The 72,089-nt window shown below is 39.8% G+C and overlaps 1 long non-coding RNA gene across 2 annotated transcripts; it reads right to left on the reverse strand.

Moving 5' to 3' along the window:
- Positions 1 to 28,359: 28,359 nt before the first annotated feature.
- Positions 28,360 to 55,221, reverse strand: LOC137246436 (uncharacterized). Of its 2 annotated transcripts, none has more exons than XR_010951491.1 (5): positions 54,706 to 55,221; positions 38,947 to 39,068; positions 37,517 to 37,665; positions 37,240 to 37,447; positions 28,360 to 28,493 (listed from the first exon to the last, which is right to left on the reverse strand). It is a non-coding gene; the product is annotated as an uncharacterized lncRNA (long non-coding RNA). The 2 variants fall into 2 exon arrangements; XR_010951492.1 differs by having other exon boundaries at positions 37,500 to 37,665.
- Positions 55,222 to 72,089: the final 16,868 nt, after the last annotated feature.

A 72,089-nucleotide genomic window follows, 5' to 3' on the forward strand; every position in this document is an offset into this window, starting at 1 on the left:
TTAAAATGAATTTCGTACTTGCAATGTAAATCTAAACACAATGAAATGTACACATTATTGTTGAAAAAAAGAGAAGAAAAAAAAATCAATCATAATAATAAAAACATCAACGAACACATATACACACATGTCGGCTGAGCCATCGGATTCAGCCGATCGTAAAACATACCTGGGCTCTGCCCGTGGTAGTTCAGGCCTCCGCGCAAAAACCCTAGAATGCCACAACCTTTCGTCCGCCGAAGTAGGAGGGGGACTGTAACGTAGCAAATGCTACGCCACAATATCTATTTCCCATTTAGCGCCAACCCTTAACATTATATTTTCCATTTACTGCCCACCCCTAGTATTGTATGTACCGACTTACATATACATACATACTGGCCCAACAACCATCGCGCAAGCATAAGGCAAGCCAGCGATGGTGAACGCACAATGCTTGGGAATTTTCATTCGTGCGCGCTGTGTGCGACAATGCGAGCATAATTCCCAATGTGTTCATAGTTGCATATGAATAAAATGATTTGTCAGAATACACCAGGCACACTTCGCCGTAGGTAAGTGAAGTGCGTGCCGTCCGCCATTGGCGGTCGACAAGGAGTGCCCTTTTGGGTTAGGAGGGTACTTTACAAGGTCGGTTCCACCGATGGTACGCCCCCCTGCCTATCGGACGCCCTGTCGGTTTACCCACATTTCCGGTGAGTAAGACGGGATTTACACCCCTTATTACTCACTGGAAAGGTAATGCACGAGCAGCCTTCTCGGGTAGAAAGGAAACCCGTCCCAACGCCAGTGGCGGGGCGGATTCCCCCACTACCCTGAGAGACTGCCCCAGCCAATATAAATATATTCTAGGGACTCCCTTTGGGTCGACGGGGGTAAAGTTACAAAGTCGGTTCTGCCGATAAATTCCCCTTATTCCAAATCTTCTGCTAACGTTCGAATCGCTAAACTGTTGAATAAATAACTCCAATATTAAATAATGCAAAAATGGCCTTTATTAAAGTACTTCACAATAACACTGATACTTCACAACCAATAGCTTTTTTAAATGAAACTGATTGTCACGCCTCTACTGTTGCTGCTTTTATACTGTGCGGTTTCCTCGTTCACATATTTCTAGGCGCTTCCGTTTCCAGAACTTACTAGTTAGTTATCAACTATAAAATGACAACTACAGATGCACGTGTATAGCTTCTCATATGCGCGTGTATTTGTGAGCGACACTTCCACAATTATAATTGCATGCTTTTGGGAGCATCTCAGATAAGATACCTGCGTGTGTTTGTTCGTCTCTTCTCCGCTGCGTATACGTAAATATGTGTAGACATAATGATTGATCTATTGATGTGCATACAAGTGTAATGTGCAAGTTTCAAGAGGGTGTTCGCATTTATTTCCATACACCGCATGAACAAAATTTGTTTTTATATGGAAGATATGGGCAACACCCTCGGGAAAAAATTTTAAAAATTAACGGTAATGTCCATCTACTTGAAACTTGCACACTATTTCTCTAAAATTGAATGAGCTTCAAGACTGCACATTCAGAAATTTTCTAAGAACTGTTAATAAAAAGTTTCGAAAATTGATTAAAATTTGATTAGTTTAACTTTACAATTTTTATAATTATACATATGTATGTGGTTTTTGTTATAGTTCGGACTATGTTATAAATGAAAAATGAAAAAGCTCTTTCATATACAAAGTTGTTATGCACGGGGATTTGTTAAATTTGTTTATTTTTTCACAAGCTTTTGACCACAGGCGCAAACAGTAGACGCTATTAGAGCCTCCTGCGACTTACAACGAGATTGACTGAATTTTTGTATGTGTGCGTGTCGGGTATTTGACGCTTGCCCCGCGACTATCAAATAAAAAGCCATCAATCAACATTTGCGTTGAGAAACCGTAGCGTTCAGACGTGAATATGTCGTCATCGGATGATGATTTTGTTTTACTTGCAACTACAGCAGTTTTAATAAATAATAACAAAATTAATAAAAATTGTATTAAAAAATAATAAAAGCTTTACATTCCATAAAGCTGGTAAACATTGATAATTTCCAATAAATTTTAATATGAATTGCTGTTCTTCCGCGCACTTGTTCATTTTGAATGTCGACACAAACTAAATACAACACTGCTGTTTTGTCAGTCACACCCCGCGACTATCAAATAAGCAAGCGTCAAATGAAAAAATCAAAAATTTTTGATTTTCATCAACTTCCCTGCAAAAACGCTCTCGTCAGTCCACGTCATTTGACTAGTCATTTTACGGACATAGGTTATATTCATAGTCACATTTGCATGGGCGTGATTAGGTTTTGTGACCAAATTTTTTGTAGGGGTGTAGCCGACAACAAATACGTGTGCCACGAAGCCACCCGACTGCACTAACACACACAAAATTCAGTCAATCTGGTTGTAAATCGCAGGAGGCCTTTACTATCAAAAGTGACAGCTCATGGCGTTGCAATCGAGAAAAAATGTTTGCAATTTTATCTTAGAGTTGTATTTTCAAGGAAATTTTCAATTTCAATTTCAATTAGTTAAGTGATTTTTGTTGAACTTTATTTTGAAAGAAACCGAACCATTTTTTTTGGGTGGTTTTCGGTTCGGTTTTTGGAGTTAAGAAAAAAACGGTTCGGTTCGTGGTTCGGTTCAAAGCCCCAAAATAGCGGGTGATTCGGTTCAAGAATTGGTTCGATTCAAATCCGTTTGCAGCCCTGGTAAATATCCGTTTCATTTGCGAAGTTTCCATGGTAACGTAGCCTGTTGCTAGTTTGAGTGAGTTGATTTGACATGGAAGTAACGGACTAGTTTTCATAAGTGAGTTTAAAAAAAAAAAAAAAATAAAAAATAAATTTAAGGCGCGATAACCTCCGAAGAAGTCTAAGGCCGAGCTTCTCTTCCAATTTGCGTCGTGCTCCTCTTGATTTTCCCTACAAATTGGCCGGACGGGACCTACATGTTTTATCCCGACTCCGAACAGCATCTGCAAGGCAGATGAGCTTTCACTGAGAGCTTCTCATGGCAGAAATACACCCGGAGCGCTTGTCAAACACTGCCGAGGGGCGACCCCGCTTAGAAAAATTGTCTTCTAATTGAAAAACCTTATTTCTAAAATTTTGATGTTGCTTTGCCCGGGGTGCGAACCCAGGGCATACGGTGTGGTAGGCGGAGCACGCTACCATCACACCGCGGTGAGTTTTTTTACTCAGCTTTTTAATGAGTACGACACGAGTAAGCATCGGCTACTTTTCCCCAATAAATTTTTTGGCTTCGATTTCTTTCGGCGATCCTTTTGAATCAGTAACGGTATCGAGTACAGGATGGTATCGGAACAACACTACCCACTTCTGAGCATAGAAACAATCCCAACAGATAAAAAGTCTTTCTTTTTATACTCAGTTGAGCAGATCTCACAGAGTATATTAACTTTGATTGGATAACGGTTGGTTGTACAGGTATAAAATAATCGAGATAGATATAGACTTTCATATATCAAAATCATCAGTATCGAAAAAAAATTTGATTGAGACATGTCCGTCCGTCCGTCCGTCCGTTTGTCCGTTAACACGATAACTTGAGTAAATTTTGAGGTATCTTGATGAAATTTGGTGTGTAGATTCCTGGGCACTCATCTCAGATCGCTATTTAAAATGAACGATATCGGACTATAACCACGCCCACTTTTTCGATATAGAAAATTTCGAAAAACCGAAAAAAATGCGATAATTCATTGCCAAAGGCGATTAAAGCAATGAAACTTGGTAGATGGGTTGTCGTTATGACGCAGAATAGAAAATTAGTAAGATTTTGGACAATGGGGGTGGCACCGCCCACTTTTACAAGAAGCTAATTTAAAAGTTTTGCAAGCTGTAATTTGGCAGTCGTTGAAGATATCGTGATGAAATTTGGCAGGAACGTTACTACTATTACTATATATGTGCTAAATAAAAATTGGCAAAATTGAATGAAGAACACGCCCACTTTTAAAAAAAAAATTTTTTTTAATTCAAATTTTAACAAAAAATTTAATATCTTTACTGTATATAAGCAAATTAAGTCAAAATTCAACTCCAGTAATGATATGATGTAACAAAATACAAAAATAAAAGAAAATTTCAAAATGGGCGTGGCTCCGCCCATTTTCATTTAGTTGGTCTAGAATACTTTTAATGCCATAAGTCGAACAAAAATTTACCAATCCTTCTCAAATTTGGTAGGGGCATAGATTCTATGACGGTAACTATTCTCTGTGAAAATGGGCGAAATCGGTGGAAGCCACGCCCAGTTTTTAAACACAGCAACCGTCTGTCCTTCCGCTCGGCCGTTAACACAATAACTTGAGCAAAAACCGATATATCTTTACTAAGCTTAGCCCACGTACTTATCTGAACTCACTTTATCTTGGTATAAAAAATGGCCGAAATCCGACCATAACCACACCCACTTTATCGATATCGAAAATTACGAAAAATGAAAAAAATGCCATAATTCTATACCAAATACGAAAAAAGGGATGAAACATGGTAACTGGATTGGTTTATTGACGCAAAATATAACTTTGGAAAAAACTTTGTAAAATGGGTGTGACACCTACTAGAGATATACGCCGCCGATAAACGCCACCGCCGCCGCCGATTTTGGTCGTTTTTCGCACGCCGCCGCCGAATGTCAAAAATATCGGCGTGGCGGCGCGGCGTTCGGCGCGTTACTATATTTTCTACTCGTTTAAGACTGTTTAGGCTATTTATTGTTCATGTCGAAAATTGTTCGGATATGGTATAAGAAACTAATTGCCAAATTTAACCCTTTATAACTATTCAAAAGTTATTTAAAATAACAGGCGCTTTCGATGTCAGCTTAACACGGACTTTCCATCACCCAATTCACCAAGTTATTAAACAAAATACTAAAAGAAAAGTTATATAATAAATTTATATGATCACTTTGCATTTTTGAAAAAATTAGTAATGAACAATTAATTCAAATAAAATTACCCAAGGCGAACATGTTTTTAAACTGTCCTCAAGAATAAGCGAAATCAGTGATGCAAAATCCTTTAGTAGGTTCTAGGGGCATAAACACTCCTTTGAAATTATTTTTACCTCATACTTAAGTTGAGGATATATGTACTTATGAGAAGGGTTTGAAAAATCACTTGGGCTTACATTCAAACATCTGTTGTTTATTTGCGAAACTATACAATAGCGTCTAAAATGTTAATTTTGGTTTTCACACTTCATCCTTCAACACCCAAGTCTCCCGGTTTGACATTTCCTAAAGTTGGCGGCCCTATCCAAAACTAGTCCCTTGGAGTGAATCACATTGATTATAGCCTATCAACCAAGTTTAAATATCACCTGCCCGTTACGGCTCCTTTTACAATTGTGAATACGTAGGCACATATATTTACCAGGTGAAGCTTTGTCCTTCACAAGAACACTCAAAGTGGTGAAGGAAAATCCCAAGACAGTGGAACTAATGACCGTGTGTGATATTACCCTAACGTAGCGGACAGTCGAACTTGTCTGAAAACTGAAGCTACGCGGTCATCCATAATGAGCTCCTATATCGTAAGGCCGGAAAACAGTAGTTAACAACTTTCAAATTAAAATCCGTCGACTTTCATTCTAAATTTGATTTAACGAAGACTATTGAAATCAATGTTATGAACACAAACGTCTGCAATCTTTGGTCTACATTTTAAAAATTTTACCCAGGGTCCTTGTAAAATTTTAATTATGTAGATGCGCCGAGGATTATACGGATTTGCACCCATGACGCAATGACATCCACTTAGACTGCTTATGATTTCGAGGGCGGCATCTTTGGCCGAATAGTCACTCCCTAACGTTTCAAAGTGTAGCTCGGCAGCATAGTGCGACAAAAGCATCCGTTGGAAAGTCTTTGGAGCTACACCTAGAGCTTCTAGGAAAGTGACATCGACGAAGGTATGAGTTCGAAGCCGCAGTCCTATAGCTTCTGTACTGGCATATGGTGTGAGGCTCAGGAGGCGTGGTAACGACTGGTGGTAGGGATTCCTACTGTTCGCACATCGTAAATTTTAGCTCTTAAAAACAGCCGAAAAAACTAGAGGCGCCCTGTGCCATGATAGTCATGAGTATTAATAGACCATTCATAGCAACCCTAAGTCGCCGTTATGCGTGACCGCCAAGGAGCGACAAATGATTTATAGAAATTGTGTTCGCGACGATTATTAGTAGTTAACCCTAGGTGAAACTACGCTTTGCACGAGATATACAGACAAAAGTGTGACTATTTTATGTTTTTCTATTTCTTTTCAGCAGGCGCAGCAGTACCAATTCCAAAGACCGGGGTTAGGTTCGAAGCCTCTCTGGAGCATGCGAACGAGGGACAATCCCTTCGCAAGGAGCTACTCCTGAAAATTTTGCAACGGCCTGCGAGATTTTGATGTAAAAACCCCGGATCTTTCCGAAATGGCCAACACGTTGATTTCCTTAAATACATATAAACAAAACCTTTCCTAAATATTATTTTTTTAAATAGAAAAATCAAGCTTTTAAAGTAAGAACACCGGCGTACGCCGGCGCGCCGCCTACGCCGCCACCGCCGGTATACAATAGAGCCTACGCCGCCGCCGCCGATAAAGTGATCGGCGTAAACCTCTAACACCTACCATATTAAGTAGAAGAAAATGAAAAAGTTCTACAAGGCGAAATCAACAGCCCTTGGAATCTTGGCAGGAATACTGTTAGTGGTATTGCATATATAAATAAATTAGCAGTAACCGACAGATGATTTTCTGGATCACCTGGTCCACATTTTGGTCGATATCGCGAGAACGCCTTCACATATACATCTAAGGGCCACTCGCTTTTAAAACCCTCATTAATACCTTTAATTTGATATCCATATCGTACAAACACATTCTAGAGTCACCTCTGGCCCACCCTAATGGCGATATCTCGAAAAGGCGTCCACCTATAGACCTAATGCCCACTCCCTCTTAAAATGCTCAGTAACACCTTTCGTTTGATACCCATATCGTACAAACATTCTAGAGTCACCCCTGGCCCACCCTCATGGCGATATCCCGAAAAGGCGTCCACCTATAGACCTAATGTCCACTCCCTCTTAAAATGCTCAGTAACACCTTTCGTTTGATACCCATATCGTACAAACATTCTAGAGTCACCCTTGGTCAACCTTTATGGCGATATCTCGAAAAGGCGTCCACCTATAGAACTAAGGATTACTCCCATTTAAAATACTCATTACCACCTTTCATTTGATACCCATATCGTACAAACACATTCTAGAGTCACCCTGGCCCACCCTAATGGCGATATCTCGAAAAGGCGTCCACCTATAGACCTAATGCCCACTCCCTCTTAAAATGCTCAGTAACACCTTTCGTTTGATACCCATATCGTACAAACATTCTAGAGTCACCCTTGGTCCACCTTTATGGCGATATCTCGAAAAGGCGTCCACCTATAGAACTAAGGATTACTCCCATTTAAAATACTCATTACGACCTTTCATTTGATACCCATATCGTACAAACACATTCTAGAGTCACCCTGGCCCACCCTAATGGCGATATCTCGAAAAGGCGTCCACCTATAGACCTAATGCCCACTCCCTCTTAAAATGCTCAGTAACACCTTTCGTTTGATACCCATATCGTACAAACATTCTAGAGTCACCCTTGGTCCACCTTTATGGCGATATCTCAAAAAGGCGTCCACCTATAGAACTAAGGATTACTCCCTTTTAATATACTCATTACCACCTTTCATTTGATACCCATATCGTACAAACACATTCTAGAGTCACCCCTGGCCCACCCTAATGGCGATATCTCGAACAGGCGTCCACCTATAGACCTAATGCCCACTCCCTCTTAAAATGCTCAGTAAAACCTTTTGTTTGATACCCATATCGTACAAACATTCTAGAGTCACCCCTGGCCCACCCTAATGGCGATATCTCGAAAAGGCGTCCACCTATAGACCTAATGCCCACTCCCTCTTAAAATGCTCAGTAACACCTTTCGTTTGATACCCATATCGTACAAACACATTCTAGAGTCACCCCTGGCCCACCCTAATGACGATATCTCGAAAAGGCGTCCACCTATAGACCTCATGCCCACTCCCTCGTAAAATGCTCAGTAACACTTTTCGTTTGATACCCATATCGTACAAACATTCTAGAGTCACCCCTGGCCAACACTAATGGCGATATCTCGAAAAGGCGTCCACCTATAGAACTAAGGATTACTCCCTTTTAAAGTACTCATTACCATCTTTCATTTGATACCCATATCATACAAACACAATCTAGAGTCACCCCTGGCCCACCCTAATGGCGACATTTCGAAAAGGCGTCAACCTATAGACCTAATGCCCACTCCCTCTTAAAATGCTCAGTAACACTTTTCGTTTGATACCCATATCGTACAAACATTCTAGAGTCACCCCTGGCCCACCCTAATGGCGATATCTCGAAAAGGCGTCTACCTATAGAACTAATGCCCACTCCCTCTTAAAATATTCAGTAACACCTTTCATTTGATTCCCATATCGTACAAACACATTCTAGAGGCACCCCTGGTCCACCTTTATGGCGATATCTCGAAACGTCGACCACCTATGGAACTAAGGATCACTCCTTTTCAAAATACTCATTAACACCTTTCATTTGATACCCATATCGTACAAACAAATTCTAGAGTCAGCCCTGGTCCACCTTTATGGCGATATCCCTAAATGGCGTCCATCCATAGAACTATGGCCTACTCTCTCTTAAAATACTCTTTAATACCTTCCATTTGATACACATGTCATACAACCACATTCCAGGGTTACCCTAGGTTCATTTTCCTACATTTCCTTATTTTGTCTCCATAGCTCTCAACTGAGTATGTAATGTTCGGTTACACCCGAACTTAGCCTTCCTTACTTGTTTTTACTCAGCTTTTTAATGAGTGCGACACGAGTAAGCATCGGCTACTTTTCCCCAATAAATTTTTTGGCTTCGATTTCTTTCGGCGATCCTTTTGAATCAGTAACGGTATCGAGTACAGGATGGTATCGGAACAACACTACCCACTTCTGAGCATAGAAACAATCCCAACAGATAAAAAGTCTTTGCGGTATGGGTGTTAAGCTGTATTAAGGTGGCAAAAGTTTACATTGGCATTATATGCAGTTCAAAGGTACCTCCAGTACTTTCAGGCTAATGGAAGAAAAGCGTATTGGACTGTAGTCCTTAAACCTTTACAAAAACTAGCCAACGGCGTTGGTTAGCTTAATAAAAATAAGTACTTTTCATACACTCCCATTGGTCTTTGGCGTCCGCGTCCATTCTCTGTAGATCAAGCCTCATCCATTCTCTGTAGATTAAGCCCACTCACAAAAGTACTTGGGGGTCGACGTACATCTGCGCAGACTATCACTTAGCCAACCTTTAGGTCATTTCCTACCTTGACTGCAGAATCTCAAAAGCATTAATTTGAACTAATATTTAGCAGAATCAGCATATGTACCTGGGTATCGCCTTCTATTAACATCAGATGAATTAATGCGCGTTGCATTTTCTCGGACTGGTGTGAGCCTCTGACCACGTTTGCCCACTCTTGCTACCACCCTTTTATCTAACTATTTACAAATGCATAAGAAAACAAGTAAGTATGTATTTAGCATTTGATATGGTGTCAAATTAATGCGATTAATCATAATTTGCATATTATTAAGGCAAATATTTATGTTAGAATGAATAAATTATTGCTAAGTATGTGCAATAAAAGGGAAAACTTAATGATAAGTTTTTGCAAAGGACGAAGATGTGATGACTACAGACAAACGTCAATTGTGCATGTTTAAAAATAACCACATGCTTCCGCTGTGAACGTTCATACATAGAGTTGTGGACTTAAAAAAGAGGTGTAAAAAATATTTTTTTTTTTTATAATTAGTGTGAAAATAATATAAAATGGTTCAGGTCAAGTTTTTCGAGCGACTTGGTTTTAAGTCATCCTTTCTTTCTTCCATTCTCTGATCCTTCAACTTCTGCCCTATTTTCCTTTTTATTTCTGTCCTACCATTCCCTCCAGCTCTACCTCTCGCATCACAAATCCTTCATGTATAGGATCTCTATACCAAATATTGGATTACTATTTCAAATATTTGTGGAGGAATAGAGAATTCAACATTTATTAAGTAGAGGGCGTGGCACCGCCCACTTTTCTGAGATTAAAATATATATAATGCATAAACGCAAATATTGTTAATTAGAACCAATAGTCTCTGCAACACATTTATTTTTATACTCAGCGTGCTTTGTATACAGAGTATATTAACTTTGATTGGATACGGGTTGGTTGTACAGGTATAAAGGAATCGAGATAGATATAAATTTCCATATATCAAAATCATCAGTATCGAAAAAAAATTTGATTGAGCCATGCCCGTCCGTCCGTCTGTCCGTTAACACGATAACTTAAGTAAATATTGAGATATCTTCACCAAATTTCCTACACGAGCTTATCTGGGCCCAGAGTAGATTGGTATTGAAAAAGAGCGAAATCGGCTGATAACCACGCCCACTTTTTATATATATAACATTTTGGAAAACACAAAAAACCTGATTATTTAGTAAATAATACACCTAGAATGTTGAAATTTGACGCGTGGACTGATATTGAGCCTCTTAATAAAAATTAAAAAAAAAAATTTTTAATGGGCGTGGCACCGCCCACTTGTGATAAAATCAATTTTACAAATATTATTAATAAAAAATCAAAAATCGTTAAACCTATCGTAACAAAATTCGGCAGATAGGTGGCCTTTACTATAAGGAATGCTTTGAAGAAAAATTAACGAAATCTGTTAAGGACCACGCCCACTTTTATTATTAGAAAGGTCGTGGACGAATAAAATAAGCCATATCTCTGCAAAAAAGAGCTTTATATCAATGGTATTTCATTTCCCAAGTGGATTTATAACAATAAATAGGAAAAACTTAAAATTTTTAAAAATGGGCGTGGCACCGCCCCTTTTATGACTAAGCAATTTTCTATGTTTCGGGAGCTATAACTCGAAGAAAATTTTACTTATCGTAGTGAAATTGTGTACACATATTTTCCTTTTAGCAGAAAATATTTCTACTAAAAATGGACGGGATCGGTTAAAGACCACTGCAACTTAGATATAAGACAAGTTCAAAAGGGTCGTAGACTAGAATAATAAGCTATAACTTAGCAAAAAATAGTTTTGAATCAATGATATTTCACTTATCAAGTTTTACTGTAAGAGGGAATGGGAGACATTTTTCTTTTAAACGGGCGCTGCCATTTGTTATGTAGAAAAGTAATTTATCTGAAACGAAATGTGCAATTGAAGCTCACGCTGAGTATATAATGTTACTTGTTATTTATAAGATCGATGAAAGCTTTTAATCCGGTACCCCATGTGTTTGACTACTCCACAACGGTGAACTTAGCCCGGCTTGATATTCATGCATTTACGGAAGAAGGTTAGGTTAGGTTGAACTGGGCGGTCAATAAAGACCTCACATGGACTGAATGTGTCCATAGTGTTACCAGAATTTGTTTGACGACCAAACGTAACAACCCCAATCAGGTGACGGGACTTGTGTTATGGAATAACACCGTCCTCTATGCAAGTACTAGAAGTTTTCTAAGACATAGCTTAATTGCTGCCTCGAGATATGACCAACTATTCTGCCGCTAATAGCTGCAGTTTTGACCTGGCGAGCGCAGGACGCGAACACAAAACGTGCTCAACCGTTTCTTTGTGCAGCTCGCACTTCCTCCATCTGCTGTTACTGACGAGACCTTACAGATGAGCATGTGACACCAGTGTCCAGTTAGCATGGCCATCGTGAACATTAAATCTTCCCTCTCTACAGATATGAGCCACTTTTTGGGTCTAACATCAAAGACTTTGCACATGATTTTGGAAATTATGCAGCCACGCGAGTCTGTCCACGCCTTTACTGCTTGATGGATCGTATACAACTCCTGTCTCTTTTTGATTTCTACCGAACGGACTAGGACGTCTATCGTCGATTTAGCGTGTGCTGCACCCTCCTTTGCCAACTCATCGGCCTTTTCGTTACCACTTATGCCTTTATGACGGGGAGCTCAGTATAGATGAATGGTCCGGGCTGAGCGAAAATTTCCCAATGCTTCTTTGCATTCCAGAACACTTCTTGATGATGTACTGTGTGAGGTTGTTGTCTTAATCGCCGCGTGGCAACGCGACTGCAGCTTAAGCACGCTTCCTCCAGAATTTCTGCAGCTTTCTTCACGGCTATAATTTCCGCCCGAAAGACGCTGCAGTAATCTAGCAGCCTGTAGGATCTACTTATTTCTGAATCGACACAGTTAACAGCTGACCCGACCTCTTCCATTAATTTGGAACCATCCGTACACACATGTTTAGTATTTTCTGCCATTTATGCACCCTGGCAACAACTCTCCGGCTCAATTTTGATCCAAGATATCTTTCGAAGCTCAGGCAAGGGACCATATACTCCGTTTGCCCGATATTACTGCTATGACCATAAGGCCGGCACTCAAGCTGCCCCGAGACCTTAAGCCTTGCAGTTGCAGTTGCTAACGCGATGTTTTAGTCCATTAGGCCTGCAGGCGTGATGTATAGAATGGCATGCAATGCTGCTGTCGGGGTAGCTTTTAGGGCTCTCATTGTGCTAATCCTTGATAACCTGCATACCCCTCAAGTTTTTTGGTATACGTAGTTTTTTTACGGAAGAATCTCTTAATACACATACAGTTTATCTAAATTAGCCTCCCCTTCATCGCCTAAATTAACATCCCCTTCATCGCCTAAGCAGCTCAATTTAACTTTTTTTCCAGAAACCTTAATACCGCCAGTGGGATGGGCCTCGTCGTTATTTATATAATCTGAGCCATGAAGATAAAAAGGAAAAAAGTGGGTCTTGCGGTAAATGAGGACAAGACAACATACTTGCTGGCGTTTAAGAAAGAGTCGCCACATTCGCACCTTGGCAGCCATGTCACTGTTGATGGATATAAATTCGAGATTTTGGACGATTTGGTTTATCTGGGAACCAGCATTAGCAGCGAAAACAATGTCAATTCTATTGAACATAGCATTGCTGCTAAAAAAAAACGGCAAGGTGAGACTGAGTGGGGCTCCCCCCCTCCCCCCACGGGACGAAGCATTGCTGCTACAAAACAAAACAGACTGAGTATGGCTCTCCCTCCCGGTGGGTTAAGGGATTCAGAATGTTCAAGCGGTAAGACATGCATTTTAAAAGAGGTGAATAAAATTCACAGAGCCGAAGCTCCAGGTATCAAACAAGTGCTTCCGCAGCAGACGGCAGTGGTTTTGCTACTATAATAACAGGAAGATAAAAAGTGTTGAAACTCATTTTTCCAGATACCTTTCCTGGCAAGGAGTATGCACTTTATCAACTGCAAAGCGGAGCTCAACTGTTTATAAACCATAGACATTTTGCTCAAAATTTGCAGACAAATTGGTTAAGTTTTCAGACACCCAAAGGTATAACGGGCTCTACCCTAAATCAGCGGTAGCATGAGGAGTCAATCCACCGCAATTGAATATTTCCGGTTGTGTACGACGTCTAAAAACTACGATAGATCCGACGGAGCGTTCGACCAACTGCATGCAGGAAATCGCTCAAATTGAATGCTTGGAAAAATTTGTTCAAGAGGTAGTAATCTTATTTTTTTTCTGCGACTGTTTACGCCCACCTCTGTACCGCTCACTAAACATACAGACACGTACTATGAAACATTTATAGGTTGCTTAAGAACGCCTGCGGTTTCATTTTCGATTGAACTAATAAGGATACAACGAAATTGAATTTTCCCCACGGTAAAGTATTCATTTACTCATACATATGCCAATAATCGGATGTGTATATCCTTTTATGTGTCGGTATTGTTATGCCTGCTCCTGTTCCTAGACCTGCTGAAGCTGACGTAGTAAAATCATGCATACAAGTCTGTAGGATGTATAGACCGGGAGGCGACGTACGAAAGGCGCCTAGCAATTACTGGTAATGTTGTTTGTGTAGCATTGCAAGTTAATTGACAAGTTAATTAGTTTTATGACCAAGTATGTCACGTACTCCTCTGTATGTATAGGTTTACATAAACGTGAGCAATCTTTTTGAAGGACTACTTGCCTATCATACGTCTGATGCCTGCGAGTAGTTGGGTATAGTGTAAGACAATTGAACTGCTGGGCTTCATTCCGGAATGTCCGAATACTTTAGTGGCAGGTTGTCGAGTTGGTATGGCGCGTTCTTAAGAACACCACCCGAAATTAAACTAACGGATGTTTCACAAAGAGTTATAAAATAAGGTGTTAATGTTCATGACCGGTAATTTCATTCACATTCAGCCTAATATTGAGACATTGTAGAGGTCAACTCCATATTTTCCGTGCTGTACGATTGAAAGCCGTTAGTCTACGTTGTTATATATAATTTCTGACATATTTTTGACAAATAGAATTTAACGAAATCGTTAGCTAACTTAACAAAATCGTAACTAAGATACAAAAGACACACCCCAGCATATTAAAAGGCTTAATATATTCCGGCAGTAGGCATACCAAAGACTCTAAGGTTTGGTGGCAGTCGTGCTAGTATCAGACGGTGTTGGGGCAGGAGCGTACCGGATTCATATCCCAAAAAAAGACTGCACACATGCGCAGCAACCCCTAAGCTTTCGGAGAGTATTTGCCGTCAAAATATTCGAGGGAACAGTAAGCCTCATCAATTTCCAAGCAGTTGGAAACCTTAAGAAAATGCAGAGTTGGTTATTTGACAGAATATAAGCCTATCACCCATATTTGAGAGCCACATCATCCTCTTCGAGATAAGAAAGGGTGGACCCGTATTTAAAGGCTGGCATAAACCTAGAAATACCTGCTTATGTTGATGCTCCGGTGAGCTTTGATCATTTACCAAGGTTTGAACTTGTTTTAAATTTTTATAGAACTCAAGTGAGTTTGAAACCAAGGGAGCGCAGACACTTGTCCACATGACCTTCATAGGAAACTTTTAAGCAAACAGAGATCGTCCTATATAGGTGGCATGCTACAACATCATTTGTTGATATTGATTAAAACGCAGTACGTTCTCAGGGATGGAAAGTCAAACAGAATGGATATACCTTAAAGTTGTGAGATTGTCATTCGGTAAGGGCTGGGGGCCCTATTATCTTTATAAAAACCGAAACTGAGGGTTATAACGAGTCCGACTGGTAAGGAGATGAGCAACAAAAGACTAAGTCGCTGGATAAGGTAAGACTAGAAGCAGAAGGGCAATGGTGAGTTCATGACGAAGCCAAAACTGTCGGAAGTGTCAAAGAAAGGTGGACTAGTAGCTGGATCCAAGGCGGCCGGTGAAAAGGGTGAGCACTGGATCGGTTGCCGGATACCCAAAATTACTTGTAGAATCAGGGAACGATTAATCGATGATGTATTGTTGATAAATAGTGAGACGGTGTCATCCAATAAGGGGATCGATGGATGATGAGCCTATGACAACAAGTGCATTAGTAACCGATGAAGGTTAGTCTATATCCAAAAAGCGGATCGCTATTTTGTGAGCCAATGTCAAATAACTGCAGCATTGGTAATCGATAATCCTGATGCCCGGTGCGCCGATGCCCGATAAACGGAGGATCGATGGCAACAATATTGTAACGAATTTAGTGCAATTCCCCTTATTTGCAACCTTCTACTAACGTTCGAATCACTAAACTATTGAATAAATAACTCCACTATTCAATAATGCAAAATGGCTTTTATTAAAGTTCTTCACAATAACAATACTAATGCTCGCCAGATAGCGTCTTAAATCAAACTGATTGTCGTGCCTCTACTGTTGCTGCCTTTTATATTGTCTGATTTCCTCGTTGCATATTTCTAGGCTTTTTTATTTCCAGAATTTACTAGTTAGTTATCAGCTATAAAATTACTCAGCTGTAACTACAGATGCATGATTTTGTAGCTTCTCTCAAACCCCATGCGCTTGTATGTGTGAGCGACACTTGCACAACCATTGCATACTTTCGGGAGTATCTCAGATTTATGCATGTGGTTGTGCGTTGCTTCTCCGCTGTGTGTACATACATATGTGTAGACATAATGATTGAATTATTGATGTGCATACAAGTCACTGCTTAGCATCGGCTTAGAGATGATAGTTTCCCTTACTTACTTACTTAATTAGCGCTTAACCGCCTAAACGGTTATGGCCGTCCAACAAGGCGCGCCAGTTGCTCCTTCGCTCCTCCAACCGTCGCCAATTGGTAACACCAAGGGAGTTTAAATCGTTTTCCAGCGTCTGTACACCTCTAGGTGCGGCTGCAAGCGGGCGTCTGTCTTAGAGTAAGCGGCTCGCTATATAAACGTGCAAGTAATATTTTCACCCCCGCTGAGCGGGTTGTGCGCTGGGCTTTGGACCCGCCACGTAAAACCATACTTCAATGAAATATAACAACAAGCCTCGGATAGTATCCCTTAGTGCTGCTAATATTCGTTTCAATATCAAGCGACAGGTGGATCGTGCCGACGCTACCCGTCGATGAATGGTGAAACGATGACCTACAAGCGATGAATCGGTAAATGATGAAGCCCCATTTGATTCGGGGTTCTGACGGACTCCCCATTAACTTAGAGTTAGTAACTGATGCACGAGAAGACATATTGAAACCGTCCGCTCAATCCTCTTGTGGTAGGTCTAAGCTTTGATACACAATTGAAGAACTATACACCCTCGCGTTAGGTGATTGTGTCCGAATGAAATGTTTGCGAGTGATCGCTGGCATTTTGTCTTTTACAGTAAGGGCATGTAATGTGGTAATTATCGATATGACGATTTGTGCTGCTATTGAAAGAAGTGAAGCGGCGAGGTGTTTAAGTACAGGTATGATGAGAGACTTGTTGAGCCTTATTTTTATTCGTCGAGAGAGGATTTACTAAGTTCAAGGTAGCACTTATTGGCAAAAGTTTTTCTCCGTTTGACCTTTTCTATCACGACTCTAAATCAGTGTCCAACCTTTGCCACTTTAAATCAGGGACGCCTTAGCCATGCTTCCCTTTTTCCGCAAACGCAGCGCTTTCAGAATGCACCGCACTTCTACTTACCTTGTTCCTCTAGAGCTCCACTACCTCCATTGAATCACCATGTATATTTCTCTCACAGCACATAATGATATTCATACATGCCGCCGTTACATTCTATATTTGATCGTCTGTGACCCGCATATTTCCTTAATTTATAATTAATTTTTAAATACCTTTCAGAAAACTTCATTTGCTTATGAAGATTTACACCTTATGCACTTTGCAATTGCCTACAAATTTAGTGTGAACTGCATCACATTGTGTTATATTCTCCGTCCCAACTACATATGTATGTACATACTTTCATCAGTCATCGAGTCGACACTTCTTATAAATGGTCTTCGCATTGTTTTATTATTAATAGCTCAAGTGCTGAACTTTCACCTTGCTTTGTAGTTATGTGTGCATAGGCGTCGACGGGTAGAGGGAGTAGCATAGGGATGATGGTTATGTTCAAGTGAATGAGCACTTCTAGTACGTCGGCCACCTAAGCACATTTTACCTCGCATATAGGAAACGCAAGGTCTAGTCGATCGAAAATTTCTACTTCGACTCGACGAAAAATCATGATAGGATTGCCATTATCCTTGTTGATTATGCTTCGTTCGTCCCTAGCCTAAGCAATTTCAGATCTTGTTCAAACGAAAATTTTTTATATATATTCTTAGGTGAATAAGTCCGGACTTTTCATCAGATATGAGGTTTCAAATTACATATTAGAATTGTCAAACTGACAGTGAATCAGCTGATCAAACCCGAGTGGAATTCCTAAAGATGCTACTAAGTTTTTCGCCAGAAGTGCCGATATTCGGACCCGTGAATCCAGCTGACTTCAGTGAGTTACATCGCAATACCTATTTCCTCTCGTTCAAAGCAAATAAGCATACGTCCAGCCATAACATATCCACACTACCTTCCGAGCTCAAAATCTGAGCGGACAACTATCTTTATGGCCGACATTTATTAGTGTGATTTAGATTGTATGCTTCTCAGCCCAAAAGAACCAAGCAACGGTTGACACAGAAGCGAGGCCATCATTCTTACTTTCTGTACAATTCTAAATTACCGAAGTTTTCGTATATCCACTAAAAACCATAACCGTAACCCGATTCAAAATGGTTAATTTTTTGGAATGAGGCCTTTTTTGCAATTGACTATATTTATCTTAACATAGAACAAGTAAAGGTGTTTAAGTTCATATAAATTACTTTTCTACATAATACGTGGCACCGCCCTTTTAAAAAAAAAATGTCTGGGAAATACCATTGATTAAAAACTATTTTTTGCTACGTTATAGCTTATTATTCTAGTCTACGACCCTTTTAAACTTGTTTTATATCTAACTTGCCGTGGTCTTTAACCGATCCCGTCCATTTTTACTAGAAATATCCGTTAATTTTTCTTCGAGTTATGGCTACCGAAACATAGAAAATTGCTTAGTCATAAAAGGAGTGGTGCCACGCCCATTTTTTAAATTTGATGTTTTTCCTATTTATTGTGATAAGTTCACTTGGTAAATGAAATACCATTGATACAAAGCTCTTTTTTGCAAAGATATAGTTTATTTTATTCGTCCGCGACCCTTTCAAAAATCTTTTATATAAAAGTGGGCGTGGTCTTTAACCGATTTCGTTAATTTTTCTTCAAAGCATTCCTTATAGTAAAAACAACCTCTCTGCCGAATTTTGTTACGATAGGTTTAACGATTTTTGATTTATAATTAATAATATTTGTAAAATTGATTTTATCAAAAGTGCATCACCCATTTTATTTATTTATTTTTTTTTAATTTTTATCGAGAGTCTCAATATCCGTCCACACGTAAAATTTCAACATTCGGTGTATTAGTTCTTTAATAATCAGGCCTTTTGTGTTTTCCAAAATGTTATATATATAAAAAGTGGGCGTGGTTATCATCCGATTTCGCTCATTTTCAATACCAATCTATTCTGATTCCATATAAGCTCGTGTACTAAATTTGGTGAAGATATCTCAATATTTACTCAAGTTATCGTGTTAACGGACAGACGGATGGACGGACGGACGAACATGGCTCAATCAAATTTTTTTCGACACTGATGATTTTGATATAAGGAAGTCTATATCTATCTCGTTTCCTTTATACCTGTACAACCAACCGATATCCAATCAAAGTTAACATACTCTGTGTGCAAAGCACGCTGAGTATAAAAAGCAACCTCGAAAATTATTACGAAGGTTGCCCTTTATTAAGGCCTTTTTCACTTACAAGGTAAAACGAGCATCACATCTAAATAAAGCTGGGATTAATATCTCGTCTGACGCTAAATTGAGCTAGAAAAGGAATGAAGAGGACAAGGAGCGGTCGTCATATATTATCTTTGGTTTGTACAACGCAGTCATTAGGCATACCAGTGTCTTAACTGATCGAAGGCGTTATACAAAAATAGCTACAGAATAAGCCCAAGAATAACTGACGCAAAAACAACGCACCTTAGGATGAATTACGGGGGAGATACAAAAGAAACTCTTCGACAAAGTGAGCTCACCGTGTAAAATGCTATGAAAGGATTTAAATGTTATGTTAGGTTTTTTGATTTTCAGATTCTGGAGTAAGATTACAAAGAAAATATCAAATAGTGCTGAGGTGATCCGCCGCGTTTGCTGGTAGTAAATTAAGAGATGGCCAGATAAGGCATAATAATTCGTATAGATCAGAGAATCTACTCTATACGATCGACTTTTGCTGATCTCCTGAAAAAAATATACGACTACACCACTTTGGGTGATTGGATTTAAAAGGAGCGAGCTTTCTTCTCAAACTCAAAAAGTCGACTGTAGCATAATTTAGTGCCGTCAAAGCCATACTTCGGTGACACTAACGAGTCTTTCTTAAGAACATACCTGTCATAACAAAACAAAAGTGATAAATCGGTCCTTTTATGGAAGATTTCGGACCTCGCTTTTATGGGAACGAATTTAACATAGACCAGTAGGAATGATTGCGCACTCTCAGCTCTTTATCGCTATGTTTAGATAAGAAAAGAACAAGCTTTTTTCGCCAGCAGTAAAGGTACTTTCGCTTGCCTAGTTTGTCGGAGATTAAGACAGTAAATCATTCGCTCCTTCTCAACGGAAATTAAGTGTTTCAAAGATTTAAGTAGGAAGCATTTGGTTGGCCGAATGTGCTGCTAAGAACTTTTACTAAGCACATTAACAATGAACATTAACATATATATGCATATAGAAATTGCGGCCGCCGTGGTGTGCTGGTAGCATGCTCCGCCTACCAAACCGTATGCCCTGGGTTCACACCGCGCGCAAAGCAACAACAAAAAAAAATTTTAGAAATAAGGTTTTTCAATTAGCAGAAAATTTTTCTAAGCGGCGTCGCCCCTCGGCAGTATTTGGCAAGCGCTCCGAGTGTATTTCTGTCATGAAAACTCTCAGTGAAATCTCACCTGCCTTGCAGATGGTGTTCGGAATCGGCAAAAAACATGCAAGTCCCTCCCGTCCGGCCAATTTGTAGGGAAAATTAAGAGGAGCACGATGTATATTGGAAGAGAAGCTCGGCCTTAGATCCCTTCGGAGGTTATCGCGCCTTACATTTATTTTTCTTTTATATAGAAATTACAAAAGACACTGGCTGAACTGTGCTAACCTCGGCTATAGGAAAGCACAATTAGCGTACGAGCAGATAAGCTTCGTAAATTTAAGCCCAAAAGAATTGAATAACAAAGAGATGTTAGCTACCTAGATGAAAAGCCAAAAAGCACAATTGGCGCCCGAGTAGGTACTCTAGGCATATGTAACCCCAAAGTGGATAACAAAGAAGCAGCTCTCAGCAAGATGAAAAGCCAAAAATAACAATTATTTAACTAAATTTCAACCCATGTTAATCAAAAAATTGAAAAGTTAACGAAGAACCACAGAAAATACAAAGACAAACCACAAAGAATACAAGTAGTAATCGCAATGAAAATATAAAAAAAAATAAAAATACTCACTGAGCGCATATGAAATAAACACCCCCTCCCCTTTGATGATCCTATCTACGTCCATGTACACATATACTAGCAATGCATTTATGCAAGTATTTGTGTGTCATTACCTTTGTTTTATATGCAACCGCTTTATTTATGGTATTGTGCCATCAACTTGCATTCATACCTATTTTGTTGTCCTTCTGCCTTTTCGCTTTCATTCATTTTCATACGCCTTCATAACTTTTCTAATAATTTTCCGCTTCAAATAACGAAAAGTTTCAGCCGTCTTTGAGCCGGAGTTTGAATATTATTTATGCAAAATTTTTCGGTTTGCCAGATACCTATGAAACTTTAAAGCAGCTGTAAATGAAAAGTTTGCATTGTTGTGAATACTTAAGTTCGCCTACATTAGTGCCAAAGAAGTCCTTATGGGTCATACTTGGCTTTTCGCATTTGTCTTCAAAAAATTTTAAATAAAGGCGTTGTAATTTGCGTGGTTGTAAATGAATTTAATCTTGTGGTGTTTTATGAATTTTAATGCTGGTCGATGGAAGGCAGCGAACTGGAGTTTAGGAGTTTGACTGCTGTTGTTGTTGTTTTAGCCTTAAAAACGCTCATCTAAGGTTTAGAAAGATAGATGTATGAACTACTGTGAGGCCATGTACTGCGACCTACATTCTCTGGCAGTACCTCGTCCGAGTTCCCTGAGGAAATCTAGAAGAGAGAGAGAGAAAGAGATCATTCGATAAGGATGTGTTTTGCATTCTCTTTCTCGCTGTCGTAGAACCGAGACAGGCTACTACACCATATATCTCGCTTGGAGTATGCCTGTTAAGAGTCTAAGGATGCTTTTTGGGAGGTCAGTAAAGGCTTTACTACTTCTTGTGCTGTATCCTCCTATTAGTACCTTTGCCTACCGCAGTATTTAAATGCCAATGTTGTTCTCTGAGGCATGCCTCCTCCTCCTGCCTGAGATTTTCCCTTTGTGTGTGTAAATGTATCGCCATGATGGACTGTGGTCCCGTTGGCCTTTCTGCCGCTGCCTTCCTGGCCAGCCCACCTCCATAGCCTCGGCCTGGAGAATTCTCGGACATTTTCCGACTGGGATCGAAGATTCACGCTGCGACACCGTCTACAAGCCATCGGGATGCCATATTTCGACCAAGGATCTCATAATATTTCCGGAGTGTACCGAATTCATTTCTCTCAAAAAGCTCCCCAAATTCAAAATCACAAGCCGTCGGATCTTTGTTGGGTAGGCCATGTAGTATGCTTTACCGCTCCTTGTATTTCAAGTTCTCGCAGTAATTAACATAAAAGTTGCCTCATCCTTATGATGTAGGACTAATTTTTTCTTGGTATATTAACTCAAGAGAGTTTTCTGTCCCGCTTTTAGCCCTTACAAAGCCTAATTTGGCTATATGACTTCCAATTCTGCGGGTGTAGTACATACGCGGTTCCATTTTACATTATTGCTCATTCAGTGTAGATCGTAACTTTTCCAGTACGGTTAAAGTTAATCTTCTATTTCTCCCTTGAGGTGTATTGTCTAAAAAAATCTACCTCGGATGATACTTCAGTCCCTTTGCTCAGATCAACGTTCATTTTGGAGTCTTTCAGGTGCTCTAAACAGCACGTTTAGTCCTTCCTCAAGGGTATTTCTTCCTGCTCACAATTTTCATTTGGTTACTTAAGATCTTTACCAAGCTTGAAAAACTCTGTGATTCGTGAGACGTTTATCGCGAATTCCTGGTTATAGTAACTCGTTTTTCGCATACTGCGAGCTTAAACCCAATTAAAACGGAGCTGGTTATTTTCACGAGGACAACCCTCAGTTGGACTAATATCACTGGTATTCTTTGACACAGGTAAATAAGTTTACTTGACTGGAAACGTTTATGAAAGCTTAATTTAAATCATGGGTATATATTCCAAAGCACAATTGTGCTCTCATTTCATATGTAAAAGGGAAATCACTTCCAATTTTTGGAGAACCATGATTTAAATGCAGTGTGAAGACGAAAATGGTTGTTTATTCTAATGGCATAGTACCCCATTGGAGAAACCCCAACTTCGGTAATATTGCACTGATTGATATACCACCTAGTCACAACACCCATTATCCTATGTAAAAGGTCCTTCAGTGTATCAAAAAAAATGTCCGCCTGATAAGCATGGCCAGGTCATCAGCGTAAGCTAAAACTTGCTGCCGTGGGCGCTATTAATTCATAAACATCCTATCTTATCTTTTAGAGCACCCAATTACCAGAGTAGTTTTTCCTCTTGGCCTTATAAAAAGCAGCATTTTGAAAGCTCTGAGCATTTCGTTTCTCCACGGAGGTTTAATCCTGCCCCCATAAGCTTTTAATGGGCCGGAGTAATAAACAGCACTATAAAAGCAAAACTGAACTTATTCACTTGGCATCTGCAGCACTTTTGGCTACACCGCTCACGCCGCAGGTGCTCCTGTTATATGTAGTCCAGCTTATGACAATTACTGTCTCTATTGTATAGAGTATAGACCTATGTACAAAGCGTAATGTAAAAAAAATTTAACTCAAGTAATGAATAGGGTGTTTTTCAGAAACTTAGGCTACCCGATCGCTTCAGCAACTTTCAAGTAGAGGTCGTCGCAATTAAGTATGCGGTGCTTGGGTTTATTTCCAACTCTTTAACGGTTATGGAGACTCCATTGATATGTACTCGGGTAAGCCGAGCTGAAGTTAAAACGCTATACTCGAGCACCGAAAGGAAATAGCCAGGCCTCGTTCGCTTTTGTATGGAGCAACTTCAATGTAGAAATCATCTGGTAATTTCCACGCATTGTCTTTGTAAATACCACTAGAATGAAAGTACTTCCGCTGAAGAAATACTGTCATCTTTTGCATAGGTGGACCGATGCCACATCTTGACCTCATTATAGTGATAGGACAGGGCATAGTTTGATAAGAGGGCACCCATGCGGCGTGGTTGAATACAACACAGGTTTTGTGCGGACAAAACTAAAATACCTCGTTTATAATGTAGCCGGATTTCCGAAATATACAACGCAATGATTCGCTAAATATTACATCCATTTGCGGCTGTCTTTATATGTGGTCAAAAAATCGAAGCTGTGGTCTAACCGGACTTTATGTGAAGTCTTTGTTCTTGTAGTAAGGAAGTTTTAGCAATCAAAACTTTTCTAGTGCAAACTGTACAAAAGGCGGGTATTAGAGCTCACACAATGTCCGCAACGGCCTGAAAGCGGAAAACTTTGCCTATTAACTCCGATTCAGTATAAATCCAGTGTACACACGGAACAATCTAAAGCAAATATGCTACTTTGTCAGAGAGTCCATTTAAATAAATAAATAATAATAATAGACTCAAGTTAGCTCACTCCGGAGCTCATACATCACACTCTTCATTAGAGCGTGTGATAAAGTTTCAGTCCACCAACAAAACCTGCCCGATTAAAAGTTATTTGTTTGTAGTTTTGCACAAAACATTTCGTAAGTTCTTTTTCTGAATGCGATTTATGATTTCATGCTTGAAATAAATTTCGTACAGGCAATTAGATAACGACTTGGCTAAACAGATTTTGATGTAAGTGTTGTATAGATATAAGCAAATGTGTGCAACATTAGACCCTTTCAAAAAAAATAAAGATCGACGAATACCCTGGAGTACCTTAGTGATGCAGCTTATACAAAGCCGTGAGTAGCAAATAATGTTTTTAAGTAACAATATTTAATAAAAGCTACACTCCGTAAAAAAGCTTAGAATGTACAAAGTTTAATCCAATTCGGTGATTTATTTTTCTATGAATGAGTAGGGCATCTGCCGGCAGCTCTGACAGGAGTCATTCGCTAGGATTCCCATGCCGCTGTATGCTTTCATCAGACAGTGCTCCGTGAATATTACAACTAAGCAGAGACAATTAACATTAATAAGGGTTCCACCTCACATATGAGTTGCAGTGTCTATCTCATATTAGCTTTTTCGGTGAATACATACATGAGCACGTGCCAAGATGAGGAGTGATGTAACTCAACTGAATAACTTACCTTCGTCCAACTCGAATTGAACCCACATCACCGCTTTGGTGCACCAAGAGTCCATCTTATTTAGTAGCCATCGAGAAGCCTCATTTTTGTCTGTTGGTTCTGTCTGAAAGGCGTTGCAATAACTCGGCAGTGTTTTACTTAAGAAGAAGAGCGAAACGTCTTCTGTGTAGATACCACCCCCCACACTCTCACTAAGTTTAGAGCCATTCGTGAAGACGAATCTGGTTTCTGTGAGTAAGATATTGTGGCGCATGTTGACATCACTAGGCTGTTAGTAAATAATCACTCAACAACAAGAACATTAAGGCGAGCCACACTGGAGTACATGAACACATAAATCATCATTTATACGCATATATAGAAGGCGACGAAGAGACATCTCACACACACATATGTAGTCATCAGCCGAAGTAGTTACTCACACATACACAAGCATATGCCTATGAGAAACGCATAAACTACAAATATACATGTATATCGCTGGTAACCATCAGGAGATTCTAGAAGTTGAAACGTCTAGACCTTTGGAGAAATATGCTGACGAGGCCACAGAGAGTATAAAAGCAGCGCAAGCTGAGGAATGACTAATCAGTTTGATTTAAACACGCAATTAGTTTGAAGTATAAATGCTATTTTTAAGTACTCTCAAAGTAGTCTAATAAAGCCAATTTTTCATTGCTGAATATTGAACTTATTTATTCGACAATGTGTCGAAGGTGTATAATAACAAGGATTTCCAAAAAGTCGTTACAGTATTATCCAACTCGTGTCGCTCAGGGATTCTAATGAAGCATTTGTTTTCTAATAGTCGGACTGGTATAATATAAGTAACGATGGATTTCGGGGAGTGTACCCAAATTTCTAATACGGCCAATCTAGGTTCTCGTCGCCACTCGTTATTTCTCTGGCTATAAACGTTTTTGTAAAAGTGGGTGAGATCACTCTCCGAAACAGGGATAGCTGACGTTATTTGTTACGAAACGCCAAAAATCTCTTAGACGGTTTAGCGTTAGTTAGTGGTGATTACGGGTATATATTCTCTATATAGGAACCTCTTTAGAATTTTGCAAAAGTAGGACTAAATGTAATTCGCCGTATCTCTGCATTTACACATTTGAAGCGGGTATCCAAAATTCAGTATAGAGATTCCATTAACATACAACAAACAGGAAATTGGAAGTGGGAGTGGGAGTTGGAATGGGAATGGGTCCTGGGAAGGAGAAGAAGAATAAGAAGTTTATGGAAATAATGGGAGGAAGGGAAGGGCAGCAATAAGAAGGAGAATTGAAAGATAGAGTAGTAGAGATGGGATAGAAGTGGCAGCGGGAAAGTAGGACCATTTGTAAACTATAGGCCAACCAATTCTCTGATAGGACAACGTGTACAAGGTACGCTATTAATAAGTATAATTAAGTGTTTTCAATTTTACATAGGTACCAACTTTGTAAAATATTTTCGTTCCTATCCAACTCTTCCTCTTGCTTTTGCTGTTTCAAGGCGAATCTATGCAAGGTGATGGTAAAGCGAATCCAACCATACCGCCGTGCAAATGAATGTCAAGTCAAAATTTTTTGTTGATTGCGATTAACCAAGGCGAATCCATACCAGCCATTCAACCAATTCGCGGTGCAGAAGAATGTCAAGTGAAAAGAAAATGTTAATTGATTTAGAATAACTGACAGATTAAAGTACAAGGCGCTGTATGGAAAATAATCAAGAAGAAGCAATCAGCTGCTGGGTTAACAACACTTGGTACCGAATTCGTCTTGATTTAGTTTTTCGCAAGTAAATTCAGTCCTGCTTCATTTTATGAGAGCACGCACCAACTGGAAAGTAGAATAATTAATATTTTGAGGAAATCGTTGCGACCATGAATCATACCTTAACCAGTGATTGAAAATGCTTCTTTCTCTGTAGTTTTTTGTTTTTTTTTTCCTATTGCTTCGGCCCTTGAAATAAGTAGAGCATAGAGCAGAGCCGTCGCATTAAAAAGTCATAGCATTTCTTAGGAGCTTCTATGAGCTACGTCGTGGTTAAGAGCGGAGCAAATAGCAGAATAAAAACTACGAACGATATACTATTTGTAGTGGAGAAAAAAATGTATGCTATCTGCACTGTTGAGCATTGATTTGATGGACTTAGTCAGTGATTCGGCAATGATTGGGCCATCTTACATAATCGTTAGATTCTACTCGGTAAGCCTGCACTCTTCGAAGCGCATTAAAGATATGGGAACAGATCTGCATCCGATGTTTGCTCTATTATTTTCGGTGCTTTCCTTTTTTGAGGCGGTACATTTACTGTCCGCATTTCGTCTTAATCATGTCTGTTATCTCTTTCAGCATTGAAGAGCACAATTCGTCGCAATTGCTCCAGCTTACCAACCACTCTCATCGAAGCTTACCAGCCAGTTTCATAACTTCTAGACTTCCTTGTATGCAGCATCCATTCATTCTTACATAGCGCGGAAGTCCTCTTAACTGTTGTTCTTCCCAGGTGGCCAAAATTCTCCTGAGCGAAGGCACAGAGTGAGTAAGAAATTTGCTTTGAAGTTAAGTCATTCTGTCACTTTAATCGTTCTGTGGAAGACTTCTCTCAGAAAGCATGTGCGGGAGCCGAGTGAGAAGTCCATCAGCTGACTGTTGCGTTTTTTCGATCGTACCTGCGAAAACTTAATCGATGTTTAGATATCCTGAAAGATGCGCACATACATTACGATTCCGAAGTTATATATTTCGAGATCAGAAGACAATGAGATAGCTTGAAAGATATTTTTATGCTGTAGTATGAAAATAAAGTTGACTCAATGTCGAAGTAATATAGACCCCGTTTACGTTTAATGATTTTGTACTGTTCTCCTTTCTTGTCGTCAAGCAAGCGCCTCTCAATGTCGTCGGAGCGACATTAAAAGCGCTGTTAACACTGGGATTCGGAGTTATATCAGTTGATTATTTTCACTGTCTTCTGAATGACATAACTCTAATACAATGTCGTATCCGACTGTCTTGAGTTTGGGGTTGTCAATGCCACAATGATACACACAATCATTGTTATGGGGAAGTTTCTGTTCAATAAATAATAAAATAAATAAATAAATATCGCATTATATATTTGGATAGAGATCCCTGATCTAATCAGAGCCATATAAAAATCAATTATTTCCGGAAAGTTATTTTTGCTTCTAAATTTATTTTTAGAATTAGTAAATAATTTTTCAAACAAGATTTTATTCATTGATGGATACTTCGAGATTTCTCCTATCCAGATTCAGTTGACTTTCACAATACGATGGATGCTGGAACTGTGATCTGTTAAAAGAAATAATAAAGAAATATTGAATTTAATAGAATAAGCTCATTAAAATAAGGTGAAAACCCAGCTTCTTTTGTAGTTGGGGAATATCTTTATTTCCGTTCGAACTTCTAAAAGAACTTCCGCAGAACTGATTATGCTATGATGTATATTGGACAGATTTTCCGTCATCCCTTGTCAAATTTGGTTTTGAGACAAACCGGTTTCGGCGTTGTGCCATCATCACTGTCGATTTTCGTTCTGATCTGTTGTTGTCGTTTGTCCTGCATTTATAGTTCGTAGGTATATGAGCAGGTATTGTCAAATAGATGCTTGTGTATATTTAGTTATGTGTATGTGCTGTGTGTTCATTGAGAACCGAGGGTGGTTTACTAATCGATTTGTGTGGCTGACTGGGGTAGGTAGAAATCTGTAATTTTAGTCGTTTGACCTTCTTTGTCGGTTTTTTGTTTTGGTGTGTTAATTGTTTTGTGTTTATTTGTTATTGTGTGTTTGTCTGTTGTACCTGTGTGATTAAGTTGTTTCCTGTAAAGAAGTTTTAAAGGCTCGAATATTGTGTCAGAAATTGTGTTTATCTGTTCGTTTATTATTCTACCGTCGAATGTTTTCTGTTTGTAGATTTCCATGTTTTCGAGTACGTTGAGACGTCGGCCCTTTTCTTGTATGTGAAGAGCCCTAACTGTTTTATTGATGTTTGCTGGGGAACATTCATTCTCGACCATGTGATTCGCGAAGTTAGACTCGGGTATAATGTTTGGATTCCGTATTTTTTTGTTGTAATCTCTAATATGTTCTCTGAACAGCGTTCTTATTTGCCGTCCTGTTTGTCCTATGTAACTATGCTGGCATCCGCAGGTAAGCTTGTATACGCCGTAGCTGCTAAACGGATCCTCTGAGTTAATGTTAGTTCTTAGTTTTCGCCCTAGATTGTTCGATGTTTTGAATGCTATGTTAATGTTGAATTTTTTAAAGAAATTTGCCAATTTATATGTTGCTTTTCCAGTATATGTCATAGTTGTCCAGCTATTATTTTCCTTTTCATTATTTCTTTTTGGTTCTCCATTTGTCCTTCTGAGCTTATCTACTAGTGCTTTTTTATATCCGTTGTTTGCAGCGATATTATATATGACCTCAAGTTCTCTCTTATATGCCTCTTGTGTAAGAGGTGTTCTTTCAAGTCTATGTACCAAGTGCCTTAATGCTCCATTTTTATGCTGTTTAGGGTGATTTGATGTATTGTGTATTATTGCGTCGGTGGCCGTTGACTTTCTATATATGTCATAGTTAAATCTTTTGGCTTCTTTATCAATATTTATCGTGAGGTCTAGATAGTTGATTCCTCCGTCTTTTTCGGTTTCCATTGTAAATTTTATATTTCCGTGCTGCTTGTTGAGGCACTCCAGTACAAGCTCTTCGTTATTAGTAGTTAAAACGCATATTATGTCATCCACGTATCTAGCATAAAATGACACGCCTAATTTGGACTTCAGCTCCTGTATGTACTTTTCTTCCAGATTTTGCATGAACACTTCCATAAGAATTGCTGATGTGGGGCTTCCCATTCCAAGACCGTTTGTTTGTCTATATATTTTATTATTGAATTGAAAATAGTTTTGACGTAAAGTGGTTCTTAGCGTATTTGTGATTTGCATACTTTTCACTTTTTTTTGCGTTATGAACTATTGTTGAGCTAACTATGTCCAAAGTCTCCGATAGTGGTATAGATGGGTATAAATCTTGTATTTCAAAAGATACCAATTTGCTGTTTCTTGTTAGCTCTACGGTCTCGAGTCTCTCTATTAGTTCTGTTGTGTTAGCTATTGCATATTCGTTCCTTAGCTCCAGAATATCTATCAATATCGTTTTTAAATATTTGGATAGTTTGTAACATGGTGCCGATTTAAAATTAATGATGGGCCTCATTGGCGTGTCCGGCTTGTGGATTTTTGGTAGCGCAACCAGTGGAGGAGCCGAAGGGTTCATTTGGACCAATCTATGTGCCATGTTAGAATCTACTATATTTGTTGCATTTTTTATAGCAACTTTGATTTGTTTTTGGTATTCATCTGTGGGATCCTCTCTCATTCTACGACATTTCGTTTTCTCTATGAGATCCTCGGTTTTGGATATATATTGCTCTTTTTCGATTAGCACAGTGGTGTTTCCTTTGTCCGCTTTCGTTGTGACAATATTGTTTTTCCTTAGTTTATGCCGTAGATTCTTTATTGTTTTCTCCTCTGTATTCGATTTTTGTCCTTCCTGTGCTTTCACCTCCTTTTTTATGATTTCCCTGCACATGTGTCTTGCGTGGTCCTGTTCTTCCTGTGGTATCAATGATATTGGGATCTCCGCATCTAACATCGCTTGCTCCGTTTTTCTTACTGTATTCTGGTCCATGATATTGTGCTTCAGGCCCTTTTCGAGAAGTTGTGCCTCTTCCTTGGTAATGTCCACTGTTGTGAGGTTAACGAACTTGTCATGAAACTGGTGAGTGTTTTGGTTTTGGTTACCATCTTGTCGTCCTGCCAGCTTGTCCAATTTTCGGTTCAGCGACCTGTATTTTTGTTGTAGTTCCTGATCGACCTCTGTCTTAATGCGGTCGAAACATTCCATTAATGCAGTCGTAGGTAGTTGTTCTGCCAATCTTAAATGGATAGATAATAACTCGGCATTTATCTCATCCTTCTTCGAGTATAAGCTTTCCAACTCATATTTTAAAAAATCCTTTTCCGCTTTTCTAACTTTTTTCTTGCTAGATTTGGTATTTGCCTTTATTGTTATTTTTGCGAATTTCGGAGTAACATTCAATTCCAGGCATTGTCTGTTGAACCAAATGCTCGCCTTTGCTTTATATATTTTCAGTAGGTGTCGCTTGTAAATTGTTAGTAGTCCGTTCGCGTTCAAGTTAAAAGCCTGACTAGCAATAACTGACTTATCTTGTTTGGTTGATTTTCGGACAGGGTGGATAAATGATGTATATTGGAACGACTCTCCGCCATCCCTTGTCAAATTTGGTTTTGAGACAAACCGGTTTCGGCGTTTCCCGTATATGTCATAGTTGTCCAGCTATTATTTTCCTTTTCATTATTTCTTTTTGGTTCTCCATTTGTCCTTCTGAGCTTATCTACTAGTGCTTTTTTATATCCGTTGATTGTAGCGATATTATATATGACCTCAAGTTCTCTCTTATATGCCTCTTGTGTAAGAGGTGTTCTTTCAAGTCTATGTACCAAGTGCCTTAATGCTGCATTTTTTATGCTAGAATAATAACGAACAGATAAACACAATTTCTGACACAATATTCGAGCCTTTAAAACTTGTTTACAGGAAACAACTTAATCACACAGGTACAAACAACAAATAAACACAAAACAATTAACACACCAAAACAAAAAACCGACAAAGAAGGTCAAACGACTAAAATCACAGATTTTTACCTACCCCAGTCAGCCACACAAATCGATTAGTAAACCACCCTCGGTTCTCAATGAACACACAGAACATACACATAACTAAATATACACAAGCATCAATTTGACAATACCTGCTCATATACCTACGAACTATAAATACAGGACAAACGACAACAACAGATCAGAACGAAAGTCGACACTGATGATGGCACAACGCCGAAACCGGTTTGTCTCAAAACCAAATTTGACAAGGGATGACGGAAAATCGTTCCAATATACATCATTTATCCACACTTGCGGAAAATCAACCAAACAAGATAAGTCAGTGATTATGCTATCTTCGAAATCATGTGACGCTAGAGGAAGAGAAAACACACAACCCTAGCTGGCTTTGGCTAAGACTCTCAGTACTACTTTGGCATAAAAGGATGTATACATCCAAGCTCTGCGCATGGTGGCTCAGCCATGAGCTTTCGTTAGTGAGTACCTTCCATCGCAGTATTTAAAAGTATATGCAGGAAAGTTGCAATCAATTATATATTTTGAGTGACTGACTCCACTCACTGTCCTCAGGACTGTCATCAATGCTAAAGATCTACACCTATTACAGGTTTTGTGGATTACTTACATGCCAAGGTTTCCCTGTAAGATATTTTAAGATATTGATGGTCTAAATAGTTAAAGATGTCCCTTGTCGTCACTTAACACAAGCTCAATATCAACCCTTAATAATTTATATGTCACACATATGGAGCGAGATAAATTTAAATTCATTAACAAAGGTCTGCGTCTATCTCAGAACCGCGTACAACTGATCCAGTTCAGAACGCGTTCGAAACGTCTGCAAAGGATTACAATTGCTACTTCGTAGGGCGTCGCATTGTTAAATGTGTTGAAAACACTGCGAGCGGCCATAGTTAGAACAAGCACCGTCTCTTAATTAGATGTTGCGCCCTAGCACTGAACTAGTGCGATTCGCTTTACGGTACATTTGTAATGCATTTTGAATGTGAGCTTACATCAATAGAGTGGGCTGAAGTTGTTGTACGAAGCCGTATATTATGATGCCCCAATCAGGTGTCGATATGCTACAACTACAGGGTTTTATATGGTCAACGTTTCGAACTTGTTGTACGCCGCATATCGTGGCATTTTCTTAAATTAACGGTAAATAAAATTATTAAAAAAAAATTTTTTAGTTAAACGGTTTTATTGAAAACAATACTTACATGAAAAAATAATAATACGAAAAGCTAGAAAATAATTAGGTAGGTCCTAGGTACTAGTCATCACACTCCTTATCAATCTAGGGCGTTGCTCAGACAATTAAATAAAAGCGTTGGGCGCGTGAAATTTCTAAAAATGTGAGGCGTAGCATAAACTGATTAAGGTTCAGTTGGTTTTACTTATGACTACCAATAGAAATATGACGCGTCCAACGCTTCTATTTAATTGTCTGAGCAACGCCCTAGATTGATAAGGAGTGTGATGACTAGTACCTAGGACCTACCTAATTATTTTCTAGCTTTTCGTATTATTATTATTTCATGTAAGTATTGTTTTCAATAAAACCGTTTAACTTAAAACATTTTTTTTAATTATTTTATTTTCGAGTTTTTAGTCTTTATTTAATTGCCTATTATTTCTCATTCTATTTAGTTCATTTAGTGACTCATTATTACAAGGACTCTTTCCTGACAATTTGTTACAACCTAAGTCCTCAATACATAATCCTTCCAAAGACTTTACTCGACTCTGCGCCACGTATGCTTGTCCCTCCTCCAACTCCAAAATATTTTGATGTCACTTCTACTGGACTGTATGCAATATTTGTTCCAAATATGAGCCAAATCTGGCATCATAGGTCGCTTTCTATTCATGTATGTATTATGTGTTCCAAATATGGACCAAATCAAATCGGACCACAAATACGATTTTTGTGAATATCTCGATCCTTACGCCACCTAGCGGCGATTTTTTTGATAGGTCGCTTTCTATTCTTGTATGTATTATGTGTTCCAAACATGAGCCAAATCGGACCACAAATGCGAATTTTGCGAATATCTCGATCCTTGCGCCACCTAGCGGCGATTTTTTCTTATTATTGCATTGTCATCGGGTTCTGAACTATATCCCAAGTTTCAAGCTTGTAGCTTATCGGGAAGTTACTTAAATTTCAATTACAAGATTCGTTCACAACGGCCGTGCGGCCGTGCATGCGGCCTGCCTGTCAACTCAAGCTAAATAAAACCGTTTAATTAAATGGTCGACATTTATATTATTCATAGATAAATTTTACTTGACATTCACTCTCACAATTACGACGTGAATAGTATGCATAAAGCTGCAGACATTGGTGCTTTATCGGTATCCGTATCGGTAACCTTATAACAGCTGATTGGACCATCCTTATGGGAATCAATGCAATCGATTATTGGTGCCGCTCAGGTCGTAACCGTATCGTAGCCAACCAATTGGTTTTTGGTTTACCGTCGTAACGATAAACAGCTGATTACGTTAGGGATACGATTACAGCGATACGACATACGGCACCAATGACTCCCGCTTAAAATAGTAGATTCTCTTCACCATTGAAGAGGCATTGCCGATCATCGCGTGGATTTGTACGAAGATTTACTCTTGCTTCGCTACTTACCACTTCAATGCGCACTCGGGTCTCGTAGCCGAAGTTTCTTTAATAGAAGTTGATTCGATGGGTGAGTGCATATCAACCTTGAGTTATGGAAGAAAAATAGGATACGTTATAATTTATCATTTTAGAGGCTGATGTTTAGTCTGAAGGTTTATGTATCAGCTGTTCGTTCACAGCTGCACTCACCTGACCATAATGCTTGTTCTGTCTCCATTTTTGTTCCACACTGTTTTGACACTTCGTTTGGCGCTTAACTACAAGAGGTCGATTCAAGCAACATAACCCTCCCATTGGTAGCTGGTCACAAAAACATCCAGGGCAACGAGAAGCTAGACAAACTTGCAAAGGCGAGGGCTCTGCTGGCGGCTGCGGAGACAGTCGAGATGCATCATACATAGCAGATTCAAGGAGTTATCTGTCTCCAGCTGGTAATCCTCGGACACTTGCAGAATAACCAAACAAACCTGGCCGAATTGCAACAGGAAAAAAATGGAGGACCTACTAAATAGGTCAAGGAAAGGTCATAAAGTCACTGCCACAACAACGAGACGCTACCGCATGTCCTGCATGCTGAAATAATGGGAATCCCTTTTAACAGCATCTGCAGGAGCTGCGGAGAGGACGGCAGGAAATAAACAGTCGCGCATGTCTTGTGTAAATGCACAGCTCTAGCACACCCTAGGTTTGTAACTATAATGAAACTTAAGGAAGCAGCTGAATGCGCTGTAAAGGATATCAGCAGGTTCATCGAAGGAGTACCGACTAGCAATACGATATCAGCAGGAGAAATATGTACAGGAGAAATGTGCAAAATACATAATGGCGCCTAGTGCGCTACTTGGGGTCGGATCTTTATTTTCCGGGCCTCACAGCTACAAATCAACCAAGTTCCAACGTAATTAGAATTGGACAAGCTCTTATTCTACGAACCATTCCCGAAAACTTTCGTCAACTACATTATACTACACCGCACCTCACAACAAATTCTACATTAAATATTTATTTTAAGTGTCCGTTTATTTGAATCCTATCGAGCCACAGTCTGACGGGTGCCAAAATAATTATTTCTGGAGGAGCTCTAGAGACGAGGAGCAGGTAAAAGGTGTTGAGCACTGCTCACTTTTCAAAATTGCTCTTCGACCTTTATTTACCACTCGCCACATAGAGTCAGATAGTTACTGTCCACCATTACCCACCCTTATACCAAATAGCAACCTACACTAGTTCAAAATACTGTGAGATGAGCTTCATTGAAAGCTAGAGTAAGTAGCACTCAGTCAACCCAGCCATAAAGAGAGGTTTCAATTCCTTTAGTTATGAGTAAATTTCAGTCAAATTCACACTTACCGTGAAGGAGAGTTCTTTCTGATCCGGATAATGGGGAGCATTATATGACTGGGTCAGATTCAGGGCGTCGATGAACGGATCGCAGATGCCAAAACGGCAGGTGCAATGGATGCACTGTGTACCGGTCGCCGGAGACCCAATTTGACAGTCGAATCGGTAGTACGGTGAATCGGCGAACGGACGGCAGATGCCAAAAACGGACGGTGATATTGGTGCATGGTGATTTGGTAACCGGATACACCAAATCACAAGTCAAATCGGGAAGCGGCGAGTGGAGAATAAACGGATTGGTAATTATGAGCCAACGTATATACATAAACGTTGGCTGGTGAGCTGGCCAATGTCGTGGGGATGAGGGAGGTAAACGCTATGTATATTCACGCCTAGTCTCTGCATATAATTAAAGTAGTTGGCAACCAAAGTCGCCAAACGGATTGTTAAAAGTGGAGGGCCGTGTCAGTTGTGAATAGTTAAATGGAGATATGAACTCACCTTCTTAACTCAAATCGCGTTTTTGATACGATTTCTAGTGCGAAATATTTCGGTTTAAATTTTTGGTAAGCCGAATAATTTTAAAAGTTTTTTACATATGTTACTTAACTGGTGAAGGACAATGAAATGCTGCCGGGAAGGCAAGTGTGGCGCGAATTAAATGCTTGCAAGTGATCACTTACATTGTTTCTGTAGCTTTCATTCGCTATTAATCGCGTTTACACTGAGTGCTTTTGTAGTGGCCACTATAGGTATGACAGTTTGAAATAATGCTGAGTCAGTGTGAGGTTGCACCCCCAGCGGGCTAGGGGGCTTAGAATATACCCGCGGTAGGTATGCCTGTCGTAAAAGGCGACTAAAATACCAAATTGATTCAAGGGTTTGTGTAGCGCAACCCTCTCAAGGGGTTGCCCGCGCAATGTATAGCTTCTCCAACCCAATTGTTAACTTCACCTAGCCGCGGCGAATCCTGTTTCATTAACAGCCGAGGCTCTGACGACCCCAAACTCCTGATAGACCTAGGGAATGGGAGGGCGGTATGGCCTAGAAAGTTGCATGTGGTCATATCAAATCGTTCCCGAGATGGTAGGGCTAGTATCTGTATGGTGCTTGTTACCGGAACGTATCGGATCTGTATCCGGCGAAGGACCATCAACAGAGATAACAATCCCCAAGGCTTTCGGGGAGTATCCTTATCGCTACAACAACAACAACAATAGTGTGAGGTTGCATTGTTGGACGGAAAAGTTAGTTCGCTGCAGTGGTGTTAAGAACAAAACTTTCCGAAAAATTCACAATACTTTGAATATTTCAGTGGAATTCGAGTCATATACTTACCTCCAAACCCGGCCCATTACTTGTGGAACAGTAATATTCATCAAGGGCTGAATCTAGTACCAATGACAAACCCATCGTCACGCCTGTTCCGGATGCTGCGCGTGGTGTGTATTTGGGTGGTAAATCCGATGGATAACAAGTTTCTGGATTCCAATCGATCGGTTTTCTAGCTTTATTGGGTTTCCGCAAATTTGAAGTTCTAACGGTACTGAAAATAGCAATAAGATTAAAAAAGTTCAATGAAAATTACTTTACTTTACTTTATAGTCGAATTCACCTGCGCGTTTATCGGAAATTAGGTTGCAAAATATTGAAAACACAACAAAGGCCTTCATCCGAAATAATCTCTTGAAAGAGATCTGAACAGTTTCCTCCATACGCATCGTACGAGCAGGATAGCAATATTTTCGAACATGGTTGAGCGTGCTTGAAATGAAAAGTTATAAATTACTTCCAGTTTGGTGAGAGTGGAACAAGAGTGTAATATCAGAAGGCTGAAATAGGTTCGTCATTTATTAGTTCCTTCAAAAAGCTCATTCAAAAACCTGGGTTACAGGCTAAGTTCAGAATACGAATCTTTCGATCTAAGTACAATTTTTTGAACTCATTATTAACTGGACAGTTTCTCCACATGGTTTTCTATTATTTTATTTATTACTTCCGACGACAAGGCGGATATTGGGCTATTAGCAGCAAAATAGCAATCGAACTAAGTATTAAGTGCATTTGTCTCTTATTAAACCTAGTTCGAAGTTCACTAGCCCAACAAACACAACTATACGATTATCTTGCGATAATTTGAGGACCATTTCAGTATTGTTTTTGAGACCAATTGGGTAATGCTTGGAAGTAATTTTGACAGAATTTCTTAATTAGTTCGTGATCGTGTTTGAGGATAGCTTCAGGACTATTTTTGGGATCATTTAAAGGAACATTAATGAAATTATTTCGATGTTGTTTCATTAGCGCCTATTTCGGGATCATTTTTTTGCTATCAATGCTTCATTTCGGATGTCTTTCGGGGTTCATTTCAGGACCATTTCAAAATGGCTATAAGAATCATAATGGATTTTTAGGACTTGTTGTGTCATTTCGTTTCTTCGAACTCTTGCGGATTATTAAATAAAGCAAATACAGGGCTCGATAATCTATTCCACTTTGCGACTTGCTTCTCTTAAAATTTTCCTACAAAACTAGCGGGACGGTACCTACATGTTTACGCCGACTCCGAACGGCCTCTGCATGGCAGATAAATTTTCACTAAGAAGCTTGTCATTGCAGAAATACACTCGGAGTGTTGGCCAAATCACTGCCGAGGGATAACTCTGTTAGAAAAACTTTTTTTAACTGAAGAAACTTGTTTCTAAATGTTTGATCTTGCTTTGCCCGTAACTTGAATCCAGGATCTTCGGTGTGGTAGGTGGAGCACGCTATCACCACTCCACCGCGGCCGCCGGTGGAACTGTTAGTGTTATAATTTTCGAATATTTCGCTATCGTTTCGATACTTTTTGGAACTGTTTTGGGATTGTTTTAAGAATCACATCGTGGCTTTTCAAGGATCGTCATGATTCCCAACCATGCCGAAATGAAAACTGGGTGCTACCATCTCCGAAAGGTATGTACTTTCCTAGCTTACTAGATAAACTTATTCCGGTCATCTCCGAAAAGCAATATTTACTTTAAATTTGTACAAGCTTCCACTTACCTCGTATAAAGACCTCAAATTTCAAATTATGGTTTTCAAAGTTTAGCGCCTCCTAAACTTTATCCTTTGAAAGCGCTCCCGAGTTGTAGAAAATTTTGAGTAAGGCCCCTTCTTCCGACAGTCTGCAAGATAGAAAATTATTTAAAAATCACTCTCAAAAATGTGATGGACTATGAACGAATAGCATATGCACACTTCAGGAGGCTGGGTTTCTCGGATGTTTCTTTGTCATACAAAATTTTTTCATTGTTAATGAATAGCTGTAAATGTATATCATAAACATTTTTTATAGACATCAAGACGCAACCAGAACTGGCACATTCCTTTGGTGTACGTTGCTTGTTCTTTTAAGGCTTTGGAAAAAATAAAAAACAAACAGAGGAACGGGAAATCCAACCATAACACATAGCTGAGATACCAATGATAGAGTTGAGTAACTTTTTGCCTCTATTTTAAAGTAGGGTTTATGTGACTGCTACTGGGGTGATGAGTCCCACCATTGGTACCACGTTTACGGAAGAGGTTTTGTACTTGTTTCTGATAAGTAGACATCTGGCCTCACGGGTAATTGTTATTATTGTAGCGATAAGCATACTCACCGAAAGTTTTGGGGAGTGTTATCGATGTTGATGATCTTTGCCCTATATAGATCCGGTACGTTCCGGTCACAAGCACTATTAAGGTACTAGCCCGACCATCTCCAGAACGACTTAGTATGACAACATGGAACCTTCTGGCCGTACCACCCTCCCAACCCCTAGATTCATGAGGAACTTGGGGTTGCCAGAGCCTCGGTTGTTAAAGAAACAGGATTCGCTACGGGCAGGTGAGGTTGACAATTAGGTTGGAGAAGTTATAAATTACGCTGGCAACCCCTTGAATCAGTTTGGTATTTTAATCGCCTCTTACCACAGACATACCTGCCGCGGGTATATTCTAAGCCCCCTAACCCGCTGGGGTGGCCTCACGGGTAATGGCCTGGAATATTCTTGCAGCACTTTTTTGGGGACTATCACTACATACAGTTCTGTCCTGACATAGTCACGTCCAATGAAAATCTTTTAGAAAACGCAAACGAACCAACTGGGATTGGTATGGTTGGGAGCGGCCTCAGCGATGTTAGCCGAAAATACTGTGGATGGCGTGGTGAATAGGTACACTCTGGCTTGTAATACTGATTGTCATTACTCCTTCCGACTGAGACTTTCGTGGTGGGCAAACGCAGTTAGAGCCCTCAGAGTTTCCAGTATGCTGAGGAGTGAACTACTCTCTTGCGTTGAGTCTTCCTAATCTGAGAGGAGAGCCAATCGAGATTCCTGATAAGCTTCTGGGAAATCTTGGATGAGTGTAGTGAGCTGGCAGACTCACGAAGATGGTCATGAGTGATCCTATTCCAATCGGGTACCTTAGAGATGTGGACAAAAGCTGGGCGATAAGCTTCTGGGAAATCTTGGACGAGTGTAGTGAGCTGGCGAGACTCACGAAGATCGTCATGAGTGATCCTATTCCAATCGGGTACCTTTGAGATGTGGATAAAAGCTGGGCGATGAATGGCGATGAATTCTTGGATTTTTAACGAACACTCATTTTCCGTATGTCATAGTTTCACCGGAATATGCTTCACTGCCGTCGATTGCCCGAATACCCTCCATCCCCATCGGGTAAAACCAACTTGCATGGGCCAGCAATTATTTTAAGCCCTACAAGCCTTCGTGCCAAATGGTTTAATTCATGCGCAACTCCGGTGGTTTTTGGAAATTCCTTGTAGCTGACTGGCGCCCGTATGCGGTTTGACTATTTCTCTAAAACTTGGAATATGGCCAAAGCCAACTTCAAAGCGGTAAGCTCTCATGTCTTTACGCAAGACTTCATAGCACAATCAGCCTGTCCTTGTTTATTTTAAAACCTCTGGAATACCTGATTGATCTTTACGTAAGGAGTAAGTTTCCTCACTCCGACGAAATGCTGGATCTCATTCAGAAAAACTATATAAAAACTAATAATTTGATTCTATAGCTCGAGAACTGAGGTAAATAAATAAGCTACGGCGTACCTCAAAGATCCTTAAAAAATCACGAACAAATTAACCCGAAGATGATTTGAACGAGCTTGCATATACCGCTCCATCGATTATGCTTCGGAGGCCTTAAATATTTACAGAAACACTCAGAATCAATGCCCGAAATCCTGTTCATTTCCCATACGAGATGCATCCGTTGAGTTTAAATATCTGAGAAGCTCCCGGTATTTTATATGCTCAAGTTCTGAGATACTTCTTGAAATGAATTTAAAAGAAATGCAGTAATTATGAAAATGGGAGAAGACTCTCTAGCATAGAAAGTGTTTCTGTCGTTACCTATATTTGGAAACAGAGAAAGGGCTTGATCTGTACTGAGTTGAGAGTAATATGTGGCACTAAGGTGCTACGTTGTTTATGGCGGAACAGATTTTATATGATCCCGTCGAATTTTCTATGCCAAAGAAACTCGCTTCAGGCTGGGAGTTTTCTTTTTAGTGGTAAATTATGTTGTTATTGTTGCAGCCAGGAATGTGTACATAAAGAAAGATCCACAAATATGAAAGACTTTTAACAATTTTCGACAACTACCAAAGCTCGTTGTATAGATACATTTCGGGATAAAATAACTATTGTTAGGCCATAAGCTCGATTCGAACACGCGATTGAAAAAATTTTAGTTAGCGAAACAAAATTAAAGTAAGTGTTCACCAATTTTTCCCCGAGGGTAACTAGCTTTCATCGCAAACTTGAGGTAAACTTAAGTACTTAACGAATTTCGAGCTTTTAATACTAGGCTGATAATTGTTGTGTAGTGTAGGGTTAATTGACTAAATTATTTTGTTTTGTTGACTTTCCGACAGGGTGGATAAATTATGTATATTGGAACGATTTTCCTTCATCCCTTGTCAAATTTGGTTTCGAGACAAACCGGTTTCGGCGTTGTGCCGTCTGAGAGAACGAAATCGACACTGATGATGGCACAACGCCGAACCCGATTTGTCTCGAAACCAAATTTGACAAGGGATGACGGAAAATCGTTCCAATATATATCGTTAATTGATTACTTAAGTAATGAAATTTTTGGCATGAGCTAAGTGACTTAATTGTCCTATTTGATATGAGATTTGCTATAGGTGAGTTTCTACATCAACACAGAAGTGGTGGGGGATGATTGCTTCTCTTCGTGATCGTCTACATTAGCCAAACTCATTTCCAACGCTTGCGTCTTCGTTTGTGTACTTTGTATTAGCGCAGCGGTAACCAGCTTTTGTGAAGCTGTTACAGAAAGGAATGGAACTTGAATATGGTTAACTCTAACTGGCGTAATGTGTTGGCCAAGTAAACGCACCACGCCCGAGGACAATTTGTATATGATACTTAAAATACCCTTCCTATGTGTGATCTTTCCGAATAACAGTCTGCTCGTTTTTGGCTTACCAATCACATACTTACTGCAGTCAGGTGGCTTATTTATTGCTCAGAGTGGGATGAATACCCGAGACTGATTCAATAACTTATCTCGATATCCAAATTTTCCCAATTATATGACTATGGGTTGGCAGTCGTGGTAATTCGTTGTCTGATCTGATTGTGACTACCTGGAGCAACGTTCTATTTACTCTCATGTACCACGGACATCTCGGACGTTTGTCTTGCAAGTTGTTGAGGCACCGCTGTCGAAACGACGAGTGGCGAGCGCAAATGTTGAGTACATGAGGCACAGTCTCCATGTCTCTTCCGCATTTTCGACAATGCTTCTTCACGTCTATCGGTCACAGCTTTTTGAACTTTAGCAATAGGATGTTAAGGCATTCCCGGTGTACAAAGCTCGAAGAGAAAGTGGTTGGATTCGGAGGTTTTCCTCGTCACATCACTGCGCCACGCAACGTGGTAGTATAGAGATGATGCCCTTGACATATCCTGACTTGACAACGGTCACGTTGAATTCAGTAGTTCGACTCCGATGGGGACCATACCTAGCACTACCTAGACCAAAGCGTCCTTAACGGTTGCGCCAGATATATTTCGACCTAGCTAGAGCGAACTTAAGAAGCAGGACAAACACAGAGCAAGGATAACACAAGAAATGGTCGCCAAGACATTAAAGACATGTTAAGGGGTTGCTGGGATACGTTACCTTAAAGTGTATATAGCTTACTTAATTATAAGGAGTAAACTGCGCCTCCTGTCACCAAAGCATTTTTAATTGGTTTTCGGCCAACGGCAGCAGTCTAGACGCTGCGGGTGTGTTCGAACCGTCAAATAATAACAGCTGTATTGCTAATGTGCTACTTAATTGATGGAATGATGTTGATACTCAAGCTTTGGATGCGCTGCAATAGGGCAGTGAAAATTTTTATGTTGCGTTTGATTTGCTGGTGATGATAAATGGAGTGCCAAGTTTTTTTTTGCCGAGTCTTTGATGCAACGAACGCGCGATGTTACCACAGCTGCCCAAATTTTGCGGAAGAACGTGATGTTCTGCCACATAAAATAACATTGCGGTAACAACTGCAGCTTGAACACGCCCTGCTTCTACTCTAAACGCTGTTTCCGAAATAGAATTTATATCAATTAACAGTGGCGTTGCTGCCAAAGCCGGAAATAACTATTTTTTCTTTAACGACAGTAAGTACTTCAATTCGCCTTCGTTCACCACAAAACCCTTTGACTAACCTCTTTATCCAGGCCAGAGACGGCAGAAATGTGCGGGACTTTTTTAAGACCACGCATGTACATGAAGGAGGAAAGGAACTTGCGTTGCTGGGAGGCTGGCAATAGTTCCGGAGAGATGAAACTGGAGGCATCATAGGACGCGAGCAGTGATTAATACGGTATTTTGTGGTCTAAACAGTTTTATGTTGAAGTTACAAGCCTTCGTCAAGTGAAGCCCACTCTCATCTCAGTCTTGGTAAAATATTTAACCAGTATTCGGCTGAAGTAGAAGCGTATCGCAGTTTCTGCAAGAGATGACCAGCTTAGCTTTTTAATTCACCGAGTAGAAAGTTGAATATGTTTTCTATCAATAGCCGAACTGAAACCGAAAATATTGTGGCAAATATAAGCATACCTATGCTGTTAGTAAATAATCACAACAACATAAACGGCAACACTTATGTACAAGGCAACGAAGACATATCTTCCACACACACATGTAGTAATCAGCCGAAGTAGTTACTCACACTTACACACGCATACGGCTATAAGAAAAGCATAACCCTGCAAAAATGCGATTAGTCTAGGATGAATCCGGGATGAGTTCAAAATAATATGCGACCAATGTCAGTTATGATCTCTTTGTATGAGCTGAACTGTTCCCTTTTGTTTTAACATGTCCTATGAAGATTTTAATTGTAGCCATTTATACCCAAAAGAGATCGATAGGTCCAATCCCCGTTGAATCCATATGAGAACATATTAGACTAGTCCCTTTTCGGTTCTTTAAGAACTCAAATAGGGCCCATTTTTCATGGCAGAAACACGGTCGAATGGTTTGCCAGGCCACACAAGCTATTTGGCGTAAGTTGTTCGCTCTGTTTTCAAAATAGAATAGAAAGTATTATCCGAAAATTTAACCCTAACACCGGCGTGGTCGTTAAGTCCTAATAATTTAGGTTCAGTGCAGGGCTCCTCATTTTTCTTAGATAATTCGTTTCAATTACCTGTAATATTTTTTATTTTACTAATTTCGTTTCCGTTTTTCTAATATTTCTTAAAATGGGCTACATACATTTCAAACTGACTAATACCAACTCTACCCGAAAGTGACTAGAGGGGATCAATTATTCCCAAATGTAGACAAATGAGATCAATCGGAGACCAATTTCTTTAGGGATTAATCGCACGATTTTTTGCAGGGAAACTACAAATTTACACGTATATAGCTGGTAACCAAGCATGAGATACAATTTTTCTCGGACAGATTTTAGCGAAATGACTAGATCTTAGGATAAATGGATGAACGAGAATACCGAGAGTATAACAGCAGCGCAAGCCGAGGAATCAGCAATCAGTTTGATTTACACACGCATTAGCTGTGAAGTACGTGATATTGAAGTATAATTGTACTACTCCTAAAGTAGACAAAATAAGGACCATATTGAATATTGGAGTTATTTACTCGAGAGTTCAGTGATACGAACGTTAGCAGAATGTGCAAAATAATCGGACTTCAACAGGATTCGTTACAATATTATAAACCAACTGATATTCCTTGTTGTTAAGCTCGAATATAAAGTAATCAGTGCAGCGCAGTTTAACTTACGTTTTTCGATACGATAGAAGGTGTTTTTTTTTTTTTTTTTGTTAGTTACAGCCGAATAGAATATCTAGAGCCTCGATCGGATAAAAATTTCCAAACGAAACCGTAACTAAAACTGGAACGGTTCGAAATCGTAACCGGAATTGGGCTCGAAAGTGTAACAGAACAATTTTCTATTGGGTATATAAAGCGTTATATACCATACATAAATAAGTAGTTGGTAAAACAATATAAAATCTCATTTGCCAAAAACACGTCAGTCGTTTGACATAAAATTATGAAAGGAAATTCACACAATAAAAATGGGGATAAGGCGAGGCACGAATATGTCTTATTGATGATGTACATTCCCACAACTACTTATCTGTTTTATGTAGTTAAATATAATGCAATCATAGAGATAATATCTTGGTATGGCGCATTAAATCGTAAAGGGTTTAGCCTCCAGCAACATTACTCCACGTAATACGAGCTAAGAAGGAAATACTTTGTGCAAATGCAGAGTAATTTTGATGAGAAGCTTTTCCAGCACAGAGATGGCCTTTGTAATATTTTATTACCTTTCTCGGTGACAGCGATTTATAGACGTTTGTCCTTTCGTTTAGTCAATTCATATTCACTGGTAAAATATTTCTCAGCTGCTTGGCAGTCAAGTGAGTTGAAGAGTTGGTGAGTTGGCGTGGATGGGCAGATAAATGCGATAAAAGAGGTTCGAAACATATTTTACAAACGAGCTCTAGTTCCACATAAAAGCTTTTACGTTTTGTAATGATTAATTTTGTTATCAGTTGTCATGATTTTATCCTAAAGATCTAAAGGGGGGAAACTTTAATTTAACGTTGAAATGCTTTTTCATAAGTTGTTACGAAGTACGTGCCTTATAATTTATATGATTTTAGCTGACTAGTTTTACGACTCACAGTGTGTAGAATATCACGCAGATGGGGAAAGTTTCTAATCACGATACGTTAGAAACTGACCAGTTTGTTTTTGTATGTGAATAAGATTTATATATCTCTGAATCCAATAGTCCCTTGAGCAGTGGCCGAACATCCATCTACGGCTAATGTTCAAGAGCCCTATTAATTATTTGGCGGAAGGAGCCCGTTTTGGAATAAGCAGTATACCTCTCAAACTTGACAGAAAGTTTGCTGTGCTTAAGAGAAATAAATAAATGAAATTGTGAAGAGATTCTCACTCCCATCAAAGCTTTCCATTTTATACTCCAAGATTTAATCTAAACATTTTGCATTGATCAAATACAACAACTTGATAAGTTCAAGGTCGTTGCTAGAAGAAGGAAGTTGTGGGAACGGAAGGGGACGTCGACTTCTATAGACGGTAACACTAAATTTAAACGCTTTAGACCATTCTTCGTAGGATTTTTTTGGAGATATCGAACTATAAAAGGCACACTTATTTTGAGTGATTTCCTCTATATTTTCGATCCAGCGCTTGATTACCAGAAAACTACCAAAATCTCTTTTTTGTTGCATTTTCAAATTCAAGCGACAAAAACAAAAATTTTCTGAAATATCCGCCCCTCATAGACTAAAAAAAGACTAATATTTTTTGCTGCCGGTTTTTCTAAGATAACACAAAAACAGCAGAGTCTTCAAAATTTTAAAATTGTAATCCAAAAATTGTATACCTAGAGCTAACTTAAGATTTTTAAGAATTAATGAGCTTAACACCGATAAATGATAACTGTTATTCAATTATTATTTTTCCCAATAAAGACAAAAATAATAATTGAATAACAATTATCATTTATCGGTGTTAAGCTCATTAATTCTTAAAAACCTAGAGCTAAATTTGTTTTCTTTTCCGTACCAGCTCTCTCGATGATACGGCTGTTTGAAATTTACTGTTTATATCCGTTTTTTCCATTACTATAACCAATGTGGGCTATGGGGGTTAGAATATAATCTAAAACCCGTTCCTGGCTTGTTCTTGAGATCTGCCACGTTAAAACGCTTTTCAAATGAAAAATATAGAGAAACCTGTGATGATAATCTTTTTTACTAATGACGACCACGGCACACGTTTAACAAACTATAATTTTAGGGATCATGATTTGAGAGCATCTACCTGGAATGTCCAAACTCTTTTAAGGGAAGGTATCGATTTCCTGCTGTTTCAATTGTTTGATGCCCTTGTCAAGGCAAAGGCTAATATCACCACCATGCAGGAAGCACGATAAACGGAGCAAGGCAGAAGAGTGGTAGAACCTTGCATCGCATACTACAGTGGCCATACGAACAAACGCAAAACTCGGTGCAAAGGTGTTGGTTTTGTGGTGGGAAAGAAATTTCGACGCCAAGTACTACCGTTCACGAGCGTCTCACCGTGATCCGCTTTAGGCAAAGCCTTTCAATATCTAATCTATATATGCGCTAACGCATCAATTGCCGATATTGACGATTGAAAATAATGAAGACTCCGTCTATGACAAACTAGAAAAGACATACGATGACTTCCTACGCCATGATATTAAAATTATGCTGGATCTTTGGTCCTACAGTCGGAAAATTCCTCCATGGTTTTCCATCTCGGTTGAGGCTATAAGCTATTTGGCAGTCTTCTGATAGAAGAACACAAATCGAAATCAATCAAATGTGATGTTCCAACAGGGCGGCAAAGAGTTGGTAAAGAGCCATGCATCAACTCCTATGCAAAATAAAGGCGGATGAGAGCATGCCTCCAGATTGGAATTCAAGATTGTATGCTGCTATGTCTGAATTCAAGTTGTCTGCCAAGTTAATAAGGCTCTGCCAAATTACTTTAAAAAACACCAATAGCTCCGTACACCACTAGCCTCTCCGAATCATTCGAAACCAAACGAGGTGTCAGGCAAGGCGGCTGCTATTCGCGCGATTTCTTTAACACGATTCTGCAGACGTTAATTCTAGCAGCAAAAATAAACCGCGATGGTACAATCTATTAAATGAGCGTATATCAACTGGTGTTTGCTGACGATATTGATATATTGGTCTTAACAAACGCGACGTGAGTTCTGCCTTCTCTGGATTTGATAAAGAAGCAAAAAAAGTGAGTGTCGCGGTAGCTGAGGACAAGGCGAAGCACTTGCTGCCATCCCAGAAAGAATATCCGCCTTGGCATCCACCTAACTGTGTTCGATACTGTGAAGGATTTCATCTATTTTCAAAGCAGCATTAACAGCAAAAACTATGTAGGCAAAGAAATTAAACGGAGAATAACTCTTGCCACCAAGTACAACTTTATTCTGAGCAGGCCAGGTAAGTTCTTGACGAACAAAAATTACGCTCTACAAGTGGTTCATCTTACCTGTCCTGATGTATGGCCCGGAATCATGGATGGTGTCGAGAGAAGATGAGATGACTCTTGGAGTGTGCAAGAAAAAAGTTCTCTGGAAGGTTTATGGTTCTCTCCGTGATGCTGACGGCAAGTATCGAAGGAGGTATAGTGGTGAGCTGTATGAGTTTTACGCAGATATGACGATATTGCAGCGAAAAAAAAAAACATAAAGACTTCGCTGGCTAGGTCATGTTAAGCGAATAGACGAAGACGCTCCGACAAAGAAAGTATTTCAGTCGGCATCGCTCTTTGGAAGCAAAGGAAAAGGTAGACTTATCATCAGCTGTCTGTTCCATAAGAAGCAATGCTTCCTCGCGGCACAAAGACATCCTGGCTGCCACAAGCTAGTGGTTGGAGTCGATATTTGGACACCATCAACAAAAGCTTCAAACTTCGGGTTATCCTACGACTCTGTCTACTGTACATAAATATATATATATTTATTACTTTTAAAGACCACGAAGAATGGTGTAAATGAGTTCGAAACATTTCATTAACTTTTCCCAGCGGCATAGCAATCTGACTTACTTTACAAGCTCAACCAACATAACAACCGAGAGTGGTACTTAAAAATAAATTATGTATAGAAGCAAAATTGAAGTGTTAAGCCTGTTTAACTGTTGTTTTATGCTAAATTGTTTTATTGTTTATTGGCTTAAGAAAGATTTTTGTACAAATGTATCTTACGGCACGATTGCTAGGTTTATGGCCGTCGTATAGATATATCACACAAACACAATCAGAAATAGGCTCGGCTATACAAAAGCCCTAGCTTAAGGCTTTCAAAGCTTCACTACTTAGTGTCCATAGTCATTTTATTACGATTACTATTTGCTTGGAAAAATTATTGCGCTTTTTATACTCAGCTGAGCAGAGCTCACAGAGTATATTATTTTTGTTCGCATAACGGTACTCCGTAATGGCATAAAGTAATCGAGATAGATATAGAATTCTATATATCAAAATGATCTGGTCGAAAAAAGAAATTCATTTAGCCATGTCCGTCCGTCCGTCCGTCCGTCTGCCCGTAAACACGATAACTAGAGCAAATTTTAAGGTATCTTAATGAAATTTGGTACGTAAGTTCCTGGGCACTCATCTCTGTTGTTTAAAATGAACGAAATCGGACTATAACCACGCCCACTTTTTCGATATCGAAAATTTCGAAAAAACGAAAAAGTGCGATAATTCGTAATTACGTCAACAATCAAGTGCGATAATTCATTACCAAAGACGGACAAAGCGATGAAACTTGGTAGGTGGGTTGACCTAATGACGCAGAATAGAAAATTAGTAAAATTTTGGACAATGGGCGTGGCATCGCCCACTTTTAAAAGAAGATAATTTAAAACATTTTGCAAGCTGTAATTTGGCAGTCGTTGAAGATATCGTGATGAAATTTGGCAGGAAAGTTACTCCTGTTACTATATGTGTGCTAAATATTAATTAGCCAAATCGGACGATGAACACGCTCACTTTAAAAAAAATTTAAAAGTCAAATTTAAAAAAAAAAATTTAATATCTTCACAGTATATAAGTAAATTACGTCAGCAATCAACTTCAGTAATGATATGGTTCACCAAAATACAAAAATAAAAGAAAATTTCAAAATGGGCATGGATCCGTCCTTTTTCATTTAACTTGAATACTTTTAATGCCATACGTCGAACAAAAATGTACCAATCCTTGTGAAATTTGGTAGGCGCTTAGATTCTAGGACGATAACTCTTTTCTGTGAAAAAGGGCAAAATCGGTTGAAGCCACGCCTAATTTTTATATACAGTCGATCGTCTGTCCTTCCGCTCGGCCGTTAACGCGATAACTTGGGCAAAAATCGATATATCTTTACTAAACTTAGTTCACGTACTTATCTGAACTAACCTCATCTTGGTATTAAAAATGGCGAAATCGGACTATGACCACGCTCACTTTTTCGATATCGAAAGTTACGAAAAATGAAAAAAATGCCATAATTCTATACCAAATACGAAAAAAGGGATGAAACATGATGATTGGATTATTTTTTTGACGCAAAATATAACTTTAGAAAAAACTTTGTAAAATGGGTGTGACACCTACCATATTAAGTAGAAGAAAATGAAAACTTCTGCAGGGCGAAATCAAAAGCCCTTGGAATCATGGCAGGAATACTGTTCGTTTTATTACATATATAAATAAATTAGCGGTACCCGACAGATGATGTTCTGGGTCACCCTGGTCCACATTTTGGTAGATATATCGAAAACCCCTTCACATTATACAACTAAGGGCAACTCCCTTTTAAAACCCTCTTAAATACCTTTAATTTGATACCCATATCGTACAAACACATTATAGAGCCACCCCTGGTCCACCTTTATGGCGATATCTAGAAAAGACGTCCACCTATAGAACTAAGGTCCAATCTCTTTTAAGATACCCATTAGGACCTTTCATTTGATACCCATATCGTACAAACACATTCTAGAGTCACCCCTGGTCCACCTTTATGGCGATATCTCGAAAAGGCGTCCACCTATGGGACTAAGGCCCACTCTTTTTAAAATACTCATTACCACCTTTCATTTGATACACATATCGTGCAAATGCATTCCAGAGTTACCCTAGGTTTATTTTCCTACATGGTGATTTTCCTTATTTTGTGTCCAAAGCTCTCAGCTGAGTATGTAATGTTCGTTTAGCCCCCAACTTAGCCTTCCTTTTTTATTTATTGCGTTCATAAATTTGGGCGCCTTGGCTAAATATCATAAAAGAACCACAAGAAATATTTGTTTGCATATTAAATTTGTGCGCTTTTTCCACGCCAGCTTTTTATTGAAACTTTTTTTTTATTGTTACTACTCGTGTTGTTTGTTTTTGTTGTTTGCTGTTGGCAAAGCACATAAAACATGTCAATTAAATCGGCATTGTGTTGTCATTAGGTTGAGCGTTTAAACTTTTTTCTTTTATTTTTGCTTTACTTTGCTTTGAGCGTTTTTGCTTTGGTTTTTTGTTTTTAGGCGCTTTTGTTGATATTGCACTTATTGTGACTATTTTTGTTGCTTTTCTATTAGTTTTTTGTTATTATCGCTTTTCTAGTTTTTGTTGTAGCTTTCAAGTTTTTTCTTATTGTTGTTGATCTTATGTTTCCCTGTTTTGTTTTTTGTTATTGCCCTTTCCCTATTTTTGCTCATTCGCTTTTATTTGTATGCAAACAAGTTGTATAACCCATTGCCATTTGGCACGTCGCCTTTCAGGCATAATAAAGGACAAACACTAATGCAAGCGCTAGTACTGGATTTGAGCATACACACCCATACGCAAACGTTTTATTGCAGCTCAGCCTATGCAACATACTTTCTCCCTCCCGAAATTCATTCATTCATGCCGTGGCATTTCAACATAACATTTGGCTGCGCCGCACACAAGGCATTTTCGGCGTTCGAAATATAAACATCACTAGTTTTGGAGAGCGTGGAAAAGCTTAACCAACTACGAACGCCCAACGTAGTAATGCTGGCCTGGATCCCAGACCACAAGGAATTGGAGGGTTATGAGCCTGGAAAAAGAGAGGCAGCGACTGGGGGCATTTATTGCTAGAAGAGAGAGAGAGAAAAGATAAGAGCACATCCTCTTAGAATGCGACGCAATCTCATGGCTAAGTTGTTGTGCTCGCCATGGCCAGAACATTTCAACATTTGCACCTTTAAGGTAAAGAAACAACTAGGTTTCATCACGGAAGTCGGTGGATGAGTTGCTGTGAAGAATATGAAGCATAATAGACTAAAGGTGCAGTGCGATCCTCAAAATTTATCTATCTATCTCTCTAGCGCCGTGAGCGTAAGTTTCTCTTTTAAATTAGCTGATTGTATTTCCATAGTAATGACAATTATTCGCTTTGGAAATGACTAACGAAACCAGTTCTTTTTGCCCTCATTGGTTTTAAATTTACGAAATCATTTATTTGACGCAATTTTTAATTTATAATTTACTGAATAACACTGTGCAACAGCCAGCTGGTTATTGGGCCAAACCCACTTTTTTGTAGAGACTGAGGCTTATGTGGACAAAGTACTATATCCGTTTTTCGAAGTTAGCTTCCAAAAAAAAGATATCGGCTTTCGAAGTTCGAAATTCTACATTTCGAAATTTTATTATTTTTTTGTTAACGCGTTCAGTTAAATTAAAAAAAAAAATGTGGTCCTGGTCCGCCTTTTTCTTTTATTTGAATGGTTGAATTCTTTTTTTGAAAAATAACAGTACGATCAATTCCAGCGCTGCCATGAATGTAGTAGCCACTATCATGGAACTATCTGAATTTTCACCTCGTAAAACAGGTGTTATACTAAATTTTCCAAAAAAAGAATTCAACCCTTCAATTAAGGGAAAAGAGCGGACCACGACCTTATTTTTACTTTTTTAATTTGCTGAACGCGTTAACAAAAAAATAAAATTTCGAAATGTAGAATTTCGAACTTCGAAAGCCGATATCTATTTTTGAAGCTAACTTCGAAAAACGGAGATAATACTTTTTATACTTAAGCCTCAATCTCCTCAAAAAAGTAGGTTTGGTCCAATATCCAGAAAAAAAGTTGATTTTGTCGAATAGTGTAATTAATAACTTTAACACATGATTACATACAAAGTATATACTGTGCAAAAAGAATAAACTATGCAAGGAAGGTAATTGGGATAAAGTTTACAACAACTAAGGCATGACGTGGCTGAATGCGTTTGTAACACTTCAAATATCGTAGGAGTGCGGGTTCAAATCCCACTCCCGGGAGAAAAGGCTTTGAAGAGATTTACTAGGTATAATCGAAACAGCTGTCACCTTGTCCGTCCTGATGTCACGTTGTTAAAAATTTTCCCAAATTATTCAATATATTTTTTTTCGCTGGTTTGAATATTTATTAAATAAAGAACAATAACCCTCATTTGTCGACTTGGCAAGAACCATTATTTTCAGGGATGTTGCTGTTGTTGTTGTTGTAACGATACAGACATTCTCTCAAGGCTTTGGGGAGTGTTATCAATATTGATTCTCCTTTGCTCCTTATAGATCAGTTATGCTCCCGTAACAAGGTCCATTAAGGTACTGGCCCGAACATTTTGTAAATGATTTAGTATGACATTGCACCTTTAAGGGCATCCCATCCCACACCCCCTAGTTCTATGTGTGACTTGTGGCCGCCAGAGCCTCGAAATCTTAAGAAGCATTATTCCCTTCCTGGGTGCACGGCCAAAAATTTAATTTATTTTTTAAACCTAGCAACGTTTACTGCTGATTTTAAGCTTTTTATTGATGCTGATAAATCAACATGGACGATGCTGCGGGGATCGGGCAACCCCATTTTCAGTCTTACACCGAGCTCAAGGCAAAATACTCCACCCCCAACCCTCCCGTCCATCTATATTAATCTATCCGTGATCAGGTTCACCAGCCTCTCGTCCACATTAATTCCCAATGAAATATTAATGGTGAATGTAGACGGATATTGATCCGGCACGCTCTGGAATGAAGAAAAATTAAGGTAAAACCCGATCCTCTCGATAACGATTTGATATGACCGCGTTGAACCCTAGGTTTGATGATTTTAGTCGCTCTTTACAGACAGGCCCACCGCCTGAATATCCTAAGCCCATTAATCCGTTTGGGAATACTTTCTTGTAGCTATAGGCTGTACCTTTTTGCTTAAATTTCAAGAGTTTTGGAATTAAGAAAGAGGTGATTTTGGCAAAGTAGCTGCTTATTTTACCACCATTTAGCTCTACTATGTCGAATAGCTGGCAGCATCAGAATTAAGTTACCCCATACCGTGCGCTGACTTATTCTTCTTGTAATTCATTTTGCCCTTGGGAACACAAACTAAGCAAAATATCTCAAATTTGACATATACACCCAAATTCACAAACATTAGGTCCAAGAAGCCTTTGAAGAAATAAGAAAGTACTTAATTTAATACCATTTCACAAAAGGGCCTCTTCTTTTTTCCCCCTCTCTCTCATCATTCATTTTATATGGGAGTTTTCAAAATGAGCTTTCTTAAAAAAATCTTAATTAAATCTGACACGTTCTTGACTTTGGTCCAAAAGCGTTTTCTATGCTTGGCACTCATTACACGCTCTCACTCAGACAGCCTTTCATTCATATACTCACTCCATAGGTTGCTCGGTCGCCACGATTGAGTCATTTGCTCGCTTCACTGCTTTTCTCTCTACTATCAACTTATGCGTCAATTAAACTGTGCAACTTTTTTGAAATATTTTTTCATGAATTAAATTTTTCACTTAATTATGCATTTACTAATTTATATATTTTTTTTTTACTTCCATGCGCTTTTCACAATTTTTCTCCAACTCAATTAATTTTTATATTGTTTGTTTACTCTCCCACCTTTTATTTGCACTTTTGCTGCACCGCTGATTTTTGTTGTTGCTTTAACCTATAGCCTTAGGTGTGTTTCTTTATTTTTCTACCTTTTTCTTCTTAAATTTTTTTTTCTCTTTCACTCTCCTCTTGTTTGCTTCACCACTCTACTTGCTTTCCCCTACTCCTGCTATTTTATAATGTATCCTTTAGTAGTTTTTCTGTTCATTTTTGTTTACTCCCTACAAAACTTAAGAGTTTTCAACAGTCAATTTCGCAAAAACTTCGCACTAAATTGCACTTCGTTCTGTCCCGTTTCGCGGGCAACTGAATTGGCAGCTGTGTCAGCATTGCCATTTAAAATAGAAAAATTTGTATCCTTGCTATATTTTGCTACAGCGTTTTGTTGTTGTTGAGCTTTTATGAATGCGCTCTCTCTCACTCGCTAGTGTTTCAAAGAGCTTTTAAAAGGCGAAATGTTAAAAACAAAATAAACTGAAAAATACTGGGAACACTTTTAATTTTGTTGGTGGTTTATGTTTGATTTTGTATTTGTCCCACAAGCAATAAGTCTCACCGTTAAGTGGAAAGTCAGTGGATGAATTGAAGCATTATTGATTACAACCTTGAATAGGCGTCATTTGATTGATGATGCGTTGTAGGTTTGTTCAAGCCTTTATGACGGAAAAGAGAACTAAGTACTTATTCGCATTGAGCACTTCGGTTCAAACTTCGACTTTTGCCTAAGGAAGGCTCAAGTTTCGAAGCTTATACCGTAGATGTCCCATTTGATTTGCAGATATAAAAAAGGCAAGAGTTGCACATGATCCACCAAGCAATAAAGGCGTAGTACCCAGCGCGGAACGCAATGTCTCAAAGATCAAGTGCAGGTCTTGCGAGATAAGACTAATAAAGGTAATTCCATCACATAAAAGAGGTGAATCAAGAAGTTTCATTATGGGTACGCCTTTTAGCGTGATATGGTTTAAAACAAGGCCTTGCAATGACTGATGATGTTGAACGTTGCAGTACGAAACGATTGAGCGCTTTTTGTGTGCATACCTTACGCTTGCCGGACTAAGACTACAGCTAATAGGGCTGACAGAGCTATAAGCTCATCGTTAATTGGCGCTTAACCGCCTAAGCAATTTTGGTCGTTTTATAACAAGTCGCTCAAGTTATACCTTACCTTTTTTGTGACAACTGATGCCAATTGGGAGCAACAAAGGAGGTGAACTCTTACCGCCTTTCTGCTTTCATTCTGCGGTGTCGATTGAAATGCTTTCTCTCCGGAGCGTATTTTGGGCTTTTATCCCCTGCAGCATTTTCGTAACTCCGTAAAACTCACACAGTTCATTACTATATCTTCCACTGTACTCGCCATCGGCAACATGGACATGACCATAAATCTTTCATAGAAGGTTTATCTCCGTCAACAGTGACAAAGCTACCAATGCGCGAACTCTAAAATTCTTTATTGGATGGCAGCAAGTACTTCACCTTGTTTTCATTTAGCGCAAGACCAATTTTTTCCCCCTTTATATAATGCAGACAAGACAGAGCCCACGGCACGTTTGTTAAGGCCAATAATATCAATATCGTCACATCTTTTCTCATCAATTGTGAGCTCTTTTACTAGATTGTGCCATCACGGCTAGGTTTGTCCAGCATTCGGTTAAAGAAATCGCACGAAGGGGAGTCGACTTGTCTGAAGTCTAGTCGGAAAGGTCCTTCCCAATCCTTATGGAGGTGGTGGGGTTGCTCAACGTCATAGACATAGCAGCGAACAAGCTAATTTTTTCGGGCTATCAAAGGCTGCTTTGAAGTGGGCAAAAAAATAGTGAGTCAAATTTTTTATGGTCTGCCTTTTCCATGATCTGGCGCGTCGTGTGGATCTAGTCGATAAAAGGCTTACCATGTCTGAAAAACTTATAGGGTTCAATCACTTCGTTGACTTTGGGCTTCAGTCGTTCACACAGTACCCTTAATTCAACTTTGATTTGATGATTTCACTGTAATTAGCGCGGTTTCTATGATGGCCTTACTTGTGAATTGCGCAGAGCACGCTTATATTCCAATCTCCGCTTGAACAGCTTGGCGGATAGTCCGTCGTTACCCTACTCTTTTAGGGTATTAGATTCGTCTTCTCCATCGCTACCCAGTTATTATGATATAGGTCGTGGTTTTTGATGGGGCTTTTTAGTTTGTTCCTCGAGCATAATTCTGGTAACACTATGTACCAATTAGGTCTGAGAGAGAGTCTTACGGATCGAAAGAGTCAGAGTCTTGACGAACAAAAGTCCTTGTCTCTCATTATACCATATAATGGTAAACACGAACAAACCGTAGTGCCATCGGCATGCATCGAGGAAAGTGTAATGACGACTTAAAGGCAAACACGAGCATGCTGCTAAGCACAGTTCAACGAATAATAACGTTTTGTTGTTATGAGCTGGTAAGGAAAGGTCCAGAGGTAATAGCTTAAGGAGCACGCCTGCCACATAAAGCCGCATCATGAATTCTCGTGGAGAGTTAGGTTTTTTTGTCGCATTTTTCTGGAAGAAGGGAATGCTTTATGTACTGACTGACATATTTTCAGCCTCCCTGCGACGGCACGCGCAATTTCTCGCATGAAGCATTAACTCGGGTATCGGTGCACGGACCGTGGGCTTCATTCCAACGCTAATGCGCTAGACTGTGCGTCGCCCAGATATTTTGGGTTGTTTTTATCGTAAGAATTTGCTCCTGGAAATTCATAAATAGCCGTTAAAGCCCCTACACGATGCTGAACGTTCCCTCTATGTCGAGAATGATGTTTTTGTGAAGTTCTTGAAGGCAATCCCTTTCTCTATGTTAGTGGTGATAGCGTTGAGTGCTGTTTTGTTGGCTTCCAATGTGCATTTTATTACTTATTGGGTAATACGGCTGCTTTTTCAGGGTTTTTAATAAAACTGATATAAGCCTTATCGGCCGGAAGTCTTTAGATTTTGTGTGTGAAGCCCGTTCCCCTGTTGGATAAAGAATATCCTAGTTTAGGCCCATCTTCTTCAGTGTCATAGATGGGCATTATAGTTTTTCTCAAAGTATGGCACATTGCACTCCACTTGGCATTTATATGGGATACATATTAAAGAGTCCAGGAGATTTTTTGAGGAATGACGTCATTCCTAATTGGGTAGTAGTTGGTGGTATTTATAAGGATACAAGTTTTAAAAATTTATCCCCGCGACTTTCAAAAAAAACCGACAGCAGCATTGCACGCCATTCTACATATCCCGCCTGCAGATCTAATGGCCAAACACATCGCGTTAGCAACTGCAACAAGGCTTAAGGCTTCAGGGCAGCTTGAGTGCAGGCCATAAGGCCATAGCAGTATAATATAATATAGGGCAAACGATATATTCCGTGTCTGAGCTTCGAAAGAGATCTTGGGGCTATAAATGAGCTGGAGGGTGAAACGGTGGGAAACGGTCAAAATTCTCAAATCAAAATCCTGAAGTCAAAATTCCGGAATCCAAATTCTGGGTCGACAAAATTTTGGAAGTCAAAATTCTGGGTCGACAAAATTCTGGAAGTCAAAATTCCGGAATCATGGCATGGCGTAGCCGGTGTTGGATCGGCTAAGGGTTATTTTGTTAAAGTGCGGCCGAAGGCCGCCAACGCAGAATGGTGTACTACGCCGAAGGACATCACCGTGGCGGTAGCCACGGTTATATCACACACCCGGACTTGGCATGGCGTAGCCCAGGGTTATATTTTATAAGCGCGGCCGAAGGCCGCCTATGCAGAAAGGTGTTCTACGCAGAATTACTGTGCATGGCGCAGCCGTTGTTGGATCGGCTTTTTCCAGAATATTGACTTCCATAATATTGATTTCCGGTGTTTCCACTTCCGGAATTATGAATGCAGAATTTTGACCCAAACCCCAATAAAATGCAATGAATTTTGAATTTTTTTATTATGTAAATACTCTATTAATTGTATATGGGGTATTCCAACACATTTCGACCAATTTTGAACCCGACCCCTTTAGAATTGGCTGAAAGTTTTTCTTCTTTTTCTAGCTTACGAAAGACGTTTTTCAGAATTTTTTCAAGTTTTTTCATCCAACTCAAAAAAAGTAATGAATTTTTATAAAAACACCGTTTTTGTTTTCAAAATGCTAGAACTATTTCAAATAAATTGGTTTTTAAATGTACTTTAAATGTACAAAAAAATGTTTAAAAAATTTTTTTTTGTAATTTTTCAGTTTTTCGAGATTTTTCGAATTTCGCCATTTTTTTTTTCTCATAAACAACTTCAATCAATTCTGCAATCATCCCCACTAATCCCGGAGTGGACCGCTTTTTTTTTATTTAATTGAAAAAACAACTTTAAACATTTTTTTGTATTTTTTCCGAAAAGTAGGTAGGTAGGTTGAACTGGCCGGTCCATGAGGACCTCACATAGACTGATTGAGTCCGTAGTGTTACCAGAATTTTGTTTTAACGACCAAACTGAAAAACCCTATCAAAAACCAGGACCTATGTTATAAAATAACTCCGTCCTCTTGGCAAATACTAGAAGCTTCCTAGGACTTAAGCCACATGCTGCTTCTAGATCTGACAGCTGTATCACTGCTAATAGCTGGAGTCTTAGCCTGGCAAGTGCAGGGCACGAGCACAGAACGTGCTTGATCGTTTCCTCCTCCAACCCGCACTTCCTACATCTGTTATCACTGACCAAGCCTAGTTTAAAGGCATGTGACGCCATAAGGCAGTGTCCGGTCAGAATACCCGTCATGAGTCTACAGTCCTCTCTTTTTAATGATAGAAGCAACTTTGTTAGTCTAAGGTTGTAAGACCTACACATAATCTTCGACACTTTACAGCCCCGCGCTTGAACCCACGCCTTTCCCGCTTGGTCGATCATGTGCACCTCGATCATGGGACATCTACGGAGCATGCTATTCCCATATGCCATGGGACCCAATATAGATGTATGCTTCTCCCTGTCCCGATTCTCTCCAGAGACTGCTTACACTCTAACACGCATTTAGATGCTGTGCTATGCGAGATTATTGCCTTAATTGCTCCCTGACTGTCAATATAAAAGTTAACACGGTTGCAGCTTAAGCTATTCTCTTCCAGGGTTTCTACTGCTTTGGTTACGGCTAATATTTCCGCTTGGAAAACGCTACAGTAATCCGGCAGCCTGTAGGATCTGCTTATTTCCGGATCAGCGCAGTATACCGCATACCCTACTCCTTCCACTACTTTGGAACCATCGGTGTACACATATATCACCTCGTCCGCCATTTGCGCACCCTTGCGCCAACCGTCCACCTCTATTGTAGCCTTAAGATCTCCCTCGAAGCGCAGATAGGGAATCATGTAGTCTGTTCGTCTTGCGATTGATGACGCTATACTACTATGGCCATATGGTCGGCGCTCAAGCTGCCCCGAAGCACCGAGCCTGGTTGCGGTCGTTAACGCTTTGTTCTTTGCTACCAGGTCTACAGGTGGGATGTGCAAAATGACATACAGTGCAGCCGTCGGGGTTGTTTTCAGGGCTCCCGTAATGCTAAGCATCTATAGTCTGCATACCCCCTCTAATTTTTTGAGGTATGTTGTTTTTTGTGTGGCTTTCCACCAAACAAGAACTCCATAATATAGAATAGGGCTTACAATCGCTGTAAAAACCCAATGAGAAAGAGAGGGCGATAGGCCCCACGTACACCCCAGAATTCTTTTACATGCATAGAGTGCCGTTGAGGCCTTCATGACCCTCTCCTCCACGTTGAGCTTCCATTACAGCTTACTGTCTAGGATGATTCCTAAATATTTTGTGCAAGGTTTCTCCTGTAAGGTCACCCCTCCTAACTTAGGCCTGGTCCAATTTGGGACCTTGTACCTCTTTGTAAACAAGACCATATCCGTCTTCTCCGCATTGACTTTCAACCCGACATTAGATGCCCAGGTATGAATATCGCGAAGCGCCCGATCCATCAAAGAACTAATTGTTGGAAGGCACTTTCCACTTATGACAATTGCAACGTCATCTGCGTAAGCCGTAAGTTTTACGGGTCCCTCATCGAATTGCCTAAGCAGTTGGTCCACAGCAGAGGTGATAGCACCCCTCCCTGCGGCGAGCCCCTGTCCACTGACTTCGTGGCCTCGTACAATCCCCATTGTGATGTAATCTTTCTGCAATTTAACATGCAGCCGATCCATCTGATTAAGGGAGGATGTACTTTAATGTAATTAAGACCATCCATAATCGCCCATTTTGCAACATTATTGAAAGCCCCGGCAATGTCCAAGAAGACTCCTAGAGCATACTCCTTATATTCCAGGGATTTCTCTATGCTTATTACCACCCTATGCAATGCGGTGTCTACCGACTTGCCTTTGGTGTACGCATGCTGTATTGTGGAGAGCAGCTTTTCATCCACATTGGACTTTATGTACACATCTATCAGCCTCTCAAAGGTTTTGAGCAGAAATGATGTTAAGCTAATTGGTCTATAGTCTTTGGGATACACGGTACATGATTCAGTCGTATGCACCCATCGAATATTATTTTAAGCCATTCCACGACCGCCCTACTTGAGACTTGTAGCATGGCCGGGAATATACCATCTGAGCCCGGCGATTTAAACTTAGAAAACGTCTTCACTGCCCATTCGATAGTGGTATCGGTCACCAAGCCCGGCACTACTAGCTCCGTGATCGAAGTGTGAGTGATGTCTGCTGGCTCCTCTAAACCGTCTCCCGATGGGAAATGTGTATCGAGAAGCACCTCAAGGGATTCCTCACTATTACGTGACCATTCCGCGTTCTCTTTCTTTATTAGTCTCCCTTTGCTAGGACTTTTTTCAACCATGCTATTTCGCTGTCCGTACAGAAACTTTTCCATGAGTCTCTCTTCGCCCTGGTAATTTCACGCTTGTAGATCCTCAGTAGATCCCTGTAACCCTCCCGACATGCTTCGCTTTCCGCGGTCTTTGCTAGCTTAAACATTTCTTTTACCTGTCTTCTTAGAAGACTCAGCTCATTGCTCCACCATGGTGGCTTTGCTTTTCCTCTGAATCTTCTTGGAGGGCAAGCTTTGTTATACGCAGTCATAAGCGTCCTTGTTAGGAATTCATTTGACTCCTCCAGTTCTTCCACATTGGCAACCTCTTTGGGTTGTCCCAGTTTTGTTTCTACATGTTTCTGGAATTTAGTCCAGTTCGTTTACCTAGGGTTTCTAAAGGTTCCTCCCTTCTCTACCCCCTTTAGGGGGATGCTGAAGCTAATATACGCATGGTCGGAGAAGGATTGTCTCTCAAGAACCATCCAATCATACCTTGATATATCACGCTCGGAGCTCAATGTAATATCCAGAACATTGCTGGATATTGTACCAATGTATGTAGGGACATTTCCCATGTTGGCTATCTGCAAGTTGGTTTGCAGGATGTAACAAAGCAGAGATTCGCCTGTCTCGTTCGTATCTGCTCTTCCCCACGCATTGTTGTGCGCATTTGCATCTGCGCCTATGACCAACCGCCCTTTGCGCCCTTCCTCCTGTACTAGCTTTTTGCACTCCATCGGTGGGACCTCCGCAGCATGGGCCATGTAGCAGGACGCCAGGATAAATGCCTGCTTCTTCGTTTGCCAAACAGCCACCGCTACGAGATCCTCAGTGGTGTAATTAGGCAGCATATATGAATGCAGCTGGTTCCTTACCATTACTACAGCTCGCACCCGTCCTTCCGTTTGCGCGTAGTAAACGCCAAACCCGCGCGCGCTAAGTCCAGAAACCTTTCCTCCCGATGAGAACCACGGCTCCTGGATCAGCGCCACGTCAAACGAACCCTCCCCAAGGGTTAGGAGGAGTTCGCTCGACGCCACTTTACTGTGTTGGAGGTTTATCTGTAGGACTCGCAGCACCATTGGGCTGTTTGTCCGCCTCCAGCACCTTCGTCTTGACGTCGTCGTCCCCCCTTGCCCTTTTGATTTAGAGTATTCGAGGCCCCCTTCAGCCTCTCGTGACTGTTGTGCAGGGTGTTCCTCTGTGCGAGTCACAGCACTATTTAGCGGTTGGTCCTCTTCTAGCACGTTCGTGGTGACGTCGGGGACCTCCACCTGTCTTTTTTCCCTTAGGCTTTTGAGGTCCTTTTCGACTTCGCCCACCTCTAGCGTGTTATGGTTTTTATCCTCGGGACTTCTTTTCCTGAGTCGCATGTAAATTTTGCCAGTGCCAAAAGACATTTTACCAAGCTGCGTGTACAAAATATCCTCCGCCTGCTTGTTTATTTGGAAGATGTAGAACTGACCATCCTCGGTAGGCCGAGATACAGTAAGTACCTTCCAATCCTGTGTCGGTATGTTCGGATTCTGATTCTGCAGAAGTCGCAGTGTATCCTTCGACTTCATCACGCATTGTATCCATACCTTAACTTTTGGTACCGTGGGGATTTGCGCTTTATCCACCACCTCAATCCGCGCGTTCTTTCCTTGCCTTTGGAGGTTTGGAACCACTTCCTCCAGCCACCGCAAGGTCGCGATGTTGTCGCACGCTATCATCTTCACATCATTATCCATCCCCCCGAATCAAAGGTTGGAAGGGGCTTACTTGGTTGTTTCCGCATCATCTTAAGCATTAAGCTAATAAGCTCCCTTTCCACAGATCTCCACCTTTCAGTAGTCAATTTTCCGAAAGGACTGCTACGATCAACCAGCGCCACAGTCAGTGACTGCTTTGCCACATCACTCATCTTCTCGGGAAAAGCAGGGGGGTCTTAGGGTTATCTCCATTTGGCACCTCCGAGAAAGCCGGAGTCTTAACGTTAACTCCCTTTAGCGCCTCCGAGAAAGCCGGAGTCTTAGCGTTATCTCCCTTTTGGCTTATCTCCTACTTCCTTAATTGGAACTTCCCTCTGACTCGCAGCTTTCGAGGTAGTTGCTACCTCGCTATTGGAGCCAGTCTGTCTTACAGCTTTGGGCCTACTTGCCTTGTCTGTGCGACTGCCCTGCCTCGCGGCTCTAGGACTGGGTCCTTTCTGCCTCTTGAAAGCAGGCTTGTCGCCTTCCGCCGAACGTTGCCTCTTCATTCTGCCATTCGACGCTTCTTTCTCCTCGTACCGGTTGCAGAACCGAGGGTTTCTCGCAGCAAACCTTTTGAACTGTCTTCGACCTGCTTCTACCGCTTCATAAGCCCATTCCAAGGGCTCGATCTCCACTTCTGTTGGGTCGACCACTGCTCCCAAACGTTGTACAATTCTTAGTGCTGCGCGGTACTGCGAGAGAGCTCTTTTACTTCCTCTGCTCCGTACCCTTCTACACTCTTCTACTCCGTTTTCATTTGTGTGCTTCTCCAACACGGAGTTCATTGAATCAGCACTACTCTCGCTCCCCGAGTCCGACGCATCGCTTAATTCGTATTTGTCGTCCTTGGATTGCGACTCAGTCCTCCTCTTTACATCGTCCTTATTACAGTCAGGTAATGAGTCGTTCATCTTGGTCGTACGACCACCTGCCCGAAAAGTACATTTAAAAACAATTTTTTTTAAAAAAAAAGATCCCAAACGGTAAATTTTTGAAAAAGTTATAGCATTTTGAAAACAAAAACTGGTGTCCAACTCAAAATAAGTTATGAATTTAAAAAAAAAACAGTGTTTTTTTTTCAAAATGCTATAACTTTTTCAAAAATTTACCGTTTGGGTTCTTTTTTATACTCAGTTGAGCAGAGCTCACAGAGTATATTAAGTTTGATTGGATAACGGTTGGTTGTACATATATAAAGGAATCGAGATAGATATAGACTTCCATATTTCAAAATAATCAGGATCGAAAAAAAATTTGATTGAGCCATGTCCGTCCGTCCGTCCGTCCGTCCGTTAATACGATAACTTGAGTAAATTTTGAGGTATCTTGATAAAATTTGGTATGTAGGTTCCTGAGCACTCATCTCAGATCGCTAATTAAAATGAACGAAATCGGACTATAACCACGCCCACTTTTTCGATATCGAAAATTTCGAAAAACCGAAAAAGTGCGATAATTCATTACAAAAGACAGATAAAGCGACGAAACTTGGTAGATGAGTTAAACTTATGACGCAAAATAGAAAATTAGTAAAATTTTGGACAATGAGCGTGGCACCGCCCACTTTTAAAAGAAGGTAATTTAAAACTTTGCAAGCTGTAATTTGGCATTCGTTGAAGATATCATAATGAAATTTGGCAGGAACGTTACTCCTATTACTATATGTACGCTTAATAAAAATTTGCAAAATCGGAGAAGGACCACGCCCACTATTAAAAAAAATTTTTTTTTTAAGTAAAATTTTAACAAAAAATTTAATATCTTTACAGTATATAAGTAAATTATGTCAACATTCAACTCCAGTAATGATGTGGTGCAACAAAATACAAAAATAAAAGAAAATTTCAAAATGGGCGTGGCTCCGCCCTTTTTCATTTAATTTGTCTAGGATACTTTTAACGCCATAAGTCGAACAAAAATTAACCAATCCTTTTGAAATTTGGTAGGGGCATAGATTTTATGACGTTAACTGTTTTCTGTGAAAAGGGGTGGAATCGGTTGATGCCACGCCCAGTTTTTATACACAGTCGTCCGTCTGTCCTTCCGCATGGCCGTTAACACGATAACTTCAGCAAAAATCGACATATCTTTAATGAACTTAGTTCACGTGCTTACTTGAACTCACTTTATCTTGGTATGAAAAATGAACGAAATCCGACTATGACCACGCCCACTTTTTCGATATCGAAAATTACGAAAAATGAAAAAAATGCCATAATTCTATACCAAATACGAAAAAAGGGATGAAACATGGTAAGGCAATTGGATTGTTTTATTGACGCGAAATATAACTTAAGAAAAAACTTTATAAAATGGTTGTGACACCTGCCATATTAAGTAGAAGAAAATGAAAAAGTTCTGCAGGGTGAAATAAAAAACCCTTAAAATCTTGGCAGGTATAACATATATAAATAAATTAGCGGTACCCAACAGATAATGTTCTGGGTCACCCTGGTCCACATTTTGGTCGATATCTGGAAAACGCCTTCACATATACAACTACCACCACTCCCTTTTAAAACTCTCATTAATACCTTTAATTTGATACCCATATCGTACAAACTCATTCTAGAGTCACCCCTGGTCCACCTTTATGGCGATATCTCGAAAAGGCGTCCACCTATAGAACTAAGCCCCACACCCTTTTAAAATACTTATTAACACCTTTCATTTGATACCCATATCGTACAAACATATTCTAAAGTCACCCCTGGTCCACCTTTATAGCGATATCTCGAAAAGCCGAACACCTATAGAACGAAGGCCCACTCCCTTTTAAAAATACTCATTAACACCTTTCATTTGATACCCATATCGCACAAACAAAGTCTAGAGTCACCCCTGGTCCACCTTTATTGCGATACCTCGAAAAGGCGTCCACCTATAGAACTAAGGCCCACTCCCTTTTAAAAATACTCATTAATACCTTTAATTTGATACCCATATCGTACAAACTCATTCTAGAGTCACCCCTGGTCCACCTTTATGGCGATATCTCGAAAAGGCGTCCACCTATAGAACTAAGCCCCACACCCTTTTAAAATACTCATTAACACCTTTAATTTGATACCCATATCGTACAAACGCATTCTAGAGTAAACCCTGATCCACCTTTATGGCTATATCCCTAAATGGCGTCCACCTGTAGAACTATGGCCCACTCCCTCATAAAATACTCTTTAATGCCTTTCATTTGATACACATGTCATACAAACACATTCCAGGGTTTCCCTCGGTTCATTTTCCTACATGGTTATTTTCCCTTATGTTGTCACCATAGCTCTCAACTGAGTATGTAATGTTCGGTTACAGCCGAACTTAACCTTCCTTACTTGTTTTTTTTAAATTTGGTTTTAAATGTACTTTTCGGAAAAAATACAAACAAATTTTTTAAGTTTTTTTTCAATTAAATAAAAAAAAAAATCGGCCCACTCCGGGATTAGTGGGGATGATTACAGAATTGATTGAAGTTTTTTAAGAGAAAAAAAAAAATGGCGAAATTCGAAAAATCTCGAAAAACTGAAAAATTACAAAAAAAAACTTTAAAAATGTCTTTGTATATTTTCCGAAAAGTACATTAAAAACAATTTTTTTAAAAAAAAAGAGATCCCAAACGGTAAATTTTTGCAAAAGTTATAGCATTTTGAAAACAAAAACGGTGTTAGTTTTAAAAATTCATAACTTTTTTTGAGTTGGATGAAAAAATTCTGAAAAAACGTCTTTCGTAAGCTAGAAAAAGAAGAAAAACTGTCAGCCAATTCTAAAGGGGTCGGGTTCAAAAGTGGTGGAAATGGTATTGCGTTGCACTGTATTTTCTTTAATGTGCCCATTAAATATTTGTGAAATCATCAATATTGAAGTGTTAATTTGGAAATAGAATAAACATAACTATCCTTTTTCTGTGTGAAAAACATTAAAATTAGGTTTAATATCACTGCGATTTTAAACCTGATTTGAATGTTTTTCACACAGAAAATTTCGTGTTGGGGATTTTGCTTTGGGGATTTAGATTGTGGGGATAAAGGGGGTAACCCTTGGTGGCAGGGAGCAGAAATGGCAGAAAATACTAAACATGTATATACGGATGGTTCCAAATTAATGGAAGGGGTCGGATCTGCTGTTTACTGCGTCGATCCAGAAATAAATAGAAGCTAGGGGCTGCCAGATTACTGCAGCATCTTACAAGCAGCATTTATAGCCGTGAAGAAAGCGGCAGAAATTCTGATGGAAGAGTGCTTAAGCTGCAGTCGCGTCAATATATATATTGATAGTCAGACGGCGATTAAGGCAATAATCTCACACAGTACTTCATCAAGAAGTACTCTGGAATGCAAAGAAGTATTGGGAAAACTTTATTTAGGCCGGACCATACACCTATACGGCGTTCCCGGTCATAAAGGGATAGATGGTAAGAAAAAGGCCGATGAGTTGGCAAAGGAGGGTGCAACACTCACTGAGTCGACGATGGACGTCCTAATCCGCTTGGAAGAAATTAAAAGAAGACAGGCGCTTCATATGATCCATCAACCAGGAAAGCGTGGAAAAAAGCACGGGGCTTCAAAATTTCTAAGATCATGTTCAAAATGTGTGTTAGTCTCACAAAGTGGCTCATATCCCCGAACAGGGAAGACTTAAGGCTCACGATGGGCATACTAACAGGACACTGCCTTCTGGCGTCACATGCTTGTAAGTTAGGTCTCGTCAGTAACAGCAGGTGTATCAAGTGCGAGCTGCAGGAAAAAAAGGTTGAGCACGTTCTGTGTTCCTGTCCTGCGCGCGTCAGGTCAAAACTTAAGTTATTAGGGGCGGCAGAGCTGCCATATCTCGAAGCATCAATTAAGCAAGGTCATAGAAAGCCTCTAGTATATGCCAAGAGAACGAAGTTTTTCTAAAACATAAGTCCTGGTACCAATTGGTGTTCTTCCATTTGGTCTTGTGAGGTCTTTAATACCCGGCCAATTCAACCTATACTTATACCTTCAATAGAAGCTTTAAATTTAGGACCAGTTTTAAGTAACTCTTTTATTTTATATTAGAATCGATCCACTCTAATGCATGTATTCACCTTTTGCTACGTCTGTGCATCAGAGATATACGCCGCCGATAAACGCCCCCCCCCCCCCCCCCCCCCATTTTGCGACGTTTTTCGCATGCCGCCACCGAATGTCAAAAATATTGGCGCGGCGGCGGCGGGCTTCGACGCGTAACTATATTTTCTACTCTTCTAAGACTGTCTAGGCCATTTATTTTTCATCTCGAAAATTGGTCCGATATGGTCGAAAGGGGTATCAAGGGATGCGCATCACTGCCAGTTATAAAAATCCAATTGCTAAATTTAACACTTTCTAACCGTTTAAAAGTTACTTGAGAAAACAGGCTCTTTCAAGGCCAGCTTAACACGGATTTCGCATCACCAAATTCACCAAATTATTAAAACAAACACTTAAAGAAAAGTTATATAATAAATTTAAATGCTCACTTCGCATAATTTTTTTAAAAAATTAATAAGGAACAATGAATTTAAATAAATTTTCCCAAAATGTCGAACATATTTTCAAATTGCCCTTAAGTTGTTAAAAAAGCAAGTTACACGAAAGGTGCCGAAAGAATAAGCGAAATCAGTGATGCAAAACTTCTTTAATAGGCTCCAGTGGTTTAAATTCTCCTTTGAAATGATTGTCAGCTCACACTTAAGTTGCATATATCTTCAACACGTATGAGATTTTGATTTTCACACTTCATCATTCAACACCCAAGTCTCCCGGTTTGACATTTCCTAAAGTTGGCGGCCCTATCCGCAACTAGTACCTTGGAGTGAATCACATTGGATATAGCTTATCAGCAATGTTTAAGTATGACCAACATGTTACGGCTCCTGTTACAAATGTGAATACGTAGGCACATATATTTATCAGGTGAGGCTTTTTCCTTCGCAAGAACACTCAAATTGGTAAAAAAAGAAGCTTTCTCAAGACAGGTTAACAAATGACTGGGTGTTCTACTACCCTAAAGTTGGGGATAGTCGAACTAGTCGGAGAACTGAAGACGGTCATCCATAATGAGCTCCTATCTCATAAGGCCGGAAACAAAGACTATTGAAGCCAATGTATCGAACACAAACGTCTGCAAATTTTGGTCTGCATTTTAAAACTTTTATCCACGGACCTTGTTAAGTTTAAATTAATTTAATAGATGCGCCAAGGGTTATACGATTTTCACCCATGTTTTACGCAATGATATCCACTTAGACTGCTTATCATTTCGAGGACGGCATCCTTGGCCGAATATTTACTATCTAATGTTTCAAGGTTTTTTTTTTTTTGGTGTAGCTCGGAAGCATATCGCGACAAAAACATTCGTCAGAAAGTCTTCGGAGCTACACCTAGAGCTTCTAGGAAAGTGACGTCGACGAAGGTATGAGTTCGAAGTCGCAGTCCTATAGCGTCTGTGCTGGCATATGGTATAAGGGCCAGAATGCGTGATAGCGAGTGGTGGTCGGGATTGCTCCTGTTCGCACGTCGAAAATTGTAGCTCCTAGAAACAGCCCAAAAAACTGAAGGCGCGATCATCAATAAGCCAGCATTGACGCTAATCGTTAAAACTGTGCCACGAGAGTTATGACTATTAGTAGATAATTGTTAGCAACCGTAAGTAGCCTTTGTGCGTGACCAGCATGTAGCCACACATTACTTAAAGAAATCGTGCCGACGACGGGTATTAGAGTTAGCCCAGAACATATGCTTTGGAGAAACCACGCTGCAAAAGTTTGACCATTTTAAGTATATCTCCATCTCTCCAAAATTTGTTGAACGATCCGCGAGATTTTGAGGCAAAAACCACGGATCTTTCCGGAATGGCCGAAACGTCGATTTCCTTAAATACATATAAACAAAACCTTTCGAAATATTATTATTATTTTTTTTTAATTTTCGATTTACAAGCCGCCCAGATACTCATCCGCAAGTTATTGATATTGTTCCAGATCGTCAAACAGACCATTGACGTCAGCAATATGTTTCCATATTCATTAGTTGTGGAGATTGTGATACTCTGAAGTCCAGCCATTCAATTCAGAGGTTTACGCCGATCCCTTTGTCGGCGCGCCGGCCACGCCGTCGCCACCGGTATATAATAGGGCCTACGCCGCCGCCGCCGATTAACTGACCGGCGTAAACCTCTAGTGCGCATATCTGGTAGACTTTTCACCCAAAACAGGCGTTGAGTTTAGTAACTACGTATTAGTTCAGCATCAATTCACACAGGAAAAGGGTTAAATTTTTGCATAGGTATAAATTGTCAGACACCGTTATAACTTTTGTAAACTGAGTTCATTTACATACATATATATGTAAATAAACACAGATTTCAAACATATTAAATGTACCTACTTTTAGTCATGCATTTAAATTTTATGCAAATTATTTACGTTGTGTGCTTCACAGTCAATCTAAATTGAGCATGCAAATCTTTTTTTTTAATGATTTATTTAGCTTGACTTGAAAGGGCGGCAGCACGGCCGTTGCGGATGAATTTTGTAATTAAAATTTAAGTAAATTCCCGATAAGCCACAAGCTGGAAGCTTGGAATATAGTTCAGAACCCGACTACAATGCGATAATAAGAAAAAAACTCCGACAGATGGCGCATGGATCGAAATATTTCAAAAAATCGTAGTTGTCGGCGCTGGGTGGCGCAAGGATCAAAATATTCAAAAAATCGTATTTGTGGTCCGATTTCGCTCATACTTGGAACACATAATACATACACCGGGTTCGCACCCCGGGCAAAGCAACATCAAAATTTTTGAAATTAGGTTTTTCAATTAGAAGAGCAAGCGCTCCGAGTGTATTTCTGCCATGAAAAGCTCTCAGTGAAAACTCATCTGCCTTGCAGATGCCGTTCGGAGTCTGCATAAAACATGTAGGTCCCGTCCGGCCAATTTGTAGGGAAAATCAAGAGGAGCACGACGCAAATTGAAAGAGAAGCCGGCCTTAGATCTCTTCGCGACTTATCGCGCCTTACATTTTTTTTTATTTAATACATACAAGAATGGAAAGGGACCTATGAAGAAAATTCGCCGTTAGGTGGCAACCAGCCTCTACACTAGCAACAACATCAGCTCTGAAATACAGCGAAGAAACACTCTTGCCAATAAATGCTACTTTGGACTAGGTAGGCAATTGAAAAGTAAAGTCCTCTCTCGGCAAACCAAAATAATACTCTACAAGTCACTTATCGTACCCGTCCTACTATATGGGGCAGAAGCATGGACCATGACAACAGCAGATGAAAAGGATCTGGGAGTGTTCGAGAGAAAAGTTCTTCGAAAGATTTATGGACCTCTACGCGTTGGCGATGGCGAGTACCGAAGAAGATTTAACGATGGCCTGTACGAGCTATACGCAGACATCAACGTAGTCCAGCGAAATTAAAACGCAAAGGCTGCGCTGGCTAGGCCATATTATGCGAATGAAAGATGACGCTCCGACCAAGAAAGTGTTTCTATCGGAACCCGTCTGTGGAAGCAGAAGTAGAGGGCGGCCCAACTCCGTTGGAAGGACCAGATGGAAAACGATTTAAACTCCCTTGGTGTGATCAATTG

The sequence above is a fragment of the Eurosta solidaginis genome, chromosome 3 (genome assembly GCF_040869045.1).
Source record: "Eurosta solidaginis isolate ZX-2024a chromosome 3, ASM4086904v1, whole genome shotgun sequence".
In the NCBI taxonomy this organism is placed as follows: domain Eukaryota; kingdom Metazoa; phylum Arthropoda; class Insecta; order Diptera; family Tephritidae; genus Eurosta; species Eurosta solidaginis.